General features: G+C 43.4%; 3 protein-coding genes across 9 annotated transcripts; 1 reads left to right on the forward strand and 2 right to left on the reverse strand.

Annotated features, from left to right (window-relative positions):
* The first annotated feature begins 1,143 nt into the window (after window positions 1-1,143).
* GNB4 (G protein subunit beta 4) lies at window positions 1,144-31,643 on the forward strand. Of its 2 annotated transcripts, none has more exons than XM_036388435.1 (10): window positions 1,144-1,244; window positions 16,945-17,043; window positions 21,220-21,258; window positions 21,947-22,053; window positions 22,877-22,940; window positions 23,623-23,785; window positions 23,932-23,998; window positions 24,134-24,335; window positions 25,500-25,716; window positions 26,855-31,643. In XM_036388435.1, the coding sequence occupies exons 2-10, from the start codon at window positions 16,987-16,989 to the stop codon at window positions 26,959-26,961; spliced, it is 1,023 nt and encodes a 340-aa protein (XP_036244328.1). In that variant the 5' UTR covers window positions 1,144-1,244; window positions 16,945-16,986; the 3' UTR covers window positions 26,962-31,643. The 2 variants fall into 2 exon arrangements, with proteins under 2 accessions (XP_036244328.1, XP_054371857.1); XM_054515882.1 differs by lacking the exon at window positions 1,144-1,244 and adding an exon at window positions 20,828-20,903 and having other exon boundaries at window positions 17,003-17,043.
* Window positions 31,644-31,773: 130 nt separating this feature from the next.
* Window positions 31,774-54,320, reverse strand: MFN1 (mitofusin 1). The gene is made up of 18 exons (XM_036388433.2): window positions 54,202-54,320; window positions 53,445-53,566; window positions 52,480-52,615; window positions 51,302-51,464; window positions 50,526-50,650; window positions 49,011-49,119; window positions 46,615-46,722; window positions 45,811-45,964; window positions 45,620-45,687; window positions 41,258-41,379; window positions 39,679-39,805; window positions 39,299-39,403; window positions 38,143-38,245; window positions 36,951-37,180; window positions 36,351-36,506; window positions 35,665-35,861; window positions 33,960-34,094; window positions 31,774-33,267 (listed from the first exon to the last, which is right to left on the reverse strand). The coding sequence occupies exons 2-18, from the start codon at window positions 53,557-53,559 to the stop codon at window positions 33,198-33,200; spliced, it is 2,223 nt and encodes a 740-aa protein (XP_036244326.1). The 5' UTR covers window positions 53,560-53,566; window positions 54,202-54,320; the 3' UTR covers window positions 31,774-33,197.
* A 1,521-nt stretch (window positions 54,321-55,841) lies between these two features.
* Window positions 55,842-62,311, reverse strand: ZNF639 (zinc finger protein 639). Of its 6 annotated transcripts, XM_054515881.1 has the most exons (6): window positions 62,202-62,311; window positions 61,094-61,197; window positions 60,601-60,677; window positions 59,970-60,065; window positions 58,979-59,119; window positions 55,842-58,708 (listed from the first exon to the last, which is right to left on the reverse strand). In XM_054515881.1, exons 3-6 carry the CDS (start codon window positions 60,656-60,658, stop codon window positions 57,561-57,563), a joined length of 1,443 nt encoding a protein of 480 aa, XP_054371856.1. In that variant the 5' UTR covers window positions 60,659-60,677; window positions 61,094-61,197; window positions 62,202-62,311; the 3' UTR covers window positions 55,842-57,560. The 6 variants fall into 6 exon arrangements, with proteins under 6 accessions (XP_054371856.1, XP_036244324.1, XP_036244320.1 ...); XM_036388431.2 differs by having other exon boundaries at window positions 58,985-59,119; window positions 60,601-61,197; XM_036388427.2 differs by having other exon boundaries at window positions 60,601-61,197.
* Window positions 62,312-65,800: the final 3,489 nt, after the last annotated feature.

A 65,800-nucleotide genomic window follows, 5' to 3' on the forward strand; every position in this document is an offset into this window, starting at 1 on the left:
TCTGAAGATTGTATTAGGAAGAATGTAAGGGAACAAGTGTATTTTAAGGGAGATCCTTGCACCAGTTTCTCCCCTTTATAAAAATTTAAGTTACTTATGTGGTGCTACAGTGACTCTGAGACAAGTGTATTTTCCTCAAATATGGTCCAACAAAATCAAGCCCGTTCCTTGTTGATTTTTGCTGTGTGATCACTCATTAAATGCAAAGTAAACACATTGCTGAATGGCATCTGTCCTTTGGATAAATGGAAGACAGATGCATTGCAGCACAGGGAAGCACAACACAGACTTTGCAACCAGGACAGAGCTATTAAAATCATAGGCTTGAGTCAGTTAGGGAACGTGCATGTTTTTTAAGGCTGATTTAGGGTAAGCAATGAGCTGTTTCATTACAGTATGTACTGTATGTTCCAGCACGTGCTGTCACTAACACTGAGCCATGTATCAGTAACACACTAATAGCTCAGACTGCTTTACTCACAGAGGTTTTGCTACTCATGGAAAATATTTTGCAAAAATTTGACAGTTTGTGTTGCTGAGGGTGCGGCAGAGCCGTGCTGAGGAGATGGATGGTGCAAGGGTGCCATGGCTGGTGCTGGGGGGCTGAGCAGGGCTGCCCTAGGGCTGTGCTGAAGCTCTGCTTCTGCACAGGTGCAGAGATGGCATCAGGGTCAGGGCAGGAGGGGACTCTGAGAGGTGTAGTCACCCTCAGTATCCCCATGCCCCGTGTCCCGTCCCTCACGGTTGTCACCCTCAGTGTCCCCATGCCCCGTGTCCCCATGTCCCGTCCCTCACGGTTGTCACCCTCAGTGTCCCCATGCCCCGTGTCCCCATGTCCCGTCCCTCACGGTTGTCACCCTCAGTGTCATCATGCCCCGTGTCCCCATGTCCCGTCCCTCACGGTTGTCACCCTCAGTGTCATCATGCCCCGTGTCCCCATGTCCCGTCCCTCACGGTTGTCACCCTCAGTGTCCCCATGCCCCGTGTCCCGTCCCTCACGGTTGTCACCCTCAGTGTCCCCATGCCCCGTGTCCCGTCCCTCACGGTTGTCACACGCGGGGTGACAGAAACTCCGCCCGCAGGGGGCGTGGCGCTGTGCGCGCTCTGACGTCACGCGGCGCTGCCATGGTAACGGCCCGTCACGTTGTCCGGTCCATGCGGGCGGGGCGGAGCCGCTCCCGCCCCAGCAGCGCCATGGCGGCGGCTCGGTGACACCGCGCTCCGCGGCCGCCCGGACACCGCAGGTACCTCCGCCCGGGGGATGTCCCCGCGGCTGGGCTCTGCCGCTGGGCAGCTCTGCCCGTCCCCCGCGGCTCCGCTCGGCCGCCCCAGGGCGGTGCCCGGTTCCCCCGCGGCTCCGCTCGCCGCGCCGGGGCCGGAGAGCCTCGGCCGGGCGGGGCCGCGTGGGGCCACAGGCCGAGCTTCCCGGCGCGGCGGCAGCGCCGGCCGCTGCCGCGGGACTGCGGGCGGGCGGGAGGCTCCAGTGCGCTTCCCGCCTGGGCCGCGCAGCCCGGGAACGGGCTCGGTCCCAGCGGGGCGGGCTCGGTCTCGCCGGTCCTGGGGAGGGTCCCGGCGAGGTCCTGGTGCCGCGTCCGGCGCTGCCCCCGCGGGGCCGCCCGGGAGCGCCGCGCCCGCCCCGCCCCTTGGGCGGCCCCATCCGCGGCGCCGGGGGGGGGCATGGGCGGCACCACCGCAGCGCCGGGGGGGGCAGGAGGAGGCAGGCAGGGCTCGGGCGGCGCCGCCGGCAGCGGCCCCAGCGCCGTGAGACCCTGGCAGGTGAAGCCCCGGGCAGGGAGAGCCCCGCGGCAGAGGGGCCGGGGCGGGCGCGGGGCGAGGGCGCGGTCCCGGGGTCCGGCGGGACGGGCGGGCGGCATCACCCGGTGCCGTCCCGCCCGCCCCGGAGCGCGGGCGCAGCTCCCGGGCTCTGCGGGGAAGGGAGGGGCCGGGGCAGGGTCGCGGAGCGTCCCCCGAAGCGGTGCTGGGCACGGGGCGTGCGGAGGGAAGGAGAGGCTCGGTACCCCGGGCTGGGAGTGAGGAGCGGGCGGGGCGCGGGCAGCGACCCCCGGTGCCGCCGGGCCCGGCTCGGTGACACACCGGGGGCGGTGACAGTGGCACACCGGGGCGCGGGCGCCGCGGTCCCTCCGGCCGGGGAGGAGCTGCTGGGGGTCGGGGGCAGCCCGGGTGGGCAGGGCCGGCCGGGGCACGGCGCTCCCGGCAGCATCGGCTGGCCCGGCCCTGGGTCCCGTGTGGGCTGCGGGCAGCGCCCGGCGGCTCCCGGGCCGGGGAAGGGCGGGGGAAGCTCCGCTCTCGGGTCTGTGCCTGACTAGAGCAGCACAACTCAGTTCGGGGCTCAGCGTTCCGTAAATCGGGCTGGCTGTGACTTGCATGTCTTGCGCGACTGTTGTGGCAAAGGTGAGTCGGAAGGTGCTCCCCGTCTTTAGGAAAAGTGCAAAGTCATTAGGTGCTTTTCGTGTCATACTTCGTAGGTATTGCTCGTTTCCCCGTCCAGATTCATTTTGAAGCTGCTTTTTTTAATTTTGCACTTGTTGCTGAGACTATCATCTTCGATAATTTTTAGTTTGATTTCTGTTGGAAATTGTGAAAAGCGTCCAAATTGCTACCAGATATAAATGTGGTAGACTAGTTTATGCTGTAATATTATCTGAACTAATGCAAAATAAGCCTCTGATCCATTCCCTCCTGTTAATTATACAGTTGAGGATGTTGTCTTTTATTAGGCTGGTTATTGTAGCTGGGAAAGTACATGATTTTCCAGGATGGTTTTCAGTTCTGAAATAGAAGCAGGGTAAGTCTCAAAGCTAAGTATGAGCTGAGGAAAAAAGTGCTTAATTTAATTAGGTACAATCAGTTTCTGAAGCAGCAGAGGAGTGGATGCTCCTCTGCTGGGTGGAGAGTACTGGGGAAGGAAGGGGAAAGAATGGCAAAATGGTGCAGGGAGAGCAGAGACAGGTACCAGCCTGTAAAACCCGGGGAGAGATGAAAACTGCTCTGTAGGAATAGCAGGGACATGAGTCTGCAAAGTCATGGGAGTGTTCAGAGTAAAACCTGAAGCTACTTCCTGACTTGTGTTAGAAATATGGGAAGTGATATCAAAGATGGTCACTAACCTGGCAGTGGAGTGTCAGCTGCAGGAGATGCAGTTGCTGGTTAGAGCTGGGGGAGGTCTGGAGCTGTGCTAACAGGAATAATAACTATATCAACAAATTAAGATGAAACAAACCACATGACAAGCACGCACAGTCCTGAAAGTCTCTTAATGGGATGGGAATCTTCAGCGGGTTTTTCGCAGTGTTTGTTTGTGATTTCTAAGCACGATAGCTGTGGTGAAGTTAATTTGTGCTTCCAAAGAACAGACTGATGTTATCTTGGAAGAAGGGGGCTAGGGAAATGAGGGAGATTGTAAGTGTATGGAAATGTCTCGCTGTGTGTCTGCTCTGGCAAACTATATTTTGAATTATTATTTCTCTAAAATAATCAGTTTTCACAGTGGATAATGTAGATGAGTTGTACAGATTTAATAGGCTGAGAACTAAGGCTGCTTTAATAGCATATAGTGTATACCTTTCAGCTGTTAATCATGAAAAAAATTGAGTTTCAGGTTACAGATGTGTCTTTTTCTCTCTTCTGTATTGTTAAAGTACTACAGCAAATAGCTGCTGCTCTGTCCACTTCAGGCCTTTCCTGAATGCTTGGAAAGTTGGTCAGGTATTTAAATCTTAAATAAAAAATTGTTGGCTGCAAATGTTGTGTTATATTTATGCTAGATAATGAAAGTTTCAACTGTATTTTCTTGTTGCTTAGTTGAGCACTGATGCATCTTGTGTTTAATTTGTCCAAGTATTTTAATTTTCAGGCTTCTAAAGAAAAATGTAGGACTCGGAAACCTAACTAGAAAACCTTGCAAAAACATTTTTGAATACAGAACTGTGTAGTTCTCTCCTGGACCATTAAGAAAAATGGCACAAAATTTATGAATATAAGATTTTGAAGGTGAATAAGAAATACAAGTAAAAAATCCTGACAGTATCTAGAGAAGTGATCTTCTTGAGTTACTCTTCTTTTCTGCCAGAGTCTTTAATTTATGACTATTGTGTTATTGAAGACAGTAATTTAGATTTTTTTATATCTCAGAAGTGACTTTGAATGTCTTATCAAACTAGTAAGAAATTCAGAATCTCTGAGCTTGATGTGCAGTGAAGGTAAAAACTTTGGGACAGTGATAATGCAGGGATTGTGTTTTGTACTTAACACTGTCTGGAAATATCAATGCTCAGATTAATGCAGCTCCCCAGTGCCTGGAACTGACTGTTTAGAAAGTATGCATAGTATTGCTAATCAAGAAAACATTTTCTAAGTTCCACAAAATTTTTTCTCTATTTTAATTGGATGCAAACCTGTCACTTACTTCATCTTCGGAAGTGTGTAATTAAATTTGGTTGTTATTGTTTTGTTCTTGTATGCAACTTCTGTGTTTTGCAAGCCGGAGTTTTGTAATAGAATTTACGTGAAAGATCTGAAACAGAGCTACAGCAAATGCTCCTGAAAAACACAGAATGTGTGCTGTTCTCTCGAGGCTGTGCTTTGGTGCAGAGGGGCTCATGGAGCTTTCTGGATAACAGGAGCAGGGCTGCCCTGAGCTGCAGCTTTAATTAAAGCATGGCACTGCTCAGGGATGGATGGGGTCATGTCTTCAGCAGTGTTTGAACAGCAGAGCTGGCTTTGCAGAGAGCCTGAAGCAGAAGAGCAGGAGGGGAGCTGGTGGATGCTTTGAGTGAATGTCAGCTTGGGTGCCCCCAGCGACACTGGCTGTGCAGATGGATCACTGTGAGTTCCTGAGGGGCAGTGCCAGAGAGAGAGCTGGGCTGAGGGTTTGTCAAAGCCACAGTTAGCACAACTGCAGGTGGACACTGGCTGGCAAATACTTAGGCAGTTCACTGAAGATGGTTTCATTTCCTTTAAGGTGTCTGGGCTTCCAAAAGTTTGTGAAACGCTGACACGCACTAAGCCAGGTTTTGATTCAATTACTGTAACTCTTGCAGTCTCCTGCCTTCCAGAAGGGCTTAAACTGGAAAGATGGAAGTGCCTGATGCTATTGTAGAGCAAAAGGCACTCTCAAGTGCCACCTATTATGTAAAATTAATTCGTTGGGGCAAAACAGGTTTGACAATTTGCAGGAGCTATTTTCCCCCTCCTTCTTACATCAGATCTCAGACAAATATTAATCATATGGATTTTCAGTGTAAGCCAAATGTTTGAGTCATTGTGAATCCCAGTGTTTTGAAACATTAAAAGAGCTGAGTAATGTTAACATTGAAATTATTTGATAAGGTTTTAATTTTCAAATGGGGTGGGGAGGAGAACAAAATGAAATCATAAAATCAATCCCAGGATTGAATGTGCTTCTTAAATGAGATTGGTCTTGGAGCTGCTTTCAGTGACTGTCTTGGCAGCTTTACAAGGACAAATCACCTCATTGCTCTCAGCAGTGGGAACTCTTGGACCTGCCTGGTTTGTTTTCATCATGCAGGCATTAATTCAGGTGGTCAGCATCTAGTCTAGCACAGAGCATCCAAGCAGTTTCAGGATAACCTGATGATTTAATTCTTGTTGGATTATGTTTTGTATATGGTTTTCCTGATAATATATATGTATATATGTAGTAATTATTTCTAACATAAATTGCACTTGTGTAATTTTATGTTTATATATTGAAATGCAATTTGTGTAGTATTTGTGTGCATTTGAAGTCTTGCATTAAAATTAAAGATGCTCTTTTACGATCTGTTGTTGAAACGTGATATTTAAAATAGGTCTGTTTAAAAGAAATATTTGATCTGAGTATTTTTCTGGTGACCCTTTGTATCATAATTGGTTGCTTTAGGTGATTGTTCATACAAAACAGTTTTATTCCTAGCTTGGAAAAGGAAGACATTTTTCTTCTTTCAGTTCTTGATTTAAGTTGAACTTAGTTGTTACTGAGCTGAAAAAAGTATTCAGATTCTATGTATAGATGTTATACTTGTCACAATCTGATTTCACACACTAAATGTAGTGTGTACCTAGTGATTTTGATCAGTGTTGATGATTTGACTTAAAGATTTTGACAGTGCAATGTAATGTCACGGTACTAAAAATTAGTAAATTGGAGTACACTAGGGTTTAGGTAGTTAAATTCTATAAGAGCTTTCTCTTCCCCAAAAGGTCTGAATTAGGTTTAGGACCTTGTATTTATCTTGTGTTGCTGTTGAGGAGGCAGACTGGAGCCCTTCCCTTTGCTTGTGCACGGTGCTGATGGGAAGATCAAGTTTTGTTGTAATCTCAACATAAGACAGGATAAAGCAGAGTTAAAAGAGCAGCACAGCAAAGTTTCCATGACAGCATTAAGTCCAGATGCCCTAGAACTTCAAGAAATTAATCATGACGTTAGTACCATTTTCCTTCCATTGAATGGTAGGAAGGGCACAGCAGGGGGGTTGGGTGCTCCTGACAATCTCAGGGAGAAGAGCAGTGGTCCACAGGGAGGTGTTACAGCTTTTTATAGGACACTGAATGCCTATTTTCAGTCTCACTGACTGACACTTGTTGGACAAAAAACTTCTTCATTGCCTTTTCAAATAGTTTTAATACAAGGTGTCTAAATACAAAACAAATTGAAAGTATGGAGAATGAGATGGCCTGGAAATAAAACTGTGGCTTTGGTGCTACAAACACAAGCTTAATTTCTAAGATAGGCACCAGAAAAGGGGAAACTCCTCTTTTGTCTTGGAAGCATCCCAAAAGAGGGAGCTGGATTATTTATTTATTTCTATACAGCGAAATAAAAATAAAATTCTAATCCAGAGTAAATGTCCTGTAAATGAGTATTTGATGATGTGTTTCACTGCAGTTGCCCACACTTTAGGAAAAAGCAGCTAATTTGGAAAGTCAGGTAGCTGAAGATGGGAAGTGATTACAACTCCTTTTTTTCCTGCTTGTCTGTTAGATGTTCTTACAAATGCAGATAGATGGGCATCAAAAGCCAAACATGCCCTTTGAGAAGGGATGAAGAAAGTTGACTTTTCCTGGTGGTGCTGCTTCAGAAGCTCAAGGAATTCTCTGTTCTCAATCTCTACAGAAACCTCATGGCCCTGAATGGTAGAGCTCTGATAACTGTGACAGGATGAGCTGGAAGGCCAACAGCCTCAGCAAACAGCTGAACTGCTGCAGGGTTTCAGAGCTGGGCTCTGTTTGCCTTTTCTTTGAGTCGGGTGTCTTTGGCATGGAGCTCCTGGCAGCAGGAACTCAAGGATCTTCAGCCACTTCTACCAATCAGTCACCATTGCTGAGAAAATCTCGAGTGGTGGAATGTGTGTCTCAAACATTAAACACAAAAGGCTTCCAGGAGCAGTGTCTGCTCTCTGGTGAGGGCTGGAACAGATGGATTTAGCTGAGCTGCTGACCTGGCTGACCAGGACTGAGACATGCAGGGAGCATTTACAGCAACAGAAGTTCCAGTGGATTGGAAAGCCCCTTGAGCAAAGCAGGCTGTGGAGCTGTGGACTCTCTCCTGGCCATGCTGCCTGACTCATTGTTCCTGTCTATAACCTTAGGCTTTGTCTCCAGAGGGGAATTCTGCTATTTATAACCTAGTGAGCATCATGTGTTCACAAAAAAGTTTTCATATAAAAAATAAAAAAGTTACACTTCGTGGAAGACTACTACAGGAGGGAATCAATATTTTATTTCTTTGCAGCAGCAATTTGTTTCTCTTTTATCCTCTTCTGTTGGAAACTTAATCTGGGGCCATTTTCTTTCCAGGCAGATAGGTAATTTCTGACTTTGGACCAGTTAAAAATTACTTCTACAAAGACAGCCTTTGTTTTGAGAGCCCTGCAAGTGTGGAGATAATTAGGAACACAGTGCTACTGATTTCCTTAAGGTAACTTCTTTCTTCAGTATTGGATGTTGTATCTTTGTTAGTAAGTGACTGTTTGAAAAGAGACATTACTGCTTGAGAAACATCAAAAGCAATTTCATGGAGTGTAGATTGGATATATCAGTCTCATCAGAAGTGGTACCAGAAGTGGCTACACAGCCCATGTGCTCTTAATCCTGTATTTGCAGTAAAAGGGGTGACAAAACACTACATGGGGGTTTTACTTCCTAGCATTGGATTTCTGATCATTCTGTAGTGTGAGGTTTTTGGTAGATTTTTTTGACGTATGTGCATCTCATATGAATGTGAATCTCAAAAAAATATTTTTTTAAGAAGGTAGCCTGAACTCTAGTCTGGAAGAGAACTTAATTTTCATGGCTTCAAATCACAAGTAATTGTGATTGAGAAGAAAGACCAGAAATGTATTGTGAACCGAAAGCAAAATTAAAATGAGACCTGAGGGCAGTAGTTTTATCTGCCCTTTGGATAATTGGTATTAAAAAAGCTGAGATGTTTATATTGCCTCGTTGTGCAGTGAAAGGGTGCAGCTGTGTTCAGCTTGAGGGCATGAGCAGCACATAAAGCCTCGCTGTGACTGTGGTACCAAGGGAGTGCTGGATGGGGAGGAGGGAAGGGGCTGGGGACCAGGGATCCATCAAATGCATGGCTTCTCCTGATGGTACATCTGAAAGGAGATAGTGTGTGTGTGTAACTGGTACTGCTGGGCTTTCTGCTCCTCAGGAGAGTGAGAATGCTCCACTTGCAAAAACTGTCAGCCAGAAATGATTGCAGGCAAGTGAGCAGTCATCTGAGATGAATGGAGGCACTTTTCCTGTAGACACTATAGTTTCCCTTAATGTGTATCTTCTCCGTTGACTTTAAACCTCAGATTTTCTGTGCACTTGGTGCTTTTTATGCATGCTGTGCAGTCTGCTCACTCTCAGATAACAGGAGGCTGCTTCAGTAATCTTTTGTGCCTGTAGGTGCCAGACCAGATTTTATATGCATAGCACTGCATGGCCCTACATGATGCCACTTCAGTAAATACCAATGCATTAGCCCTTAAAAAAATCCAAAGTCAAACTTGCTTAGAGATGGATTTAAATGTAAATGAAGGTCTTTCAGAATGACTTTGAATTGTCACTCTGCAGTACACTTTTCCTAGTGAAATGTTCAAATGGCTTCTGGGTATGGCTGGGTATTTGAAGAGACAAAAGCCCTAAGATCACTCCATACGTGTATCCACCTGTCTGTCCCCAAGGAAGAAATTGGACTGGAACCATCTCTGTCTTCTTACTTAGGGTTATATCTTTCTGCTTGATTAAGATCTTTCTTGCCATTTCTTACATGTTTTGAATTGCAAAACCAATAATAATTTGTTCAGTGATGGAGTGTCCTGAGGTCAGTGAACCAAGTTTTTACTGCAGAATCATTATTACAGTCACTAAAGACAAGATCATTTGAATTTCACATGTAGTTCTGTTTGCAGGCAGTGTGATAAAAATAAATCTGTGCTTATGTACCAAAACATTTTGACCTGGAAACGAACATAATGAATATAAGATGCAAGAATGTTAATTTTGGAAAAATCACTGTTGGACTGTGAAATATTCGTGACTAAAAAATTCCTTCCTTCCTGTGCTTTTCTCAGCCTTATGCTTAACACTGAATTTCTTGAGGCTTTTTTTCTAGAATTTGTAATGTATGGGTTAAGAAGAGTAAGGCCTTTCTGTATGTGTTTTATGAATGTACTTGGCTTCGCCTTCAGCTAGGTCTTAGAAATAAACTCTCATATCTCTGAGCTTAAGAGACCGGTGTCATGAGCTGTCAGCCAAATGAAGGGTAACAGTCTCAAGTCAGTGATTATTTTTTACTAGTAAACTTAAGAATCACTTCAATTTCTAAACTGATTTCCTTTGTCTGTTTTGTCACTGCTGTCAACAAGGTCAGTGTTTGTTGGTCTGTTTGTCCTCTATGGAAACCATCATCAAACCAGTCACCAAAACCAACATGGGCCGTGCCCTGGTGTGCTGGGGCTGGTCCTGTGGAACCACAGAGTGCTTTGGGTTGGAAGGGGACCTTGAGGATGCCCCAGTTCCAGCCTGGCCCTTGTGGGTTCACTCTCTGAGCCAAGCGATGGCTTAGAGATGCAGCAGCGCCATGGGACCTGCTGGAGCTGCTGCTGCCTCTGCTCCCCTCTGGCTGAGAAACACTCCAGGGTGATGTTCACAGTGCTCAAGCCTGGAGGTGAATGCAAAGGTGTAAATTCTCTTCATAGCTCCAAGTAGTTCTTGTGGTGTATAGAAGTGTTTTGACGTGGCAGGCTTTATTTCAAAGTTCTGTTAAAATCCCTGGCTGAGTGTGTACACGTGTATAAAATGGCACATATTTCTGCTCTTTGTGATGAGTGGGTCTGAGGTGTTTTGGAGAAGGGAGGGAGGAGCAATATTTGTTGCCTTGAAAGTGCTGGTGCCACCCGGTTGGTGGGTGGGGTTGTGTTCCTGGTGTGGCTGCTCAGGGCATGTGAGCACACCGAGAGATGAGGCTCGAATCCCACTCAGTTTGCTGGAGTCTCTCTTGTGGCATCCTCTTTCCAGCTGTCCATCCGGTTTTTGAGCACACACATCCATTGGTCCCTTGGAATTGGGGATGGTCTCTCCTAGAGGAATAGGTGTTTAAGAAAGTTCTGCTCATACCCTTCCTCTCGAGAGGCGTTGGTTGATTATTTCCTGTTTTTGTACCAGAGCTATAATGGAGACATATCACTTTAAAACACTTCCAAACTGTGCAGAAGTGCAACAATAGCACTGACCTCAGCGAGCGAGGTCACACCCAGGCTGCTTCCTGTTTTCTTCTTGGGGAGACCAGAGGCCCTGAGCACGGCAGAGCTCTGCTCGCATCTGCCTGGGGCTCGGAAATCAGAGCGGCGCTTCATTCCTTCTGACAAAGTGAACATAGAAAAATCTTAAGGAAAAGATTCAGTTAGGATTTCCAGGCTTATTTTCTCAATTGTAACTATTTTTTTTTTGAGGGAATAACCATTTTTTTCTTACTTAAGTGATGTGTGTAAGATGTTCTGCAGTTAGTGCACTTCTCAAAACATACATTAAAGATAAAGAAAGGAGGGAGGTGCACTGAAGAGGTTTGAGAGGAGAGATAAAGACCAAGGTACACAATGGGGCAATTATAGCCCTTACATACTGTTATTTCAACTTATCCCAGCATTATTCTCCTGGGATTAAAGTATTAGTTGACCAATATAAAAGCTCTTTGCTTTGTTGTCTTTGTTTATTGATGCAGTACTTCTACAATTCAGAACAAAGAAGGCTTGGGAGAATGGATAGCTGGAAAGGTCTTTGAGAAACAAAGGAGAGGCAGCATAGGCCCAAGGTATAGTAAAAAAAGCCATTTAATGTTTCATTTTCCTAAGTGCAGAGCTGAGTGTATGTATGATTCTCAAACAGCTCTACCATAAAAAATACTTCATGTAAAATTCCACCTGAAATAGTTGCTATATATGAAGGTATGTAACTGCAGCACAGCATCAATGCATTTACTTTACATTACTGTTGTGCAGGCAGAGATTTCACTTGATGTAAGGCTTTGTCCACTGTGTCCAAGTTTGTAGATTTTGAATATGTCAAATCTATTCTCTTCAGGCTGCAAGAGATAGAACCTCTTTTTGTTCTTCTCTATTCATGGCTTTGGGGAGACATAAATGACTGGGCAAAGCTGCCAAATTTTGTTTAGTGTCACTAAATGAAGCAATGTTTAATCAAAATCTTCTCTGGCACATCCTGACTATGTAAAATGTTGGTCTGTGTGTGCTGGCAGGGCTCAGCTCCAGAGCCAGAACCCACTGTCCACAGCCTGAGTGTCTGAGTTACCAGTGTGTCTCCCTTGAGAGAGCTGGAGTGTTTCTTGGTGTCTTTCCCCTATATTTAGTAAAGTGCTGTAATTAGCATTCCTTATGTTCAGCCACCTGTGTGCTCACTGGTAGGGATGATCACATGAAAGCCATGTGGAACCTCCTTTCTCCTCCTGTCTGTTGATCACTTTGTGGATCATTGGTGTTACTGAGTGAGATCTTTGAGATCTTGCTGCATAGGAGTTGGAAACCTGAGGTTGATACATGTAGCTAAGCACTTGTTTCAGTTCTAAAGGACTGATATTTTATACGAAATGAAATTGTTAATTAAATAACTGATAGCTCTTAAGAATCCAGTCAAACAGACTGTTCTTTCTGCAGTCCCTTTAATCTCTATATATTTGGCACGGAAATAGCAAACCTTTGTTGTGGGGAGGGGCAAATTTACACTTCTCTAGTCACTCTTGCAGAGAAAATCGTGTTTTTCCAGCCACAAGGTTTTGAGTCCACAGGTTGCAGAGAGAGTACTTTGGAGACAAGACCCTGGGGTAATTTGTCACTGCCTGCCTGTATAATGAAGAATTAAACTCTTAGCAAATGATGCTGCTACTGAATCAGGAATAGTGTAAGGAGTCATTTATCTGTGGAGAGCTCAAGCCTGGCAGTGGCTTTCCTGGCACTAGATACACTGTGCAATCTGACTTAGTTAATACACTGCCTTGGGAGGCACTTTATTTTGATATCAGTAAATTCACTTGTACAAGTCTGAGGAGAAATTGCACTGAGTGCAGCTCAGCCTACAAATGACTGAGGGCAGGGATGAGCCTCCCTGGTACACCAGGGCACTGCTCTGGTGAGCTCCCTGAGCTGCTGCTTCTGTCCTTGGCTCCATTTCCTGCTGGTTTGGGTGTCCTGCAGTGGCACACTTGCCTACCAAAGGTGCTAAAAGGTTCTTCCCTGTCCTGGTGCTCTTCCCCTCAGGGCCTCAGCAGGTGGAACTGTTCCTAGTTCATTGAGCACATCATGAGTTGTATTTGAAGAGAAGCCTCTGACCTCTTTCATCAGAGGTGCTGCCTCTGAGTGCTGAAAGGCAGATACCACGAGTATTCTGCATCTGAGCAAACTCAGATTATTTTTTCTTTGATTCAACATTTATTAAAACTGTGAATAAGTCAGGGAAGTAGACATCATGTTAGCCCCAGTCTCCTGAGATGGCAGGAGGAATCCTCACTCACTCTTTCTGCCCATACAAGAGCTGATGGCTTTGCTGTGTATATGACCAAGCATAGGTACAGTTGGGCTCCTGGGGAAATTCATGTTTGGAATAAAGATTTTGCCAGTCTGTGAAGCTGTGCTCCTTCCAGGCTGTGGTATTTTGATCTTGGAGGGGAGAGTGAAGAGGCACCGTGTCCTTTGTAACCCAGTATGGGTTGGTGATGAATCCTCTGAGGTTTTCAGTAATTTGTACGAGTAAAAGTCTGCAACACAGCCATCACCTCTGTTCTTGGCCATGCTTGTAAGCCCTGCCAAAGCAGTCCCAGCATTTAATCTGATAAAACCCAAGTTGTTTACCTGATGCCTGGTAGCCCACTTCAAGGTTTGGTGGTGTCTTGCTTCTCTGCAGTGAGGACAGGTTTGTAGGATGCAGCCTCTGCTTTGCTGCCAAGCTTCTCAGTTCTGTGGTGTTCTCTGCTTCACTGCTCACCTCACTGGTAGGCTTAGAAACAATATTACAGCAAGTGAATCTAGCCTGGGTAATGGTCTTTGCGCATAACTCTCTTTAACCACACTGCTGCAGCATCAGAAGGATTGAAACAGACACAGATGCATCCACGAGTTCCAAGCTTCCAAGCATGTGCTGATCTTCCTGTGTTGGAGTTGTGAGTCTGGTGACATCAGTAAGATCTTCCCACAGGAGTTTGACAGGAGTTCAGAGATGCTGCTTGCAGAGTTAGTGTGAATCTGGAAATGCATCCACGAGAGCTTCCTCCCTACCCACTCAATTTCTGTAGCTTCCTGTGGGCACAGGAAAATAGTGCTTGAAAAAAAATAAAAATCCCAAGTGGAAGCATCTTTCTCCCAGTTCTGCTAAATACTTAATGGTGGGGGATGATCTGAACACACAGGCCTTTGCATTGGGAGCTGCTGCCAGGCACTGCAACACTGTTGGATACATTTCAATTTAATAGTTGAACTGCACTTAGTTTGTTTACTGTAGTATCTTGGTGTTTATACATAGCTTCATATCTCAGAGTTAGTTGTTCAAATGCTGTGTACTGGAAAGGAACTTTAATGCTTAGAGCTAGAGTGAACCAGTTCTAAAGTGAGCCTGGATTTAGTGGAAGTGTGTGCTGGTTTGAAGGCAGCTCTCTGAGGTGCAGCTTGACCTTGAACCACTGACACATTTCTACTGAGCAGTAATGCTTAAAGCTCTGCAGGTTTAGCACATGCTGATGCTGCTAGGGCTCTTCCACTGCTAAAAGTTTCTTTTAAAAATATGAAGGATCATTGTCCTTTTATTTGCTTCAGAATTATTTTTAAATTAAAGACATGTGGGTGAGTGAGAAGGCTTCTGGAGTTGTCCATGTAGGAACTTGGAGAAGTGTGACACAATTTAAAGTTGTGAAGTTTAACAGCTGTGCAGCTGCTGGTGCAGCTTGGTGCAGAAATGGCATTAGTGGTGAACAGTGCTGATATGAGTGACATTAATTAACATTAATTTTATGTGCAGAATTGCTATAGATGGTCTTTGAATGCCAGTGCAGTGCTACAGCCCATTCTCAAATCTGCTCACAGCTTTACCTATGAATGGAAAAATACCCTAACTTTGGGTGCTCGTGCCTGGCCATGCGTGCTTCCAGTTGTGAATAATGTCACTTTCTTTATGATCAGTAATTCTCTGTGAGAATTTGAAGTGACTGCCTACAGAGCACTGAAGTGTGTGGCACAGCACAGGGCAGAAGCTGACTTCCCTTCTCAGAAAATTGGAGATACATCAACTTCCCTGCTAGGAATCTTCATCTCCTGTTAAAAATAGCACACAAGACTACTAAGCATTGGCAGGCAGCATGGCTGGCTGGCTTTAGACCTTTGAGACCATTGTTTTGTCTGTGCTACCTTTCAGTAGGTTCTGGAGTAAAAAGGGAAAATCATACTGAAAAGGTTAATTTGGCACTGTCAGAACTGAAAGTGGGGCTATGTTTCATAGAGGCATCCCCATTAAAGGCATTAAGGTTGTAATTAAACTTGATAGCCTGTAAAGGTATGTGATTAATGCATGTGCTAAAGTCATGTTTTTAATGCTTAATCCTTAAAATTGGACACCAGCGTTGATGGCTTGTATGTTATGCCTGCTGTGCATTCAGAGGTGTTAAATAGTCTGGGCTGCTGAAAAAGGAGCACAGTAGGAAATGGAGAAGTCTCCTGGAGAATTCCCATATGAATTACAACATAGTAATTCTTTGTAGTTGAACAGAGCACAGGTTTAAGGAAGGGGAATGTGTGAACCTCACAGTTTGCTTACATGTAGCTGGAAATACTCGTTAGAGCTGAGTCACCATCCCTGTCACTGATGAGGATGATGGAGATGATCCACCTCAATGTGTGCTTGTGAGTTGGCTCTGAAATGGACTTGAAGTGATACCTGTGGGAAGCAGAGATTGAAAGGAAATACATGGATAATTAGTGAAGATACTTTTCTTCTTGAGAAGCAATAAACTTTGTAGCTCTCAAACACTTGTATAAACTGTTAGTCCAAGGATGATTTTTTTATTACAAATTGCATTGAACCAAAACTTCTCACTCTTTTCAATCTATGAGTGTGGTGTTTTATAGATGGAAAAAGGCTTTCCAGAATCAGTCTTTAGAGCACATCACTACTGAACTGCAGGGAACCAATAGCCAGACCAAATAAAGGGGTTTCCCTAGAGGTCTACAACTTACCAGACACACTGTGACCTTTTTTTCTCTGTTTTTTGGCCATTTTTCAGTCGACTAAATAGGAAACATAGACTAACGTTTTGAATAGGTTCTTCTTCCTGCTTCTTTTCCTTCCTTCCTTAATTTTCATTTTGTGAGCAGTAGTCTGACTTGCCTGTCTTCTCCTACAAGCTAGAAGTGTTTTGGCTTTTTATATAATGTCATGAGACCACTATTATCACCTTTCTGGTGTGCATTTTCTGTCATGAAAAAATTACAAATAAGTGCCTGGCTTGTCTGTGAGCAATTTACTTGCTGATACTGCTTTCAGTGCAAGGATTTTGAAGTCTCCACGTGTGTGAATAGACTTAAGATGTCTCTAGTGGTGTTTGACTGCACTGCTGTGCTGGGGATAAAAAACCTGAAAATTGATCTGAGGAAACTTGTTCAACACATTGAAAAAAATCAAATGCAAAAATCTGATTTGAAAAAAAAAACCTTACTAACCTGAGAGTGTGCCTGCATGTGGTCTTACTGTTAATTGATATTTCTGTTAAGTTGACTTGGAGTCCTCATTCAGATGACAACTGCATTAGGAACTGAGGGCTGTATCAGCACAAGGATGCTTTTAGGGAGGATTTGGTTTTTGCTATCCTTCTCACTCTGTGGGTGCTTTTGAAATTAAAAGATCATTGTGTTTTGCCTGAAAAAAATGTGAGAAAAAAGTGGAGAGAATCTGTTATTTCAGCTGTAGTCTAGGATTCAAAAATTTCATCTTCAATTAAAAGCAAGTCTGCCCTGGATGTCCTGTGCAAGGTTCCTGTATCACAGCCCTGCTGAGCCCAGGGGCACACACTGGGGGCACCTGCAGCCTCTGCTCTGTGTTGCCATCCTGGGGCACAGACCGACAGAGATTTCTGGGTGGGGGAGCAGGGAGCTGCTACAAAACAGGTTTATAAAGTACAGTGGGTGGTTCTGTTGACAGTTGCTTTTGTATTTAAAATAGACTTCGCTTAATTCTGCTTCTCGTGGTAATTCAGGAATTGAAATCACTCAGGTCTTGCCAAATTCATTAATACGGTGTACTAAAGGGAATGTCTGTTTGGAAGCCTTTCTAAAAGCAGAATAAAAATAAATATATACACAGATTCTTAGGTTTTTTATGTTTTTTAAAAAGGAGAAGAATAACTTTCAGTATCTCTTTCTTCCCTCTTCCTGGCAGGTTTCTTCACGAGTGGAGTGTGAGAAGTAGAGGCTGAAGAAGATGAGTGAGCTGGAGCAGTTACGGCAGGAGGCAGAGCAGCTGCGAAACCAAATCCGAGTAAGAATTGGGAACTGCTTCTTTTCCATGATGAAACTCCTCCTTTGTGGCAACAAACTGTAAAGATCTGTCAGTTGTTCCTGGTTAACTCCTGCAGAGCTTAATGTATTTTCAGAATATTTGAGTAAAAATCAGAAAAGCCATTGGTATAATGAAGTAAATTTGTAATATTTCTTGAACAAAATGTTTTATTTCCTGTTGAAGTTCCTGAGTTTTGGTGCTAGGGGGTGTATGTGTTTCTGCAAGTTTTATGTTCTGGGTTTTTAGAAACAGAAGGGAGCAGCAAACTCCTAGAACCTAGGCATGACAAGTTTGGCTTAAGGGGTCTTGGAAGAGCCTGGTCTGGGCTAAAAGTGATGCCTGAGGTTAAAGCAGGAGTTTGAGAGAGCCTTCCAGGGTGGATGTCATTTCTACAAGCACTGTTTCTTGGCTTCCTGTGGAGTTTATTTTTATTAAATGCTGATGCCCCCATACAGGCTATTTTTTTTGTTGCATTTACTCAGTGAAGATAAACCAAGTATGAGCTGTCATGTTCAAAGTTAGTTTTCCAGGAATCTTCTGCAACGTGCATTTATATGTCAGTGATGCAGTTTTCAGTGAAGTATAATAAGGATCTTCAAAGTCTGTTTATTTTTCATCAAAATTTTCAAAGCATGAAGCGTTCATAAATCTGATTTATATGGGAATGGCTTAAAGAGTAAAGAGTACAGGTTTCTTGGAATATGTTGCATGCACAGAGGCTTTTTTTAGCATGGCATGTGCTGGCAGCAGTTGCTGTGTGGTGTCTCCTGTGAGGTGTGAGGCTGCTGGTGGTGTCAGCCATGCGCTGAGCACACTTGGTGTCTCAGGGCTGTGCTGGGGCAGATGCTGCTCATTCAGAGCCATCCAGGGATGCCTCTGTGTCCTGCTCTCACTTCACCCCCTGTGGAAACACAGGGTGGCAATCAGGAAACACTGTGCCCCTTCCACCAGCTCTCTAGAGGATACAAATACATTTTTAGCTTAAAATACTTTTTTTTTTTGTTCCAGTTTAAGCTTTATTACAGAATTATACTGCTAAAAGGGGTACATAATTCTTCAGTTCTTCTCTGCATGCTGTGTAAAGACTTTATCATGGTGTTATGTTGAGGGGAGTCAGTTGAGTCTTTGTTCAGTCTTGGTAATCAGTGAGTCTGGTTTCATCAAAGCTGTGGGAAGAAAGAGCCACCAAGCACATTAGAGGGCTTAGACTGTGCTGCAGGAATGTTTGCTTACTTTTTAAATTTTGGAGCACAGAAATCTGGTGGACTCTTGGGTAATGGCTCCATTTTGTGGCTTTAGGTTGATATAACATTTCCTTTGTAACTACCACCCAAACTTGTAACTGGATCTATCAGCTGTAGCTCAGTAACCATGGGTCTCTTGCCTTTGGGGTCCCTTGGCTCAGCAGTGGCAATTGGTGATTCCCTCTTGGCATCTGAGTGCAGGCTGGGATACCTTGTAGTTCATTCTAACTGCAGATTCATAGGCAGTTAAAAATGCTTCTGATGATTTAATATCCATGAAACTTTCTGACCAAATACTTCAATTTCATATTTGAAGACATGGCTACTTATCTTGCTTATTAAATCATTGCACAGTTTTTGTTTGGGATGGGTAAGAGGATCTGAAAATAGGGGGTTTAAGTGTCACAAATATCTACTGGGCTGGTTATTTTCAGGAATTATTTTTGATGCACTCCTTAAAAGAGATGAGATCACTAATGGCATTTGATGTTTTATGTACAGCAGCATTTTTCTGTCTTGGTTGTGGACAACTCTTGGGTTTTGTCTGGTATTTCCTCTAACAATATAATCACAGAAAATCAGCTTTGTGCCTAGGGTCCAGGTAAGATTGTACCTAACAGTGTCCTAAGATGTAGAAACTGCAGTGCAGAGCTGTTGATTCCCCAATGGACTTCAGTCTGCAATATTTTAGAAGTGTTTCATGACTATTAATTTTATTTTTGCAGTATCTAGGTGATGTCTCCCCATGCAGCTGGAGCTCTGGTCTGTGCACAGACAATGCACAGCCTGGGAGTGCAGGAATCTGTAGTGCAGGAAGGTGGAACACTGAACAGTGAATTGTCAGATATCTGTCAGATGCTTGATGGTTAAAATTAATTCCTAGCTCTGTCTGTAATGAATTTCCCATGTCATACATGTGTCCTCACTGTGAGAACTGAAATTGAGGATAATGATTTTAGAAGTGTTGCTTACTTTGCACAGTGTCATTCAAACCAGAAATTCTGGACAAATAACACTGTATTTTTAAAAATACAGGTAGCTGGGGGAAAAAACTGCAACCTGAAGTGTGTGCTAGGAAAGTCTGAGGGCTGCACAATGATCAAGCAGTTAGATTTTTCTCACAAATCTTGCATGGTCTTGCTTGATGAACTGCAAAAAATCTGCAATTCCATAAAGAAGCTTTTTTATGTTTTGACACTAATGATTATGTTATGGTGATGTATATGTAGAAATACAGTTTCAAGGAAAGAATTAAAAATAGCCTGTTGAAACTCTACTTTTCCTGCAGTTTTGCCAATTGTATGGCAAGTATTAGCCTCAAATACAGGAGTTGTTAATAGCTCGCTCTTAAAGAGCAAAAAAAGCTTTGTTTCATTCAAAGTGCATTCAGAATTCATTTTATGCTGAACATTTTCAGCTATTTCAGGCCAATCAAACAAGTAGTCATTTAAAATGCAGTGTGTTTCTTCCTGTGGATGAAATAAGTCCTGAGTGCTAAGGGATTTGCTGCTCTGGTATTTTAAACCCCTCCTGATTCCAGACGTCAACATTTTATAAATATTTCTACAGTTCAGACATTATAAAAATAAGTTGAGATGACTTAATCCACTCTCAGGCTTGCTTTTTGGGAGGAGAGCTATAAAGGGTGGTCAAAATAAACATGCACTTAAGAAATGTTAAAGTTGCAATGTCAAGTAACTCTCAAGCAAGAGCTTGAAGAAACTTGAAGATCCCAGCCTGATCATGTTGAGGCAGATCCAAAATGTGCAAGCAAATGTTTCTGTTGCTGCTCTCAAAGGGACAGACTGAGCAATCTGCACAGACTGAACTTGGGAGGGACACACCAAGTGCTGGTGAAGAGGCACCATCGTTTTTGGGTGGCTGCTTCACTGGTTGCACAAGGTGGAGAAATTTCCAGGAGTTGAGAGGGTTCTGTGGCTGCTCCTGGTGATGGCTTTAACTTCAATTTGTGCTGCACAGCTCCTGCCTAGCTTTAAGCCCCTGTAAGCCATTTTCTCAGAGGGAGGAGCTGGCCATGCCTGTCTGTGTGTCCTGGGAAGGGCCTGAGCTGCAGGAGAGCAATGCAGTGACAGCTGTGACTGAAAGCAGGTCTTGCACAATCTGTGTAGCAGGGGAGGCTCAGTGGAGCTCACCTGTGCCAAGGTTCAATGTGGGGCTGATTTATGCAATGAAAGTCAAGTTGTTTTCTAGGTCAGGTTGAATCATATGCAGGAAACAAGTCCTGTGTCCATAGAGTCTGAGATAAGGAAAAAACCATGGAGTGTCTGTGTGGGGATCTGGCAGCACCCATTCCATGAAATGGGTGAGGGCGTCACTGGGCCATTTTTTCCCCTTCAGTTGGTGTCAAGTACATCATCACTAAGCTTTGGTAATCCTGCTGTGTGTCCTGCTCCTGGGATCCTGCCTGCTGCTTTTCACCCTGCCTCTCCCAGCCAGCAGGAGGGTTAATTTGGGCACAGAGCTTGCCAATCCTGTGTAATATGTGGTTGCTTTTCCAGGTGGATCAGTTCTTCCCTTGTGCTCAGCACACCCTGAGCAAGCACATCCACCCCAGGGAAGGATACAGGGAACAGGGTAGGCACTGGGACTTCAGGATGGCTCCAAATGCCTTTGAATCCCATAGTCTGTAGAAAGGGAGATTCAAAGGCTGCTGGGGCATGACCTTTCTTAAGTCCCTCTTCCTCCACTACCCCTTGTTGTGTGCCATTGCTTTTTAGATTCCTTGCCCAATAAACAGATTAGGGTGACAGAAGGAATATTGGCATGTCAGTGGTGGTGTGTGGCTTTGAGTGTGTTGGAATTTAGTTCAAGAGTTACTTTTCCTTTAGACCCTCTCAGTTGATGCTCAGTGTTACCTTCCCAATTCAACTTGTTTCATGTTTTGTTTCAGGATGCCAGGAAAGCCTGTAGTGACACAACTCTTGCTCAGGTATGTTCCTGTTCTTTGTGTAGGCTGTTTCTTGAGAGATGAAAAAACAAAAATATCACTTTGTGACTCTAGCATGTTCCTGTTCAGTAACTGAAAGAATAAAGTGAAAGAAGCCTTTGGAAATGTACAGTGTGTTTGTTTAAATAACTGTATAAAGCCCCACCAAAAAAACCCAAATAAACAAAACAGCGAAAAAACCCAACCAGTCAACCCCCCCCACTATCTTAATGGAACCTGCTTCCAGTTTACCTTTTAAGTAGAGTATGTTTATTGTGTTAAATATATTTAGAAAAACTTAAATAAATATCTTGTAGCAGTTTTTTGGAAACAGAATTATTTTGCATATAAAGTTCTGCCATGCTTTAAAAAGTAACAGTGCAGCTAATACTGAAGCATTTTCTTTCATTGGTTTAAAATGAAAACTTTGAGATTTAATAATCTGAAATAGTATAACATAGAAGTATTTTAAAGAGCTTCCTGAAGTTTCATTGTGGCCACTGTGAAGTGTGTTATGTCTCTGTAAAATCTGTTTGTGTCGGTGTTGCTGGGTGTACACCAGTATCCTATTTTTAATGGTTTTTGTTGTGTGCCAAGATAGATACTCTATCAAAGTTCAAATGTATTTTTGTTATCTTGTGCATTAAAAATAGTTCCCAGTATCTCAGGGGTTTGTTTGGTTTATTTTTAGATCACAACAAGTCTGGACTCCGTGGGGCGAATCCAAATGCGAACCCGGCGCACGCTCAGAGGGCACTTGGCCAAAATCTACGCCATGCACTGGGGATCTGACTCCAGGTGAGTACAGGGAGCCTTGGGCTGCCAGGCATGGGCTGGGCTCCCACTGCCACCTTCAGATTCATGTCAGGCCCTGGGGGCTCATGGAGTGTGGAGCTGGTGGCCCTTGCAGGGGATCACAGACCAGCACTGGTGGGGGTTCAGGTTCTTCGCCTGTTCTTGCCATAGGTGTTTTGCTTTCTCCTCTCAATTTTAACTTAAGTTTTTGAGTCTGTTTGAACAGGAGAGAGTATGTGATGAGGCATATTTTTTGGAATGTTGGATATTGTACTTTCCAAAATGTTGAATAATTATGTAACTTCTATGGTAGGGATTTAAAAATTTTACTGACAAATTTTTATTTCATTGAAAAAAGATCCTTTTGTACATAGTGGGAAAAGTAACTTGGAGTTTTGTTTTGCTGCCTTTAGAGCAGCTGATGGTGAGGTGTAAACACTGCCTCTGTATTGTATCCTCCAGGGAGGAATTCATCTAGAATCTGTTCTCAAGTTTTATTTTTGCCTAAATTCCTTATTTGCTTTTGTGTAACTGTAGTTATATGAATAATGAAAGCAGTTGTGGAGAGAGTTCATAAAATGTGTTTTTAGTGAGTTGTGCACTTGTGTTCATTTTCAATCATGAGTCCCCATGGGATTCCTCAGCCAGGTGATATGGAGATCTAGATCTTTGCAATAAATGCACCCCGTCAATAAAAAGGAAAAAGCAGAGGGTAATGAAGAAATTATAAAACTTCTGAATCACTTGATAATCATGCATGATGTATGTCTATTTTGAGATTTTGTTTGTTTTATATTAACATATTTTACTTTGTGTTCATATTTAGGCTACTAGTCAGTGCTTCTCAAGATGGAAAATTAATTATTTGGGATAGTTATACAACAAATAAGGTAGATATTTATAATCCTTATCAATAATTCATGTATAAGTTGTGTGTTTGAAGGTGCTTGTGTCTGTCTTTTACCATGGCTGCAAATCAAAACTCAGAAGTAGCCTTTCTCATTCAGACAATCTCTTTCTGTTCCTTTCCTGGCTGGGTAGCACTAGTGATGTGTTGTAGGTTGTCTCTGAAGCAATAGTTCATTACATAATAACAAGGTGTAACATTTTCACTCTCGCTTGCCTAGTGCAGTAGCTGTAGCTCTCTGCCTGTGTGGTGTTGCTTCTAAAACTAACTTGGTTTTGAATTATAGAACTACACAACCTCAGAATTTACAATAGTGCTTTGGGTTTGAGGGCAGAGGAAGGAGAAGGAAGAAAAACAGCTGTTAGGGAAAAGCTTAGGTAGCGTGGAGTGGAGCTGTGCTTCTGTAAACCATGCAGTCTCCATGGGGACAGCCATCCTGTCTAACAACCTACAGTTTAAAGATGCAAATAAGTTGGACAGAGAAATCTTAACTAGAATAAACGAGGATCGTAAATGTTTAAGTTTACAATAGCTTTGCTATGAAATAACCTACTGAAGATCTGTGTAAAATGCAGTGGGTTGGGTGTGATGGGCTGTGACCCCCGGTGCTGGTGCTGGGGTGCCCCTGGCCCTGTGTGTGCTCTGAGGCAGCAGTGTCTCTGCAGATGCACGCCATCCCCCTGAGGTCCTCCTGGGTGATGACCTGTGCCTACGCTCCCTCGGGCAACTACGTGGCCTGCGGGGGCCTGGACAACATCTGCTCCATCTACAACCTGAAAACCAGGGAGGGCAACGTGCGCGTGAGCCGCGAGCTGCCGGGCCACACAGGTCAGTGCTCCAAGGGGAGCAGCCCTGCCTCGGGCTGGGCACTGCCTGTGCTCTGCTTGAGTGCGACAGCCTGGCTGCTGTTCTGGCATTTTCACCTTCAGTTGTTACTCCTGGGTCAAACCCTTACACAGCTGTTTTGTTTTTAGGATACTTGTCCTGTTGTCGCTTCCTAGATGACAACCAAATTGTCACTAGCTCAGGAGACACCACTTGGTGAGTTTTTGAGCTCTGTTGACCTTCTCCCACCCCCTCTTTCTTCCTTTTTTTTTTTTCTCTCCAGTGCCTTAATTTCTGTTTAAAATTTGAACTCTGAAATAATGACAGACGTTGTGTTAACTTCATCTGCAGTGCTTTGTGGGACATAGAAACCGGCCAGCAGACCACCACATTCACGGGGCACACTGGAGATGTGATGAGCCTCTCTCTGAGCCCAGACATGAGGACTTTTGTCTCGGGCGCCTGCGATGCCTCCTCGAAGCTCTGGGATATCCGCGATGGGATGTGCAGGCAGTCCTTCACGGGGCACGTGTCAGACATCAATGCAGTTTGTGTAAGTGAGCCTCCTGCTCCCACGTGGGAAGAAAGGGGGAGGATAAAGGCTACATTTGCATGAATTCAGCTTAGAGTCTACTGAGCTGCCTTGATTTAAAATCAATTAGTTAGGGTAGAGAATGTTAAATTGTATGTAATGGAGAAGGTTGTGTAATAACTTACAATCTACTTTGTAACTGAATTATTATTGCCATTATCTGTGATGCACTGCGCTGTTCCTGGAATAGTTTCCCCTGTGTTTTTATTCAGTAACTGAGACATCACTTTTTTTAAGAAGTAAAGAATGGACTAGGGAAACTTTTTGAAGCATGGCAATGTGTTAAAAACTGAAAATTGTAGATAAATGCAATATACTGAGAGGGTAAAACACAGCCAAGAATACTCATCCTAAAGTTTTTTTGTTGAACAAAAAGAGCTTTCAGTGAAGTATTCTGGAAGGCAATTAAAATTAGTATTGATATTGAATATTCCCTGGAATAATATGGTAATATTTAGAAAGTGGATTATATTTCCCCTCTGTCATAGTAACGCTATGTTCTGATCTGCAAGATCCAGGCTCTGGTAAATAGAGAAAGAAATCTAAGTCGAAGCTGCATCTGTTTTTGATAAACATGAAAAATTGTTAAGGCTGAGAGAATACCAAGCACATGACCAGTACAAAAATGCAGTTCCTATACTTAGACCTGAACCCTGAGATGTGCTGGGCTCTCTCCATTCCCGTTTCAATCAATATTGCTGTTGAGAGAATAACTCGGATTTGGAATAGATTTTTTTAGGAAATTGAATTGCTTGTTTGCAGTGTTTTGTCTTGGCTGAGCCAACCTGGCTGACCAGCTCAGGATGGAACACTGTGTTCCACTTCAGCCGGGATGTGCAGAGCTGGGGTTTGCTTCATTTGTAGGAGTCAGTGGCATCCCCTGTGACTGCTCTTACAGCACAACCAGGAGCTGCCTGGCTGTAATTCCAGTCACTCAGGTGTCCCCAGTGCTGTTCCAGAGGTGTTCCCTTGCATAGCTGCGTACCTGCGTTTTCCAACGTGCAGAAATGAAATAAACCATTCTGCCTTTGCCTGGTGAAACACTCCTGTGCTGTGCTCAGCCCAGCAAGGCCAGTGTACGTTTTGGTGCTGAGCTCCTGTGTCTCACTCCCACGTTTCTGGCAGTTCTTCCCCAACGGCCACGCGTTCGCCACGGGCTCTGACGACGCCACGTGCCGGCTGTTCGACCTGCGCGCGGACCAGGAGCTGATGATGTACTCCCACGACAACATCATCTGCGGCATCACCTCCGTGGCCTTCTCCAAGAGCGGCCGCCTCCTGCTCGCCGGCTACGACGACTTCAACTGCAACGTCTGGGACACCCTCAAAGGGGAGAGGGCAGGTGAGGACACGGCCACAGCCCCTGCACGCTGCAGAGCCAGGCTGCTGCCAGTGCTGGTGCTGCTGGTCTGGATCTGCTGGATTCTCTCAAAATGGCATCCTTACACTTGTCTTCCAGAAGTCACATTGCATTTCAGTTCCATCTCCATGGTGTGAGCAGTAGATGAGGCAGGAGAACAGGCCTGTTCTTGGGCTTTACAGATCTGTGTGCTGGGAGATCCCAGCTCTCGAGGCTGAGAAATGCCCTCCAAAATTGCATCTACAGAAAATGTATTTCACTAAAGTGTATGGGATTAAGTAGTGCAAAATTACACGTTTGCATTGTATTTTGCACCCATGAGTGGCAGTAATTCAGATGTAGCTACAGGAGTCTTTTTGGCTTTGCATTCCCTGCTGTTGGGAGAAAGGGAAAGTGGAAACTTCTGGTCCTTGAATCAGTCACTTCTGTCAGGACACAGCATGCTTTATAGCACAGCTATTTCTTTCTCACTTCTTACAGTAACTTAAATGCTTGGGCCTGGTTCAGTTCTGAACACCAGTTCTGCTGTCCAGACTGGAAATAAATCCTTTTCCTTAGTTCTGCTACACCTGGATGGGGAACCTTGGGAGAGCAGACAAGGGCAAGAAGACTTAGAGAGAAAACAGAACCAAAGCAGGAAGGAGGCAGGCTAGTGCTGCTCTCCGTTTGTCACAATATACAGGGGATTTGTAATCCCTTGGGCTTGCAAAACTGGGGAAACTCAAGGTAGTTAATGCATGCAGGACTTTGTAAGGAGACATCACACTGGATTTTGGGAGTGCTTGATGGCTGAAATTGTGGACAGCACAGAAAACAGGGAAAAACCAGTAGAGAGCCAGATTAGGGAAGACATCTCTGGGGCAGAAAGGAGAAGTCATAAGGGCATAGAGAAAAATGGAGGCAATATTGTGTGTAGATATTTTTACATACCTTATTGTTGGGTTTTTTGATAAGGCTGTTATAGTCTGTGTGGTTCCTCAGAGTAAAGACAAAAAGGAGAATGAAGATCTTGCACTGTACCTTTTTTAGTACAATTAAGACTTACTTGGGAGAGCAGAGTAACAACTGAAGTCCTTGGCATCTTGCAGACACTAAACTTCCATTGCTTCTTCTTTTCCAGGTGTCCTGGCTGGCCATGACAACCGTGTCAGCTGTTTAGGTGTTACTGATGACGGCATGGCTGTAGCTACAGGGTCTTGGGACAGTTTTCTCAGAATCTGGAATTAACTGGGAGCCAAACATGTACATTCTCCATTTGAGATCTGGAGAGATCAATGCTGCAGCCTATAGCTGTGAAATAACATTTCTACCTTGTATTTGCAGGTGAAGTTTTTCTATTCACTGATTATTACACAAAAAGGCTTTCTGTAAACTAGAAAAAAAAATCAAGTGAAGAAATAGGGGAGGGGGGAAGAAATCACTGACTTTTTAAAAGGGGCCAGCACACATAATCATGGTGACCGACAAACTAAGAGCCAGTCTTTTTGTTTTTGGTGGTTTGGTTAGATTGTCCTTGAAGGGTTTTTGCTTGTGCTCAGTCTGCTAATCCTGTACTTTTTTTTGTACATAACAGAATATACACATTATAGCAGCCAATCATGTAACATTTGTCTGTATGTAAAGAAATATGTTTGCATTTTTTATGGAACTACATTTATAGCTTTGCTTTTAACCTGAGATGTCACTTCTGAGTTTTGTAGTGGGTGAACTAGATTGCTGTTTTAAATGTTTTTGTGAATTTACTGTAGATAAAGTGAAGCCAATGGTATGTATGTGTTTTTTATAATGGAAGGCATTTGAATTTTTTTTAAAGGCCCTGGAGACTCCCAGTTAATACCTACCGCCTTATTCACTCACTTCTTGACCTGCTTGCCTGGTTTTGATCAGGGGGTTCTTCCTTCAAGCCAGTGGTTCCTGGTTCATCCATTGGCAGTCATGACCTCCAAACACCAAGGAGTTAGTGCCAGGTAGACTTGCACCAAGAGCAGAAGTAATTGGAAAATAAAGTAAATCCAGATGTTTTAGCTTCCTCCCTGCAGGTTTTTGCATCAGTTATTCCATGTAGTCCGTGGGTACAGAAGCCAAGTGGCCGAGTGCTGTGGCCAGCTCAGCTCTGGCCACACGTGTGGGTTTGGCTGCTCACAAGCTCCAGCTGATGTGCACTCACAGTGACTTGGCTGCTGCTCAGAGCCCAGAGCAGTGTGTGCAGAGACTGCTTGTTCCACACCAACTGAGAAATTCAGGAGGACTTTGCTTAAATTCCTGAAGAGGATTTAACTGTGCAGTTAATTGCTTCTAATTCCCCTCCAAATTCAGGGGTTGCCAAAGCACACCACAGCCAAAAGTGCTTATTGTTAGTTCTGTGCAGTGTGAATTACCAAAGGAATTGTGCAACTTAACTGCACCTGTGTGACCCCTGAAAACTTCCAGCATAACCCTGAGGAAATGTGCTTGTTCTGTGTGCTCTCTGAGGGCTGTGCCATGGGGGTTTCGTGATGCCAGATATTCTGCAGTTCCAACACCATAAATGGCCATTTCTGCTCCTTTCCTGATTTCATTCTGATTTTGCTGTCAGTTGCTTAGAAATCTCACCAAGTACAGTTCAGTACAGAGACAGGAAAATCATGGGACTGATGCCCATTTGAAACTGCCCAGGGAGGATGCTTAATTTTTTGGTGCCTGGCAGCATGTCTGTACTCCAGTGGATGTTCCCTTGGGAATCTGAACATCTGTGGCTATTTTGGAATGGGGGATTAAGTCTATTGGCTTCTCTTAAGTGACTTATTTTAAAGATAACGTGAATTTTAAATCACCAGGTTGGAAGATGATGTTAGCTGTCATTCATTGGAACTGATGGGGAGTCTGGGTGTCTCTGGGTCAGGTAGGAAAGAGAAGGACCCAGAATCCTGTAGTATATCTAAATGGATTTCTGGCTGAGATGACTTCTGTCAAGTTTCTGACATTTTTTAATCCCTAAACTTCAGTACTTCCAGACTGTGCCTGTAAACTCACCATGTCTATAATGGTGAAGGTGCCAATAAATGTGCCAGTCAATCACAGTAAATTCACTTTTAAAATAAGAAAAAGGCACTTCTTATACTGGAGAAGGAACATTTCCTAACAGCAGCCTGTGGTGTAGGACCAAAATCCCACTGTATTGTGTCTCACAGAATTCCTCAGTGTTTTGCTTTGTGATCTGTCTGCATTTATAGAACTATTATGGAATTCTTGTAACTCTCTTAAGTGAGCAGCTCTTTGGGATCTTGCAGACTCAGTTTATTTTTTAGTGGTGCACTTGATTATTTTTTTTAACTCACAGCTGCCTTGAGTGAATCATTCTGGAAATTTGTTACTAAGGAATTTTAAGAAAATATTCTTTTTCTAAAACAATTCTTTTCCATAGAAGTGTGTTTTGAACCAATTTCCTAGTCAACACCTTTGCCGAGACAGGTGCCATTTTTACATTCTGGTATTAAAACTGGTTTCTACTTGTGAAACTCCAAAACCAATTTTACAGCTGTATATAACTTTTCTTACCAGTTCAGGTAGCCTGTAACAGTGGTAATGGCTCTTGTACAGGTATTACTGCAAATAACTTCACTGTCATTGTCGGATGGCTGTTGCCTCTTGGATTCAGCTGCTTTTAAAATAAATCCTAAGGAATGCCAACTACTTGCTGAGGTGTCCAGCAGCATCACAGAGCTCTGCCTGCCTCTGCTCCTCGCTCAGCCCGGGCCTGAGGGGCTCTGCTGTCAGCACACGAGACCTGGGAGAAGCCTGAGCACAGCAGGGAATCGGCGTCTGGTGCAGCTTTGGAGCCTGAAGGAAGCTGTGACAGATCCTGCCCAGGTGATGGCTGCTGTTCCTGCCCTGGCTGTGGGTTGTTTTTCAAGCCTGCAGGTTCCAGTACCACAGGTACTGTGTGATGCCACAGAACGACTCAGGCTGTGGCATTCCCTTCTTTAAATGGCTGGCAGGGACCTCTGGAGGTCAGTGCCCCAGCTCAAGTGGAGGCGGCTTTTATGGTAAAAGCTCAAACTCCTCCTAAAAGAAGGAAGGTAATGAAATGACCCTTGATAGGTTTTACCCCAGCTTTGAATTTCAGAGACACTGGTGTGGGCCCAGGTGTGCAGCTTGTGTGACTGCACCATGACAGCAAACTTGCTCACAGCAGGTCTTGCAGCATGAGTGGGCACATCTTCACTGGCTTTAAAGGTTTGTAGCCAGGCCACATCCTTAGCTGAAGTTCAGATAAGTTGTGTCATTACAGAACTGGAGTAGTAACCACAAGAGCATTGTGCCAAACAGTGGCAGAGCAACTCCTGCCCAGCCTCTCTTTTAAGGCAATCTGTTACGGCTCGGGAAGCAGAACCATGTGCTTGATGCAACAAGGTTTATTTTATTCTGGTAGAGTTTGTCAGCATTTTCTAATGTGATCCAACTTTCCAATAGAGAGTTCTCCCTTCAGGCAAGTGCCCAGCCTGGGCTTGTTCCCATGTAGCCTTGGATGGCTGTTTATTGGTGGAGAAAGCAGTCTGAGATTCTGGAAACCACAGAAAGCTGCTGTGGCTTCGTGCTGATGTTTGCTCGTGCACTTCAGTAGTGTGGCCTGGTTCCATCTGCCTGCAGCCCTTTTCCTTCCACACACTGCTGTCCTCTGCTGTGCTGAACTGCAGAGCCATGGCAGGGCTGGCAGAGCTGACAGCTCCATGGGTTGACAGGATTTGTGCCACTCCAAAGGGAACGTGCATTAAAGAGGCTGTTCCTGCCCCAGGACAGGCCTGACCTTGCCTTGGCAAAGCTGAGCTGGAGCAGCAGCAGGTCTCAGTGGGTCCTTACTGTAATGCATGGGCTGGAAGTAGTTGACTCCTTCCTTCAGTTTTGTAACTGCTCATCCTTTGATGAAGTTCACATTAATTACTTTAAGATGGAATGAAAACATTGTGAAAACATTCCCAGAGTTGTAGTCTGTCCTCTCTGGGGACACTGTCACCTCCACTAGGTTTAGTGCTGTGCTTTAAGATGTTGGTGAGAGTTTTGGCTAATCAGACTAGTTGGTATCAATGGTTGTGTAGCAGAATGGCTGGTTTTGAGATAGCATTTCCTGTCCAAGTACTTAGCATGGGTTGATGGTGCACTGTGTATCCAGTACTCTGGCATGCATGCTGGTCACACTCCTCCTACACTTCAGAGGCACCAGAGCCTTTTATCCAATTGCTGGTTATGTAAAATACATGCAGAATGTTAATGCAGTGTTGTTATGGTAAATGTGTGAACAGTGTTACTAATTGATATAACTGATAACAGATTACATGTGCCTGACATTCTTATACCACACAGTATGTTTAGGTTTTAACTAATATGGACTTCGGTGGAATAGTCTTAGGTATTTCAAGCCTTTGTTTTACTTACACAATGGTGCTCTCTTTGTGTTTTTCTTTTTTTTTTTTTTAAATAAAAGCATCTGAACACTTGTAGTACATATTACATCCAAAGGAGTCCAAAGCAAAGTGCTTCTAAACATGCTTAATTTTACTTTGCCTTTAGTTCCCAGCATCTCTCATCAGCTTTTTTTGTTTTGTTTTTACTTGTTGCTGACTACTTTGGAAAACTTTGGTAATGTTACCAATTATGAAGTGATTCTGCACTGCCTTTGGATTATGTATGTATTCAGAAACAGTCTTAAGGCTTTTATTTAAGCTATTAAAAAACCAGGGACTTGTGCCATTTGTTCTTTAACAGTGCTGTTGTAAAAAGACTTCGCTGTGACAAAAAAATCACTTGCTATGAACTCTGTTTATAGCTTTTTTTTTCCACGATGGATCTTTTTCTTTGTATTTGTACAGTGGCTCAGTGAAAGATGTTGCCATGAGTTGATATTGTAACCAATAAACAAGTGCTTTTAACCAGCCTGGCTCAGCTGTCAGTGTTCTATTAGAGCAGTCCCTGGCCTGGGGATGGAGCAGCCACACAGCAGCTGGGACCTGTCCTGGCTCTGCAATACCTGTGGGACAGAGCTGCCAAAGAACTTACTAGAGCACAGGGGTAGGACTTTTTTAATAAATAACTGTAGAACACATGCATTGAAAGTTTCATCTTGATACAAATGTCAATACAAATGCTCCACAAACAGAGCATTGATACACAGCTCTGCCCTCACCACACCAAGGCTGGGCAGTTTCTCAGGGGCAGATTCCACACTTTCCCTCAAACCCCCAGGACTCCCCATGCACAATCAGAACAAACACCTGAACACACTGGTGGAAGTGCTGTCTTCCCTTAATGCCTCTAGCATTACATCTTACATCTATTTCCTGATGAGACAGCCCTTAGTTACTTGAAAATAGCAAACTCCTATACCTTAGAGCTCAATCTTTAACTTAGTCAATATTAACACTGCCATAAAAATATATAAATATTCTGAAAAGGCCTTTCTTTTAAAATAATTTTTAAAAGTCTAGTTAGAAAAAAGTAGATGTTGAATGACTGCAGTCAGCAACAGCAGAAGGTTGTTAAAGAGGCTTTGCTGTAGTTGAGCAAAGGTCAAGGACTCCATCACAGCAGCCTGGAGTCTGACCTAGAGGAGACCTGTTCTCCAGCAGAGGGGCTGGAAGGGAGGGATGGGGTTTCACCGTGTCCTGCTCCCTGAATGCAGCAACAGGAGCTGCAGGTCCCTCCTGGCACCCTGAGCCCCTTCTCAATCTGCACCAACCGTGCCCAGACCATCTGAGCACACCCTGCTGTGAGCTGGGGCTGCGACACCCCTGAGCTCAGCACCTGACCATGGTTCCAGCCTCGTGCTCACAGGCAAAGGACCACATCACTGCTCTACCCCCTGCCAGAAACAGGTTCACTTCCATGGCATCAGTGCCCTCTTGGCTCAAGGCTGTAGCCAGAGGAGCCCTGAGCCCACTGCATTTCCTTAGTGCAGTTCACCCTCCCCTTTGCTGCCCTTTCAAGAGGAACTGCTGCCTAACACACTGGCACCTGCCTTCCAAACATCTCGAGAGTTCTTTCCAGTGCCACAGTTTGTACTTCCCTTCACTAAACAAAGTCACATCCACATGGAAAACCAGCACCCTCCATCCCTGGACAATTCCTAAGCAGCTGAAAGCAGGAGGCTGGGCTAAGCTCTTTTCCTGTCTGAGGTCCTGGATGCCAGGAAGTGAGACTTGCCACTGCTGCATACTCATGAAAACCAGTGAGGATTTGGGGTTTTATTGTCAAGTGCCCAAAAAACTTAGTGTTCAAAGGTAATTTTTAACCCAAAATCTGCAAAACGAACATAACACTCAAGAGTACCACAGCTCTACTGTTTGGTTCACCATCAGAGTCCAAGTTTTACAGCAACTGTCACCAGAGTAACATTAAAAATATAAATCATTTTCATAGAATAGAAGTGTCACCTGTAAAATCTCTACTTTGCCCTACAAAGGAGCACCGGGAAGGTTCACAATGATGTTTTATTTACTCTTTTGAAGAAAATGTTTTGTGAAGCGATCTAGTTCGTTCTCGAGGTGAATGGCTTTATTTCTGTAAAACAAACAAAAGCAAGGGATTCATTTCAGTGCCTGAACAATCCAAAGGCAGGATCAATATCAGTGTTTCATTTCTATTCATCTACTCACACCCCCAGCACCAAGAAAACATAAATGCAGGCTTTTAGAAGGGGTGTGTGGGGGCAGATGTTCACCATCAGTGGTGGTGGATGCCCGAGGCCAGCAGGCACCAGCCCAGAGCCACAGGCGCCTTTCAGGAGGTGGAAAGGTAGAAAGGAAACTACAGCTGAGGCTGCTTCCAAGTCCCTGAACCACCAACTGCTGGAAGTTCCTCCTCTGCCAACACCTACCACTGGCACCACCAGTACTGCACTGGATGACTCAAAAGAGCACAGCTGCTCTCCTGCTCTGCTTGGGGAGGGGCTTTGGGAAGGTGCCACCCTCAAGTTACCAACAGGAGACTAAAATTCTGGTGAAACGCCTGTCTCCCCCACTAAAGAGAGACAAGGGTAAAGATGATCTAAGAAATAATATTTTTGGAGGTTAGCTGATTCACTGAGGCAGCAGCATACATTTATTTAACATAGCCTGAACAGCTCAGGCTATCTTTGCATCTCCTTCTGCACCTGAACCAAACTAGTTCAACTCCAGAGTAACAGCAAGCACTGAACACCCTGAAGTCAGCAGGGCTAAGAGATGCTTGTGGCCAGTCACACCAAGACTTACCTCAGCTGCTTGGAGGTGCTTTGTATGTTCTCCAGCTGATCTATTTCTTTGGAAAGCCTAGCTATTTCTTTTTCCAGGTTTTTCTCAGTAATATCCACTTGCTGACAGAGCCGAGCAAAAGTAGTGGCCATTTCCCTAAGACGAGAACAAGTTTATAATCATGATTTACAGAAGTTTATGCTAAAAAAAAACTAAGAAATAAAATCTCATGGCATGGCAGTGTGCAGGACACAGCAATCAAAGCCTCCTTCTGCATGGGAGTACAGAAGAGAAGAAAGCAGGAGAACTGGGTACTTTTTAAACTAGAAAAAGAAACCCTCAACACACCAAATGCACTCAGTCCATGCCTACATCGTGCCTGGCCATTTCCACAGAACATTAACAGGTGCAGGTCTGAGATGGGGCTCTGGCTGTGGCAGGAGGTGCCAGAGCAGCCCCACACTGCCAAGCTCAGTGCCCTGTGCCACACTCAGAGCCCTGCTCACAGGAACCTGAGCCCGGTGCAGGGGGAGGAGTGCTCCAGACCTGCCCACCCAACCTGCTCCAAGACTCCTCCTCACACAAAGGGAAAACAAACCCAGTTACCAGCCTGGGCCCAGCACCCAAGCTCTCATGCAGGAGGTGAAGCACCCTCTCCTCTCTACTGGAGCACTGGTTTGAGTGCAGCTCTTCCATGTCCCCACAGAGCTGCTGGACACAGGGATGGATCTATTTCCTCTACTAAAGCAAAACTTTTTACTATTCCTTTTTTTTTGTTTTCTCTTTCCAAAGCACTTTCCCACTTGTCTCTGCCAAGTAACGTCTGGCTGATTAACTTCCTTAGCTTCTTCTTGGAAGTATGTGTTTTTACTGAATTTAATATTATTTCAGAAAATTAGGGCTGCTAATGCGCCCTCTAGCCCACAGGGTGCAGAACACCTCTCCTGTGTAGCTCAGGAAATAGTTCAGAAAGGCAAGTGAAGTTCATCTCCTGCAGTGCAGAAGAGCCAGGACTGGCCGCTCAGAACTTGCCCATAGCAGCCCCTGGGGCAGAAGCTCTGCTCATCCTTCCAGGGACTCCAAAGGCAGAACAACTCAGCCTGCCCTAGAATGATCTCTCATGTCTCTACTGTAAGGGGCTGGACAAAGAGTCACCATCTTCAGAGCACCACACACAGCCACACGGAGATGCAGGTACTGGCCTTTCCAGGTGGGCATTTTAAACTCTCTTCAAACCCCCTCCCACTAAGTGCCAAGGGACACTAGAGGTGCCATCATGCAGGGCCAGTGACAATGGCCTGTCACCATGATATTTTCTGAAAAATCCCTTCACCAGGATTTTTTCTCCTGAGAAGCCTCACAAAAGAAATGTACACAATAATTACCTGATTGCTTCGGAATGTGGTCTGGAGACTGTTTACCAACAGGTGCATCTTTGATTGGTTCCATGTGAATTGTTTTTAATTAATGACCAATCACCCTCAGCTGTGTTGGACTCTGAGGAGTCAGTCACGAGCTTTCATTACCACTCTTGCTAAGCCTTCTGATGTATCCTTTTTCTATAGTATAGTTTTAGTATTTCATTTCTTTTAATATAATATCCTAAAATAATACATCAGCCTTCTGAGAACATGGAGTCAAATTCTCATCTCTCACCTCGCCCTGGGGAGCCTCACAAACACCACAATGCCTGTGGCAGTGAGGGGCCAGCCCGTGTGACACTTACTGCTGCACCTGGTGGCTGCAGTTGGCACTGGTGAGGCTGACGATCATCTGCAGCTTCTCGGTGGCGTAGTTCACAAACTGCTGCTTGAAGGCTCTCTCCTTGGCCCGGGTGGTCCAGGTCAGCCTCTCATACAGGTACAGCAGCCCGTACATGCTCAGTGACAAGGAGATCAGTTTCCAGCCTACGGTTTTCCAAATCTGAAAAACAAAATCTTCGTTAGCTTAAATAAGGTGCCCTATGGAATAAAAGCTAACTTTGCCCATTTTTTAAAAATCATCTGCACAGCCCTTTCACTGGACTTGTTTAAGAAATTAATGTTTTCCATATTATTGCTGCAGAGCGATACAGCTACATTAACATGAGCTGGTCCCCAATGGCACAGAGAATGTGCAGGTTACAGAAGCTTGATGCTCTTCATGAAGAAGCAAAGCTCCAACTAAATTCAAAGTGAAGGAGGTACCATCAGATCCCCATTTAATTCAGGCACTGAACACAGACTTCTGGCACAGAGAATACACCCAGCTATCCTCAGAGTGATTGCCTGGTTTCTCACTATGAACTGACTGTGAGTATCCAGGGCTCATCTGGCCCAGCGTCAAGTCCATGGCACGCTCTGTGTCACACCCCAGGCAGGACAGAGCAGCTCAGCCTCTGCCACCCCTTCCAGCAGGAAATATGCTACTTGCCACTCCACCAACAATGATGATGCTCATGGAGGTCCGGGACGTCAGCGAGGCTAAACTCAACACCAGAGGGACCATGAACTCATCCTGGGGCACGCTGTCGGGAGTTAAGGCGGGAAGGCTGGCGGCAGACGGGGTGCTGGCTAAAGGACGAGGGATCTGGAAGATGGGAACACGGCAGCCTGAGTCAAAAGCATCAGGGAACTACACAGATGGGGTTTATTTTCATATATTCAGGTTTTGATTTACTTGAAGGAAACCCTTCAGCAGTGAAATCTGCACAAAACTCCTGAGGAGAGAAAAACGGTCTGTGTGGGGCTGGTTCTGACCCAAGGATCCAAATATTACAAATGGAATAGGCTACTCAAAGGATTCAAGCCAAAGGAAAACCAACTTGTGTAACAGCTGCAGAAAGTTTAAAAGAGGTTTTCAGTTCCATTCTAACCCTGAATATAATCCAATAAAAACAACCCACACCAAAAATATTTCACAATGGATCTAGGGAAAGGTAGCAGGAAGCATGTAAATAGCATTGGCATCGAGGAAAAATCAATATATTCTCATCAAGGTAAAACAAAGCAGCCCAAGCTCTGAAGGACTCACATGTAGGTTTGGATCTGCTAATCCCTGGAGTACTTTCTGAGCTTGTTTAAGACCCAAGAAACGGTTTACAAGAGAAGTCCATCCCAAAGAAAAGTGGAACATGATATCCTCTTGAAAATCCGCACACAGGCTATGACAGTTTAGATCATAGCTAAGATCAAACTTCCTGCATGGAATTAGCAAGTGGAGCTGATCCTGAACACTAGAAGGCAACAATGGTTTCAGATTTTCTAGAAATAAGAACAAATAGTAAAACTGAGTTAACATTAGAAGAAGAGCATATTCACAAGCAGTATCTCTGCACTGCTGAGCAGCTTTATCAATTCAGAGAATCTAAACTGGTTCAGTTCATTATTTATTTATTTATTTGTAAAGTCACTGGCATTTCAGCAGGATTGACCCTAACAGAGCAGGGAATTTATTGCTCCAATACAAGAAAACAGTCATGAAAATTAACTCACTGCTGGAAAAAAAGGCTCAAATAAACCAAAAGACCTCTACCACTGATCAAAAGATAGGGATGGAGTAAGGAAAAAAATCCATTTATCCATCTGTTCCATGGTGCCATACAGAAAAGACAACATTATGACCTAAGAGGACAGAAAGGTTCATGTAATTTCATGACCTCACTCTGAATCTTTTATTACCAGGAACAGACCAATAGAGATGGATGTGCAATAAAGTTAACTACTTACAAAGAAAAAAAAAGGGGAGTGTACAAATCCTTTGTGAAATAAACTGTTTTGTTTTCCAGGTCTGGAGGAACCTAGGGAGAGCATTATACTGCAGGAACACTTTCTAATAATTAGTGTATTTGGTGTGTCTCTCACTGAAGCCAAATTTTAAATGGGTTTATAAAAGGATTAGATGAGTTTCCAAAGGACAGGTCCATTACTACTTGCTTAAGCCATTAATCCAGATGCAGTGTACGAGCTCAAAAGTCCATAAAATGGACAGGGATTGCTATATTTACCTTGGTTCATTATTCTTCTCCCCCAGCATCTCCTACTGGTTAGTATCAGAAACAGGGGACTGGGCTAAACACTCAGTCCTGGTCTATCATGGCTTTTCTTTTATCCTTTATAGCATCAATGTTAAGCATGATCAGAAGGAAAATTCTTTTAAAACTGAATTTCCTTAGATTGTCTTCCTTTAAATGTGAAGTGTTACCATTCCTGCTCCCTCCTCCTACCAATCATCTCCTGCTGGGACTGGTGCATTGACTGGTTGACTTCACTGGAGCAGCGCTCAGCCAGGTTCTTTCCCAAACCGTCTTCTATGTGTTTGTTCAGTTCCTGAAGTGCCACAAAGAACACAAGCTCATCAGTTTGTGTTTAGCCAATCAGTTACATCATATGGGGCAGGAATATGTTACACACTAAGCATTGTTATTTACAGTGGGAAGAAAAGCATGTTTCCATGGAAATACCATGCTTTCCAACTGCACACTGGGACTGAAAACCTAACTAAAGTGACACGGGAGAGATTTCCCTAGGACTGTAAACATTAAAAGGCACAGAAGTCTGTACTTTTCATTGTGACAGTGCAAAGCAAACCACTACCTACTGCCCCGCAAAGCCCTTACTGTGTCATTTGATGGGAGCCAATTCCACTGCTCTGCACAGGGACAAACCCATCCCACCAACTCCCACGGGGGCCTGCTCAGGATACTCTGCTGAGGTAAACCAGCACAGACTGTCCTGAAAATGCAGCACTCCAGGTGATCAGCCAGGCTGGAACAGCCTGAGATGAGCTCAGCTGGTTGGAGCATGGTGCTGTTAACAACAAAGTTGTGGGTTTGATCCCCAAATGAGACATTTGTGTAAGAGCTGGACTCAGTGATCCTTGTGAGTCCCTTCCACCTCAGAACATTCTGTGACTCCAGGGCAGTCAGCATCACCAGCAAAGTCTGGGCACAAGGGGCAAACATAGCTATATGTGCTTTAACTTAAAGCACTAAGTTTGAGAAGGAATTTATAAAATTAAAAAAACAAACCAGTTTTTATTAAAAGCGCTGAGTATTTGCAAGCTCTTTTTATTTTTGGATATATTTGATTTTAGGAGTAGAGAAAATTATTTATGCAAAGTCTTATTTACTGGAAGTGAAGACTTGAAATTAGGAACCACTCTACTACTAAAAAGATGTTGAAAAAAATTAATTTCCTTCCAAAAACAAAGCAGAAAATATTTTCAACCTTTTTTAGCTTTGGGTAGAGATATGCACATGTCAGCAAGCAAAAATCCTGCAATGCTCAAAGTCACAAAATCTCAGCAATTTATGAAAATACAGAAGTAGAAATTAAGGGAAAGACAAAGAGTCTGGCTTCAAACCATTCAAAAAAACTTACTGTCTTATAGAGCTTCAATACTTGAGGAGAAGGGTGGAAATCAGAATAAAATTCATCAACTAAAACTGAAAGCCGGCAAATCTCATCAGTCATGGCAGAGGAGACCTGGAAGAACACAGGAAATGCATAAAATGTTTCTGCTACCTTTTCCAGAGTGAGAACAGACAACTGCATGAACTGCCCCAAGAAATCATTCAATCATCCGACACTCAGCAAAGATTGCCATTTTAAGCTTTCATTTTTCCTTTTCTTTTTAATTGAAAAAGGAGTGTTCTGACATTTCAAACATATTTCCTGAGATGGGTGGACTGCAAAAGCAGCTGCCTGAGAGAGAAGGCCACACCTGGATGTGAGAAGTTGCTCCCACTGCCTTTCCTTACTTTGTTTTCGACTTCCTCAGTGACGCGTTTGATCTTTTCCTTGGTGTCTTCTGTCAAAATGTTCAGCTGATTTCTCACAAAGTCCAGCCTGTCCTTCTGATCTTCTCGCTCTTCCATGGATTGGACTCTGACCCAGCAGAAAGAAATCACCATCACCACCATGTATTCCCCCAGGAAAGGAACAAGCCCTTAACCAGGCTCAGCCAGCTGATGGTTTCTGAGCAGCCCCGGGGAACCCCAAGTGACACCGGCTGCCCAAAGCAGAGGCACTGCTCCAAGAAGGGCTGGGCATGGCAGCTCCATGTGCACAAGCATTCAAAGGCTGAGCAAACACAACTCAAAACCAGCATTTCAAGTTAGAATTGTCATCACTGTACTGTCACATAATTACAACTAAAAAAGGTGTGGGGAATCAGAGGCCTTTAATAACTCATCTACCCTGATTTTCAAAAAGGGTAAATCTGATCAAACTGCTGCTCACAAACAGCACTCAACCACTCGGTCTGATGACCCTGCAAAGCAAAGGGGATGTGGCAGAAACCAACCTTGTCACGAACAAGTCTCTTTAGAATTCCTTGACCTATCACTTAAGCAAAAATTCCTGAAAACCTGGAGCAATTTCCTCTTGAAGGGCCACCAGAAACAACAAATAGCAATTCAAACTAAGAGGCATCACCACAGACATTTTGGTTAACTCAACTGACAGAAAGAAGCAGAATATCAGAGTATTTTCAAACATTTCACAGCATGTTTTCATGGGATCTGACAACGTGAGACAAGCCAGTATGTAAACAGGCAGTCTGTAAAAAGTGACATATTCAGGGGGATGAGTGTGTTTGACAGCACAGTGAAGTCTGTTGAAACACAAAGACACATTATTGACAGGCAGGAAGGAGATGGATGGGAAGGATTAATCGTGACAGCAAGTTCACTGTGTACAAGAGACACAAGGTGGCAACAAAAGTGAGGAAAAACTGCACACATTTGCAAACCTCAAAGGATACATGAAGCTACCAGACAGAACAGATGAGCTGCTATCATTAGCACTAAAGGATTACATGAGTGAAGAGAGAATAAGGATATTTAAGGATGCAATCTGGAAGGGGCCAGAGGCCAAGCCTCTGTTAGCTTGGGCTCATATCATTCCTTACAGTATTCTAATCACTTGCAAATTAAAGCATCTGCATCCTTCCACTTTTCTTCTTCACTGTAACTGTTAAAGAAAGTAGAGTAGGCCCAAACATCATCTCTGAAATGCTACATATCACTAGAAAAACTTTACATTTTAACTATTTCTGAAAAAAAGGTTTGAAAACACACAGATTGCAAATCAGTAACAAAGAACACCAAAGTAAACCAAGATCCCTGTACAGAAATTACAGACCAAGAAGAGAACTGAGTGAGCAAGTGAACAATGGTAAGACTGACATATTGACATACCAGGGAAATTGTCTGTTTCTTACCAAGCAGAAAAAGTGGATTTTAAAGTCCATAATGGCCCAAGAAAATCACCAGCCCAGAAATGGCTCCTCAGATGATCTGGACAAACCAAATCCAACCAGCCCTCCACCCCACCTACCTTTTCTCTGCTGCTGCAACGTTTATGGTGTCCATAATGTTTTTCACAGTATCTATTATCTGTTTAGCTCTGATAGTGTGCTGTTCAAACTTGGTTTTCACGGCTGACTGCGAGATACACTCCTGCGAGGGGCCCAAGCCACAACACATTACTGCAATTCCATGCCAACACCATCAGGAATTTCACTGTCAGAAAGCACATGCTGCCAATTTTACCATGAACTTAAACCAGTGGGAAATAAAAAGGGAGAAAGTATAAAGAAATCAAAAGACAACAGAAACTGAAATCTCAAATGAATCTACAGCAGCAAATCTGCCTTCGTTTCCATTCACAGTAATGTGCATAGGTTTTCATTTTTTAAAAATAAATTAATAATGAAAAAAAAAAAGAAAACTCAGATGAATACATAAGATAAATCTATCTCTTCAGGAAATTTTCAAAACCATCTATTTGGAATTACAAATGTCAAAGATGAATGCTAGCAATATGGCCTGGCTTTAGTTTTATTTGTTGCACTACACAGTCTTACTTTCAAGAGACAATTCTGTCAATATATTTGACATTCTCATGTCAATACTGACCATCCAGGAACAAAATATACAATTAGGAATAAGAAACAAGGGTTTTCTCATGGGATAAATAAAAGTTAAGTCGTCCTTAAAATATCAGTTTGTTTGCATGTTATTGAAGTGTTAAATTAGTAACAATACAATTTCTAATCAATCTTCAACATTGAAGAGCAATTCAGAAATACAGGACAGTGACTGAAGAACTCTTGTGTTTGAGGGGAAGAAAGCAAGCAGCTGACTTCCTTAAACCAGACCAATGGGATTTTTAAATTGTTCTCCATCTGTGGATTCACCTTTCATGGCACAGGTTTGGATGGCTTTTAGAAAACTTGCCTATGACCTTAGCATATGCTGTAATTACAAATCTCAGCTATCTAAAAATAATGGATGAAAACAAAATAAACAAAATGGGTAAAACAGTCCCTGTTCCTCGACGAAGCAGATCTAGAAATCAGCAATGAAAGGCCAGAGTTTTTTAAATATCAGCACATTGTAAGAGCTAGACTAGGCACAGAGCAGAGTCTTCCCAACATTAGTATGTGGTAGATAAAAGGATGACAATCACTCACAACACAATCAGAAAATCCAAGTTAGAGCACTAGGAAAAACACAAAGGTTAGTCAAACGATGGGGAAAGATAAGAGGGAGACAGCAGCAGTTTGGCTGTTAGTCTGTACAAAGTATTTACTGAAACCAAGATGAGCTGTTTCAAGAGTCTAACCAAAACCAGTTACCTTAGCCAGTGCCAGCATCACAGGACACTGTTAGTGCCCAGAGTGCTCTGTACCCCATCCCTGGGCAGAGCTGGGGAAGGCTCTGCAGCACTGCCTCATCCCAGCCCTGCCAGCCAGGAGTTCCCCTTCCACCCTCCTCCACTGCTTCCCACAGCAATTCTGCTGCCAGCACTCTGAGAAACTCGAGGAGCACCCCAGCCTAAGGCATGGTGGGGTTGGTTTTATGTAGGATATCCTCTAGGCACTACTGCACCCAGTGCAGGGCCCAGGCATTTCTCTGCTGTTTTAATGAGGCATTCTGTGTACCTCAGTGCAAAATTTCAGGAAAATACACTGACCATTTTCTATTATTCCCTAGTATAAAAAATCCAGCACTGATCCAAGAATTCAATACTTTTAAAACTGCCTCTCCTTTCCTTTGTTGTAATACAGCTGACATAGTAGCATCACTTTTTAAAGCTACTACATGAATCTCTAAAATCTTAATTTTCCCACTGCTTACAAGTGTTTCTAGTAATGCCTGCACCAGTTTTTTTTTAGCAACTTCAACCACCCTGTGCTTTGCAGACAAACATGTTTCATCTAGTTTCAGAATGATTTTTGCCCTCACACTAAAGTCTACATAACCCTTACAAGCCTTCCAAAATTAGTCCAAGCTTTTCTCATATCACAACTAACTAGCACTGGTGGGTTGTTTCTAGATTTATTTTTTAAAAGATTCTATCTATACCGAGCTCATATCAGTCCTGGAATGAACAGGCTTTCCCATCATGGAACTCATACTAAAATCAGGAATGTGGAAGTACTGGAGAAGTAACAGTTCCTCTTCTCAGCCCATATGGAGAAGAGGGAAAAGCTGTCCAATTTTAGTGATGACAAAAGCAGGGTGAGAGAATCCAGGAGGAGCAAACCCAGCAGATACAGCCAGGGGGAACAAGGCACATGTGGACAGGTCTGTGAGGTGACAGATTACTGAGAGATGTTTGGGAAGTCTGAGGGCACCCGCACAGGACAAGGAGCTAAAGGCAAGACAGACTGAGGGAGAGGAGGAGTCAGTGTTTGATGAGAGCAGACACAAGCATCTGTGCTCTCATCCCTTCCTTTTCACACACTGCAATGTAACCCCAGTGCTGGGACTTGCAGCTCCTCTGTCAGGAAACAGTAAATGCAAAGTGCTTAGGCTGCATCAGGGCTGCACAGCATCTGAGTTTGGTCTGGCAGTGCACAAGGCAGGGTAGCAGTGAGGATTTCACACAGAAAGTTCTCCCTGCAGTCTGAGATTCCTCATTAATACAGAGCCCAGAGCTGGCAGGCAGAACTGATGACAACAGCATGCTGATGTCAGCTACTTTATCAGCTGAGGTGACAGTAATTTGAGTATCAGGCCTGAAAACTTCACACCTGGTAAGCCATTTCAGTCTCAGCCTTGCTTTAAAAAGCACATAAGCTTCCACTGTAACTTAGAAAACTGCCACAAAACTTGAATGTGAAAGAGGCTGCAACAGCAAGCGCTCAAAATTGAAATTGCTTTGGCAATCTTAATTCAGCACAGTTGTCATTCTCTAAATTATGGGATCATACCCCTATTTAAAGCCATTAATAATGATTTTAGGACAAAACACAGCTGAGCAGGGAAAAACACTACAGAATCCACTATTCTCACTGTTAGAGTCAGGTGTGCAGCAAATGTAACACACTGGGAAAAAAGAAAAAAGGTTGATTTAAGGCCATGCAGTGCTGTCACAGAATTGTTCCTTGTGCTACAGAAACTTGTCATGGTTGTGATCCTGTGACAGATACTTCTCATTGTGGTGGCCAACTCGAGTCTGTGACCTCTGACTTCCACATGTGCTGAGCACTCACAGCATCACATCATTTAATAAGTCATCATCCATCTTCCTATTGAAATATTCTAAGTGCAGAGTGCTTAACTGTAATGAGATTTTGTCAAAAAAGCTTTGGGTACAGCACATGACAAAATACAATAAAGAACAATAACTGATTTAGCAGCTCAGTTTCCACTGTTTTCCTGCTGGCTCAAAGTTTCCTACTATGGTTCTGAGGACAAAAATTGCAAAAAACATGCAGGTTTGACTACAGCTAGAGACACAAGAAATGTCATTTCTCATGGCCAGGCCCTGCCAGTACCCTGCACCCATCATTTCAACACTTCAGTCACCTATCAGAAGAGTGTGGATAAGGATTAAATTTAGTCTGACTTTTTCTTGCTTATGCAAGACCAAATCAAGCTATTATTTTAAAGCCTTTCTCATATACACACATGATTACATAATTCAGTTCTGCTAAGGTTAAATGGATTTGTTGTAATGCAAGAAAGACTTTTCAGAGGCAGTTTGATTTTTTTTTTTAAATACTCATATACAAAACCATTGAGGGATACCCAAGAGGCTTCCTTAAGATATCCAAGAATGGCTTTAGTTAATTAAAGTTATCAAATTTAGCAAGTAAAATGGATCCTATAATAAAGAAACCACTCAACTGTCTAGCCAGTCCTACTTCTGTAGAAACTGTGAACTCCAGCTATGAATAATGGCTAAACTGAGGTGGAAGGGTGGATTCTGTACAGCACAAAGGATGCAAGGAGAGTGTTAATGATCAGAACAGAGCTAAGAGGTACATAATGGTGATAGATTCAAAACTCTGGCTTTAGAAATGAAAGTAATTTTTTAGATTTACATTGATGAAACTAAATTTCTTACTGCAAACATTCACCAGCACATGGCTGTAAGTGATGCATAAGTTTCAAGACCATAATTTCTTCTTACAAAGACTATATTGGTCCTGAGATCTCAGAACATGAGCTATGAGTTTTGGTCCCTTCCCTCACTGATATAGTTCTCCTTTCCAACAACTACCTGCTACTCAAGGTGAGAAGGTATGAACAGAACCCACAGAAAAGGCAAAGCTGCAGATGGCTTAAATACATTATACTCCTCCACTTGCTAATATGGATAATGCTCAGTATAATTAAGCTAAGCATAAGGAAAAGCTACCTTTACAACAAAAACCAGGCAGTTTAGAAAGCCCATCATAAATACCTCAAATATCTGCTCAAAATGCTGAAATTCTTGGAATCTTGTTTGAAATCCTTCAGCAAGTGCTCCACCTGTGAAACAACACACTGTAAGGGAAACAGCAGTACCTCACAGCAGGGACTGCATCTTTAACACATTTATCAGGTTTTATGGTGTTTTTCTGTATTTGAGGAAAAGCAGGAGTTGCTACACACCACTCTCTGGCATTCCTTGGGCCTTTTGTGTCCTGGCACTCAGAACTTCTTTTGCTGAAACAAAAAAGATGCGGTTCCTTGCTTCCACAGGATCAATAACTTTGAGCTCATCGACCAGGAACGTCAGACAGCGCTCCATGTGCTGCCTGCGCACCTACGGGAAGGCAAAAAGCTCATGAACAAAAGGCAAAAGCTGAGCTGTGAGCACATCACAACATCAGAGGCAGAAGCAGATGCTGAACCACCCTCTGAGAGCAGATGCCTGCCAACCCTACAGAAGCAGCAGCTGCTTTTACTCCTTTAAACAGACCTGGACACAGCAATACCTCCTTGTACAAGTGCATTTACGTAAGTCAGAGATCTCAGCCAGTTTCTGGGGTAAACCCTTCTTTCCCCAGCATGGAGAAATAATTCTCACTGCAAGCTGGCTGCTGTTGGCAGGATCTGAAGATCCAAACTGCTCCCATCCAACACTGCACCTTCCCTGCTAACTCTATGCAGGTATAAATTTATAAACTGTGCCCTCAGGCTGCACTATCACTGCAGAAACAAAAGGTAATACAAAAAGATAAAAACAAGCTTAACTGTGGAGGAAAAAGGTTCCAAAGAAGTCTCCCATTTTATTAATTGCCTGCATTACTGTCATTTGAATTGCAAGTTACTTTTTGGTTTGAATGAGGAATAGGTTATTTCCATTTTCTGACCATTTAACTTAGCCTTTAATTAATAAGACAGAGCTGGTGTTTCCATATTAGTACATATTAATTAACTGTCAACCCATGTAAGAGCCATCAATTCACTCACATCTTCCATGTACTCTGGTTCTGATGCAGAAGCATCCCATCTGTTATTGAGGATGAAGATGTTTGGCTTGGAAAGTCGTTCATTCACTTTATGGAAAAAATGTTTCTCCTAAAAATTAAAGCACAAACAGAAAATTTCCCAGACATCCAAACCAGAGTCATGCATTCTTCTGTAACAGATTCTGATGTTTATCCAGTTTTTTATAAGTTTATTATAAAGAATTCATCAGTATAAAAGCCCACAGATATTCAGCACATAACAGGCTTAGGGTAGTTCAAAAGTCATCAAATGTCTTAAAACTGATGCCAGTGCTAGTCAAAGACACTGCAACTTTCCCTAAAAATCGGTAAAAATACAAACTAAGAAAACTTCCACAAAATAGTTCAAGAAACACTAATGTCTGACTAAAACAATGAAATCTCCCTTACCTGAACTACCAAGAGGCTCCTGCTAACCCTGTCAAATCTAGCTCTCTATCCAGATAATATCATCTAACTATTCCTCAGCTAGGTAACATCAGCTTGAGCTACAGAGAAATAACATTTCCTGCATGAGGACATATGGTTGAGACACAGAAAAAAAAAGTCATTGATGAATGTCTTACTTTAACAAAATAAAGTGTATTTAGGTCTCTTGGCTGCACCTACCACCCATTATTGCTGTTAACAGAGTCATAATGGGTAAGTCGTGATGGAGGGAGTCCCCACTCAGCAAAGCTGACACAGAAGAGATCTCTGTGCTGCCATAAACTTTTCCAGCCTGCAGCAGGACACCACAACATATCCTGGACACAGCACTGGGGACCCATTATTCTCCATCAGCTGGGAATAAGCATGTGCAATCCAGATCACTGCTGAAGAAATCAAAACTTTGAGGAGAATTTGTAAGGGAACAGTAGAAGAATCATGCTTATCATGTTTTCACCAAAAAAATCTCTGGTAGTGTGGTAGAATAAGGCCAAATATTCTCAAACCTGCTAAGGTAAGAGGCAAAAACAATGCTTAAGGAGGACGAGAACTTTTTAGTTGTCAAAAGCTTTATCTGCAGGATAACTTTTGTTATCTACACAGCAGTGAGATGTTCACTGAAATAATTTTTCTTTTTCCTTTAATTAAAAGGCCCCAGCAGCTATGTTATACACATAATGTAAACAACTTACAGGTTTTGTCCATACTAAAAGCCTAAAAGTGCCACTCATGAATAACAGAGAAGACATGGCCACAGTAGTGCCAAATCCTTTGTCTGGAATGTTTTAAGAATTTTCTTTTTCTTCTAAATTACATCTCTTGTATTTGACTCTTTGTGGACTCAGCTCAGAAGATGGAATGCAAAGTTTTTAAACTTGCATTCTTCTCAGACTTCTACTAAACCATTCTAATTTGCTAGAATGCAAAGAAATACTGTCCTTGCACACTAAGTTCTTTATTGTACTAAAAATTGTCTCAACAGTTAGAAAGTTCATACCTTTCAGGTGAGAACCATGCTCAGAACAACTAGAGCATATTATTTGTCTGCAGTGGGCTTAATAAAAATCATCAGGAATCCCCTCAGTAGCATTACTCTGCATTCTGGCAGTCACACTGGCAATAGCTTGGAAACCTTTTATTGTCAGCATCCACAATACTTAGTTTAGTCAAAACTGGAGATCACTACAAAATTACACCAAATTTCTGGTCTTGTATTTTGATTATTGCAACAGCTGCTCTGGCCACCTTAAATGTTCCCCTCCTCTTACAAGTCCTCCAATATTTAGGCTGCAAGGTTCAGAGAACTCTTCTGTCTCCTGAAACAAGGCTTTACAGAACAAAGACATTGAAATATCTTCAGCTCTCCACACTGCACAGAACCTTATTGCTCACACCTTCTTCAGAAGAAACACAGCCCACTGAGGGAACCTGCAGCACTCATCCTCAGCACAAGGTGTGCCAAGGGAATTCACCCTCTCCTGAGAGAGGAACAAGACAGGAATTCAACTCCTTTCACCCAGTTTGTGTATTTTACTGAATTTATGGAGTATTTTTGGATATGAAACACTCCTTAATTTCTTTGATAATACGAGTGTCTTCAGTCCACAAGTGTCTTCTTTTGTTGGTAGCAAATACCAACAAATTGCAAGGCAAGACAAGCACTCCATCATCCATTTATCAAAAACACAACTGAACTGGAAAGGACAATCATGACGCCCAAGGCAGAGAAAGCCAAGCCAGTCAGAAATTTAAATTTTGTTTTCTGTTTCCTAGTGAGAGATATACATTATTTCTTGCCTCCCACCCCCAAGTCCTATTCACAAGACCTAAGTGCAGTGATTCACTTTCTGTAAAGGTCTCAGCTATTCTGGTTATGGAACTGTTGAATATTTAAATGAAGAAGGAGCATAAAATCATTGCATATCATACCGTGTTCATGAGAGTTGATTCAGAATTGGCAACCAAGACAAACACATCAGCATCTAAGCAGAACTTGTCAATCCAGCTGTCCAGTTCTGTAGTGACATCTGTGCCAGGGCTGTTGAGAACAAAACAAACAAACTCTTATTTATAAACTGATAAAAATAGATTGGAAATGCCTAAGGGCCTTGCAAGAAATTACAGAGGTTTGTATCTCGAGGCTGATGCCTACCTCAAACTTAAGATAAACACTGCACAAGGCAATTACCATCTGGAATTTATCAGACACTTGATCATTAGACTACCTATTCATTCCAAAATGCAATTTCTGATTAGTAAGTATGTACATATAATTAACTGCCAAGTGAAGTGACAGGCAGTCCATCAGAAACCCAGACAGCCTCACACAATGGTTCCCCTCCTCGGATCCTAATTTTAATCAGAAGAGACTGTAGTTCATAAAATATTTTTTTCATTAATAAAGTCCAAATTTAAAGCAATATGCTATGTAAGCTGTGCAGAGATTTAAGAAGAAACCAAAATAAAGTTAAAACTGTAGTGCTATCTGTTTAAAAAACAGTATTAAGTGGAATATTAAGTGGAATACAAGCATTAAGTCATGTTTGCAACACCTAAATTATTGTGGTTCAAATTTTCTCCATTTAACAGTGAAAGGATGAGTTGCTCTTTTCAAATACCTGCTCTCTCAGAATATATGCTCTTTTCTTTTCCCTATAGCAACAGAGGCTGTACAGATCCAATAATAACAAACTCCCAGTGATTTCAAAGTACAAGAGATGGAACAAAAACCACTGCAATTTATTAGAATACACTCCTGAGTGTTGTTTTCTTGAAGAAATCATACTTAAAAATTCACTGACACCTGTGTGTATTATTCACAAATTCACTATTTATTGATTTACGTGTCAGGTACAGATCACCTGAAGGTTTGAAAAGCTACTGTAGGTTCTAATGCAGTGGCCAGAAATAAGGGCATTTAGCACGGACAAAACAACCACTTCCAGAATTCTTTAAACACATCAACACAGAGGAAATGCCAGCCTAACACAGGGCACACTCAGCTGACATAGTCAAAACTACATTTTGAGGTCACCCATTACTTTGGTATGTAGGCACTGCAACTCATATCAGAAGCTTTTAAAAATGAAGTCCACATTGTTTATACTTCACATGATCAGTCTGAAGCATTTCAAGAAAGGAAATGGGCAAAAGGTTGTTGCTGCAACAACCCTATTCACGCTTCCATAGTGCTTGTTCTAAAGGTAGAGTATCCTCAGCCAAAAGCTATTCCCTTTTTCAGCTCAGTCACAAGACACTCGTCTGTTCCAACTGCTACAAGGGCAGAAACAGGAGGGTGATGACAAGCAGTACATAAAAAAGAACAAACTCTGTACTTTCAAACAAAAAAGCCTTTCAAGAATTTTGAATCTAAACCAATCTCTTTTCTAAGCATTGTAATGGCTAATATCCTTAAGAAAATATTTACTGAAACAGAAGAGATACCTGTCCACTATAACCAAATCATCTCTCAGCAGGGCACACTTTGACTTGGGCCAAAAGACATGGACGAGACAGCCAGCCTTCAAATCCTTATCCATGTGAAGCGCGTGAGCCAGCTGATTGACTGTCTAGGGAGAGCATCAAAGAGAACACAGACATGAACATGCACCTCAAACAGGGCTGTAAACCAGTCTAATTCAGTTCTCAAGCAAACTTGGACAGGATCTACCTTGAAGAGGGTAACAGAGTTCATACTTTATTCTGGTGAATAGCTGTGATTTTTTTCTTTAAGCTCTTCAACTCACCAGCAGCTAAAGAACAAGTTGTGCCTTGAAACTCAGTTTCAAGAGTTTCTTTTGAGCCAAAAATGTTCCCTACAGGGCTGGACTGTGTGCTACTGAGCATCATCATGAATTTGCCTCAGAGGTTTAACAAAGCAGCGTACACAGTTCACTAAGATGAGCACCATCAGTCCGAATGAAGGGCACATTCCAAATCCTTCATCGGTAACAGGACTTACTGAGTCCTGTAAAAATCAATCACCCAATGCATGCCATGTTACAATGAAACAACACACGTTAGTTGTTTCTCTAGAACAGCCAAGAAAACTGGGCAGCAGAGCACTTCCATTAGTTTGCTCTTCCCTCCTAAACAAGAATTTAAAAATGCAGAATGAGTGAGCCTTATACTTTTGTTGGACTTTAAACTGTTGTTTAAAAAAACACTCTTTAAGAGTCAGTTCTTGTGAAAATTGGCATGAAATCATCTAAGAAATGTACCTTGACACTCTTCTTTTCATCTGATCCTTCTGTCATAAGATAAGCCTTATCTCCATCAGTCCCTTCCACACTGAGGAAGCAGTTTGTTGTATGGCCAATCCCACTAGGAAGTACCTTGTCCCACAGCATGGCATTAATGACTGAACTTTTCCCACTGCTTGTTCTAGAGGGATAGAAAACAGAAGTACTTTGAGCAGAGCACAGCAGCATTAAACACACCTTTGTGCTGAACCAGCTGAACAAGCTGGTTTGGGTACAGAGCTCCAGCCAGGTGAGAGTGGGGAGTGCTCATTCAGAGGAACTGGTCACTAACTCCACCTTCTGCAACAACTTGAAGCCCTCAGCAGTGTCCTACTTTGCACTGACCCTCTACCCCTCACCCAGAAATATCTGAGGTTTAACTATTACACAACAGCATAAAGTTACACAGACTGTAACTCATTTTTGAACTACTTCCAGAAAAAGTTCAGCGCTCACTGTACAACAGTTCACAAATTTATTCAAAATGCCAGAGAGAGAGTCGAGCTCTCTTTTGTCCTGCTCAGAACTTTTTCCCTTTGCAGAAGGGAAACTTTTAACACACATCACAGCTTGTACTCAATTTTTAACTTTTTGAAATTTTGAAAAGGCTGAGATATAACTAATTTCTTTATTTCAGAACTTTTTACAGTTTGTCTTTAAATAACTAAATGACTTTTAGCAAAATGAAGGCAAGACCACTGTTGTACAAGTTTTTCCCAATACTATCACAGAATTTTTAGAACCATGAAGATTCACATGTTTAAATGTACGGACAGAAAAATCAATCTCCCGAAGCAAAGTGGACTAGTAGATCACATTGTTACTGCTATCCTTAAAATCACCACGCAGATGTATCAGACTGATGTTACAACCAACCAGGCAACTATACTATCTCTGTTTCTCTTCAGCTGCTTATAGATGAACAGCTCCAAGTTTAGTTCTTCAGCACTTCTAATCAAATACAAAAAAAATCCTAAGCAGGAACAGTCCAAAGCAAAAAAAAAAAACCCCAAAAAAACCAAAATGAAAGAAGATTAAAACAAACAAAACCACCACCTTAAAAAAACCCAAAAGCCATTGTGGAGAACAGGACAACCTCTGACATACCTAAGTCAAAAAAAAAAATGAAATTAAGTACTGGCAATTTCGTTCATTACCTGCCAAAAAATGCCACTTTCATGTGTCTCCGTGAGAGCACCTCTCCAATGACTGCCAACTTGTTTTTATATGCTTGTATTTTTGCTAGTTCATCTTCTGTTGCTATATGATCAAGCTCTGGGTTCTTGTATGTGGCTACACACAGAAAGGAAAAACATAAAAGCAATCACATACAGAGAACGTGTTCTGTGATACAAGCTGTAAGTAATCAGTACTTAACATGCCAACTACAAATTTTAATTACAGTGGTTGAACAAAACAAGAAAAAACCCACTACAGACACTGATACCAGCCCTTATCATTTGATAGCTCTGCCACAAGCACTGGTGAAATCATGACATAAATCACTTCAGATCAATCACCAACCTAACCACTGATGGGCTAACCCAGTGAACACAGCTTGATGGGCTCACGTGCCCAGTTCTGTGGGACACCTGCTTCCTTCAGAAAAGAAAGCCAGGACCCTCCCATGGATGTACCAGCAAAGCTGGGCTGTCTTGCCCCCACAGAGCTCACTGGGATGATGAGCAACCAGCTCTGTGTGGCCCCACACATACCACGCTGCTAAACGTGGCTCTGAGGGTGTGACCAGTGTTTCCCTGCATTGCATCACTGATGCACCTTTCTGCTGGAAAATGGGAGAACCTGTTTGTCCCTCCTTCTGTGCAAAACAAACCGCCACACAACTATAAAACCAGAGTGGTTAAGCTTTCACCCCCATGGAAAAGAGACCAGGCTGCCAATGCATGTGAGTTACTCAGCTTTTCAGGTATGTAGCAATGCCAGGCATTCCTTCCAGCACAAGATGAAAAAAATCCCCAGTGTCAAATGAAAAATGTGACTATTTCTGAAGGTGCACGTTTATACAAACAGCACAGTAACAGATAACATAAGGTACATTATGCTGCAATAAAACATACTCAGAACAAAGGACAAGGCTCTCGTGTTTAAGGGGAAAGCTCACCTTCCACAAACGCTGCTCCCTCAGTGACATACTCCAGCAGCTGGTCGAAGATGGCAGTGATGGTCTTTTTGGCCAGCACAAAGTGCTTCAGTGGAGAGACAGAGGCTTCTGCCATGCTGCAGCTGCAAGGAAAGGTGCATCAAGTGACCAAACACTCCGGACACCCAGCTCATTAAAACTCATACACTGCCCACATAGCCATTAGGAAACAAAACAAAACAAAAACGCCTGAAGCCCCAAATCAAAGCTCGAAACTCCAAAGGGCAGTAAGCTTAGTTTGAGCTGTTTACTCTGCTCCCCTCTCCTCCCCACAAGCGCCAAGAGCAGCTGGCGAAACTCGGGAGCAGGTTCGAACTGATCCGGTGCTATCTGTCCCGGAAACACGAGGCTTTCCCCTCGTCAAACGCGGCTGAACCATCCGCGGCTCAGCGCTGTCCCGCTGGCCAGTGAGGACGGGCCCCGCTCCCTCCCGGAGCCCCGGCTCGGTGCGGTCAGGCCGAGGGGCAGCGGCGGCCCCAGCCCCTCATGGTACCTCACTCAGTCCCGGTCCCTCACGGAGCTCTGGCTCGGCCCCGGTCCCACATGGAACCCCGGCTCAGACCCGGTCCCGCATGGATCCCCGGCTCAGACCCGGTCCCTCACGGAGCTCTGGCTCGGCCCCGGTCCCGCATGGAGCCCCGGCTCAGCCCCGGCCCCTCACGAAACCGCCGCTGGCCCCAGTCTCTCACGGAGCCCTGACACAGCCCCAGTCACTCACTGAGCTCCCAGTCCTGGCCCCTGTCCCTCACGGAGCCCCGCTGGCCCCGGCCGTGCCCGTGACCGCCGCCGCCGGGACGGGGGGGGCGTCACTTCCCCTTCCTCCTCCTATGACCCCGCTCCGCGCCGGCACCGCCATGTTCAGTGCGGGCTGAGGGCGGCCGCCGCCATCTTGAGCGCGGGCAGTTCGCGAAATGGAGCCGGGCAGGGCCGGGGGCAGAGCCCGGGCGGCACCGGGATCATCCCCGGGGGTCCCCCCACAGCACCGCGGCTCGGTCAGAGCCCGCACGGTGACAACGCCGCGGGCTGGCAGGAGTTAAACAGCACCGGCACCTCAGGCATGTGGTACGGGGCAAGAACCAAAATGAAAATCGGCGACAACAGCATTCTTAGAGGACACGTTACTTGAAGATTATTAATCCACTGTATTTTAAGATCTTGCAATAATTTGTGGGATGTAAACTTTGTTTTGGAGTCAACAGTCTTTCACATAAAAAAGGTCTTTTGCTCAATTAGAAATATGGTCCAGGAATCTGACACAGATTTGTTAAGGTTGGAAAATACCCCTCGAAACTAAGGGTTCACACATTGAAACTAAGGGTTTCAGACTTAGTCTGAAAAGCAAAGAATCAAATACACGTCTCTCACAAATATAAAACACTACCAAAACCAATCTCATGATTTTGCATAGCTTCTGTTGGAATGCTGTTCCTTAAACAGCTGAACCTTGCAGGTACCAGTGAACAACCAGAATTTGATACTTACTGCCTTGGAGAGAAATAATAAATACTGGCAGAGTGCTTGTCCTGAGTTTATTTCTGCCTCTCCGGACTGAGATGAGCAGCTCGAGCTCCAGGGTGAGGGATCTGAGGCCAGGTCAGAGCACTCACCTTCCACTTCACCCAAATAACCCAAATGTCGTCCCTGTCCTTGGCACGCTCAGCCATGCCTTTCAGCCTTCCACATTCCATGCAGACTCACTACCTATTTTTTCACTACCTATTTTTTTATTCATTACCTATTTTTCCTACTACTTAGTAACTTTCTTGCTTTAACATGCAGATCACGTGGAAGCCAGCAGTGTACTTCTGTTCCCTTTTAAAATGAGACATGCTACTCCTGTGCACTTTCATTTACTTACCTGACAGTAAAAAGAAAATACCAACATTAGTCCCTCATTTATAAAATCCAGCCTAAAATGACCTTGGATACATTTCCTGTTTAGACGCTGCATTTTAGAGTTTGGAATGATGTGGCTTCACAGCATTCCTGCGGGGGATTGTTTTGATTCCCATTTTAGAGATCAGAAATAACCCAACTCAGAGACAGCCATGAAGTTATTCATGTCAACAAGCAAGTGTCACAAGGGCTCTGTGCTGGCACAGGACACCACCTTTCCTGCCGAGGACACAGTGCTGGTCTACACAAATATACACACTTCTTAAGCCCCCTTATTTATTTTGGGGGATTTTTAAATGCCTTTTTTTCCACTTCTTGTCTCTGTCTCCCAGAGCAACTTTCTCTCCAGAGCTCAGCTGTGCCATTCCACCTCTGCGCTATCAGCAGGAGCAGAGTTTTCAGAGAACCATCATTCCCCCTTTCAGATATTTGAGGAAAATTAACTTTCCATATAGAAAATAATTCATCTTAGTGTTTTGTAAACTATATTATTGCTACTATTTTAAGCCAGCCAGGGAAGAATGTGTACAAAATAGGAAATCAGCAATTCTACCACAGATACTGTCATTCTCTATACAAGGAGTAATAAAATACAGCAAGACACCCTCAGGTTGCCCTTTCAATGACAAAACACAAGATCTAGTAGTGTATCAGCATTTCAAAGTGAGGAAATGGTCTTGCCTGTCACAACAAAATAACCACTAAGTGATTCATAGAGTTTCCAGAAATACTTCTCTGGAAATCAGAACTTCCATTAATCAATAACATTCAGCCAAGTTTTATCCTTAGCTTTAAAAATCAAATCCAAAGACCCTTGCATGCCTTGAAGCTGATAACACCAAACCTCACTGATCAAGAAATGTTTGATACATTAATTATCTCTATACAAAGCTTGCATTAGACAATCTTACATTACAAATTTACAATCAATGAAGAAAGAAATGTAAACTCCACTGGTAATTATTATGAGTATTTTCACCATGGTATCTAGCATGATCTAAGTGACACCACTCTTCTTTTTTTATCTGTCCAACTATCCACTCAGATATAGAGCTACAGAATGAACTGTAAAAACTCATTTCCAATGATTACAAAGGCAGGATAGTGCTTTGTATAATATAAACAAATGTGTGAAATAATTTGAGTGATTAGTAAAAATTTTGTAATGTACCAGTCTTTTAAGCCCGTATATAAAAGTTTTAAATTTACAGAGTTAAAATAACATTCCTCAAGTTACTAGTGGTGGAAAGATAATTTTAAATATACAGAATTACTACAATAATATGGACTACTAGAAATTTTCTCTAGTCAGAGGTTGGTGACATCCATAATTTCAGTGAGAGCTATATTAAGATTTTATATAAGAAATGCATCTTGTACATTCTCAGCAGGATCATTGAAAATTTCTTTTGCAATTACTCTTTAGAACATGATCCAATCCAAACCCAAACAATGTGTGTCTCCTCAGTGCATTAAAAGACAGAAACTGAAGGTAAATAAAGGGAATATCATGTCGGGAGTCATGCAGTACCTATGTGGAAGAGTGTGTTGGACAGGCCCACAGATGGGACTTAGACACAGAACAAAGTGAACAGTGAGGTCAGAACAGTATCCCAGGAGAAAAACAGGACAATTGAAAAAGCTTATCAGGAGCATGAGGTGGGAAATGAAGGCTGCTATGTGAATCTGGAGATGTCCATGCTTGGGAACTTTTGGAGCACCCTTATCTTTGGCAGGCCAGTGCTACTGCTAAACACCAGTGCAGTGACCTGCTGCCACCCAGGGTAACATGAGCTGGATGTGGAACTGGACCAGTATTGGGCTATTTAAGCATAGAATTAGATATTTGCTTTGTTTTTGTGCCTTTTTAAACTCAAGAGAGCTGGTCCTGTACACTAGACATAAAAGAGCAGGATGACCACCAGAACTGGATCACAACATGCAATTACTACCCTGTCCCTCCCCCCAAAACCTGATCCACCACAGTGTAAATGTGATTATTCCTACTGAAACCCGTGGACAAGGAAATTCACAACACCAAGTGCTATACATGCTTTGCTGATATAAAGATGAAAACATTAGAAATGTACAGTTGCTGTTTAAAATTGTATTTAATATCACATTCCAGTGACTGGAAATTAATTCAAATTCTAACAAAATGATTACAGGGAAAGAAAGCAATCACACCGTCTCATGTATCTGAAGATGACTTAAAAGATCTTTTTCATTCCCAAACCTCATTAAACAATCAGTACATTTATGAGGCAAATCTGCTGAATGCCTGAAATCCAAATGAGTTTTAAGGTCTTCAATTTGTCCTGTTGAATATTCACAGTATTGACACAAATAAATCCCTTCAGATAAATGAGAGCTCAGGTGCTTGCAATATTCCAACATACCTGAAAACCCCTTCCCACAGTCATCACAAACATGAGGGAATATTTTGGTGTGCTCAATAGCTACGTGCCTGTTGACATTTGTGTGCAGCCTGCTCCTAAAGCCGCACACCTGGCACACAAAGAAGTTTTTGCATTTGTCAAAAGTGATTTTGTTGATGAGGCTGTACTGGCCCCGCTCCTTGCTGTGGTAGCTGTCGCTCAGCTCGATGAGCCGGCAGGCGTGCTCGTTCACCACGTGGCTGTGCAGGTCCTCGGGGTCGTTGGTCTCGTGCTCACAGAACTGGCACAGGTACTGCTCGTCACAGCTGTGCTCCTGGAAGTGCAGGTACAGCTCACTGCTGGAGGAGAACTGCACATCACACTGCTCACACCAGTAAAGGTGGTCATTGAAGTGAGTGTCTGCTATGTGCTGACTCAGGTTCTCAAAAATCACTGTTTTGTAATCGCAGTATTTACAGATGTATGGATCCTCCTCGTGGAGTTTTACGTGCTCGATGAGCTGCACTTTGCTGGAGAAACTTTCTTTACAAACTTTACAGACGTGAGTGTCTGTACATGTCTTATGCTTCAGGATCATGTGCTGCTTCAGATCAGAGAAGTACTTGCTGTTGAACTCACAGAGCTCACACTTGTACAAGCCGCTGCTGTTGGCTCTCAGCAAGGGCCATTTCTGTTGAGCTGTGATATTCAAAGCCTGGTTCTTCTCGAAGATCTTACAGGTCTCCAGAGGGATTTCCTCAAGGTCCTCAGCTTCCAGCTTCTCAGGTGACACAGTCTGTGTTTCTATATCATGAACTTCTACAGCATTCACTTCTGTTGTAGAAATTTCTACAGTTTGGATATCTAGAGGTTTCTCTTCTTCTGTGGGGCTGTCACTGAATATAGGCGAGTCACATAAGTCTCTGCACATTCCATTGTTAGTACCTTTATCTGCAGGAGGAAATACGTAATAGAAGGTTGAAGTAAACCCACTACAAAACACCTGGGCCCATTTTTAACTTTTCAGTCAGCTGCAGCAGCTTTCAAATGCAAAGACCAGTAATTTCTCCCCTGCCAGCCTATGATGTATTATCAGCTAACAAAGCAATGCCAGAAAATATAAATTCCTCACCATTTCTGTCAAAGCAAGGAAGTTACACAAATAGCCAGGAGCAGCTGGGCTCTCCAACCTCCCAGGCCTTCATCTGCAAGCACACTGACCTTTACCTTTATCCTTCTTTTTAGAGTCTGTGCAGTGCATGCCAGTGTTTGAGTGTGCCCCACTCCAGTGAGAGCTCCCGGCATGCACTGGACTCCCATCATCATCCGTGTCCAGGCTCTGCACAGGACTGTGGAATCTACCTGCAAAGGCAAGGAAAGCATTTCCTTGTCATCATTTCTCCACACCAGCATCCTGATTCCTGCATTTAGTCATAGATCTTACTTACTATTTATTTATTGTACTTGCATAAATTTATCTTTATATACTAAGCACATCATAGCCTACATTTAAAACAATTGACAACAAATACCTTGAAAATTATTTCCATACATGCAGAGAGAAACAAAAGAACTCAAAAACTAACAAATCTGTCTAGAAGATTTCAGCAGTAAAATACTGAATTTACTACTGAAAATACTCAGCTGATTATACAGAAAAAAACTTAAAATCCTTAAATGGAACATTACATTTAAAAGACTCAAAAAATATTCTTCAATATTTCTGGACATTGCATTTTAAAATATGATACTTTCTAAAACTTCTGCAGACTTTATGGATAATTATTAAAGTGAAAAGAAAAATAAATAGACTAAAAATCCACCATCACATTTACTCTGCTAACTTCCCATCCACTATGGGATGTTTTATAAAAAGGCATTTTGTTTTGCCAGGTACAAGTACAATTCAATGCAACTGTTGGTAATTTCCATCTGAACTCACCAACTTTGTTACCTAGGTAGTGAGTATTGGAAGCAGTTTAATCACCATAATAAATGTAAAATTGAAGGGTCTTTTTGTTGTCATTGTTTCTAATTTGAAAACTGTATTTCAGCTGTAACAATTGAACAACCTCCCACCAGTCTAAGGCCCATCAGATCACAAGGACACTCAGAAATCACCTGCTGTATACTGTGTATTCTATTTGCTTCTGTGAATAGGAACATGATACATTAAAGAACTGCAGAACAAGACCCCAAAACATAGTCTTACCTCTGTTTATATCTGGCTGTCTCATGGAACAGACACTATAGCAGTGGTCAGAAAAAATCCCACTGTTGTCTATGTATCTGCTTGCACCTGAAGAATCTAAACAAAAACATCAACAAAAATGTTTAAGTACTCATATCTTGTTGTAGCTACAGATGTATTTCTTGCTCATCAAAATTCTTTTCACATTTTTACTTGTTTTGGAAGAATTCCTGCTGTGATTTACACCTTCAAGCTGCTGCCCTGATGTCTGCAGGTCACTCTTCCCACTCGAGGACATCGACAAGTGTGTGGTCTGTTCAGTGCTGAACCTTCTCTCTACCCACCCCACCCCACCCCAACTTTTACAGAATTCCTGCCCTCTGTGGAAGCAGAATCACCTTCATTTGCAGCTAAAGCCACTTCCCCCATGTGCAGGAGAACAGAACAAACCACTCAGGTGCACTGGCTCAAGGTGGCCCAACAAAGGAGCCTGCAGAGTGGGTGCTGCCCATTCAAGCCAGTATTTCTCATCCCACCCTTTGTGTCACTGCTCTTCCACGTGTTGGCAAAAGTGGTCACCTCTTGTAAAGTTATTATTCTGAGAAAAAAGATTAACTTACTAAAGCCTACATAACTCAAGCTCCAGACTGACCTGAGTAACGAGAAGGATGCAGAGTCTTCCTTTTCCTCTTTTTAGGATGTTCATTCATTTTGAACAGTCTACATGAACTGTACGGTAAAAACATTAAAGAATTAGACTTGTTTGTATCTAGTTTATCTTTCAGAACCTTATGGAACAATACAAGCATTTTGAAAACCTGCATATCAAATACAAAAGCTTTTTCCTACTCCCCTTTCTTGCCCCCCAGCCCATTTTGATACAGTTAAGAACCCACTAAATGCACACAGCTGCTGAAGTCCAGTTTCACATTCCTGCCCTGGAGCAAAAGGTTCACCTAAAAGACAGACAAGTCAGAACTCCAGGTACTCCAGCACTCAGGGTCATCTACAAGCCTTCTCTCCAGCACCCTTTTTGTCAGAGACAGGACACTGAGGCAGAGCCCTTCACAAATTGTGTTTAAAACTCATTTTAAACACAAATGAGTTTTAGTGTTTAAAATACCAACACAGTCATGCTCTCTTACCAAAAATCCTAGACTCTTCAGTATCAGGATGCAGAATAGCTAAGGAGCTGATGACTGTACAGCTTCCAAATGTAGTGAATACATCAGCTCAAGAAGACCTTCACCTACAGAGTGATAGCATTTTAAACCACTTAAAACTTTAGCACAAAATAGAAAAAAACACAGAATCAGATACATGTGATACAAATACTACAAAAAATTAATCTATGGAAATTGAAGCTACAACATAAGAAGTTGATATTAATATCGGTTTAGAGCATCAAAATTAGTGACGTGGATGCACTGGTGTATTTCTTTTTCTTTTGTCTCAAGCTAGTTAGCTTTTGCTGCATTTGGCAGCTCCTGAGAGTAGAAAAATATTTGGAAACGAAACACAAATAGTTGACCTATATACGGGACAAACAGTCTTGAAGAAGAAAAGGCTGCAAACAAGGAATGTGATGCCGGTTGCCATGACTGAAGAGCACTGGAGGGCCCAGGAGCTTCTGTAGTCAGTGCCATGCACCGGAGAGGAAAGGAGGGAAAAAAGGGCCCTGATCAACTCAACGATGTTCTTCCGACATTAAATATTTTCTGAACTAAAACTTTATTTCAAGGGATGGAAAAATAATTGATTAACGTTATATCATGATCCAGAAGTATCAGTACCCTCACCGTTTTCTGTGATTGCAAGGAAAGAACCGACAGCGCGGTGACACCGCAAGTCTCACCCCAGGTAACGCGCGTGAAAAGCTCAACCTTTTCTGCACGGATGGCACGGCGGGGCAGCAAGGCGGGCTGTTCTATTCCAGCGGCTTTCCCGGCCCTGAAAAGCGGGATCCAGGCCCCGAGCACCGGGATCCCGATGGGCCCCGGGGCCTGCGCGGAGGCCGCACGGGGAACCCTGGCGGGAGCGCGGCGAAAGCACCGCTCCGCCCCGGCGGCAGCCGCGGAGCCGCGGGCACGGGCGAGGCCGCGACCCCGCAGGGGCGGCGGGAGAGGGCCGGGCCCGGGGCTGCAGCGGGAGAGCCGCGGGCCACACCGTGAATCACAGCACACCTCCCCGGCGGGGCCGGGGCACGGGCGGCTCCCGCCCCGCGGCTTCCCGGGCGCTGCCGCCGGGACTCACCTGCCGGCCGCCAGAGCCGCTCCGCTCCCGAGCCCGGCGTGGCCGCTCCGCCCGCCCCGCTCCGCTCCGCTCTGCTCCGCTCCGCGCGGGCCCGGCCCGGCCGCTCCGCGGCTGAGGGGCGGGAATGGGGCGAGCGGCCGCCGCCCGCAGCGCCCCCTGCCGACCACGGCCGGCTCCGCACCCGCCCGTCGCCATAGCGACAGCGAGGGGCCTAAATAAACCTTTAGTTGGTATTTGTGCCCGTATGGCGACGGCGAGTGGACTAAATGAACCTTTAGTTGGTATTTGTACCCCTATGGCGATGGCAAGCGGCCTAAATAAACCTTTAGCTGGTATTTGTACCCGACATTGTCTGCACGGCCACCTTTCCATCCACAGGCCTCGGCCAGGGCTGGCAGTGTGTAAGCCTGCTTCAGAACAGTGTCTGCACCCCGATTTTACACAAATGAGAGGGTGATGTCAAAGCCTGAACTCAGTAAAGCTCAACTTTACTTTTTGTGTCAGTGTAGAAGCTGTCCCTTAGAGCTGCTGTATAGGAGAATCAATATAAAGTGTATCATAAATATATACAGTACAAGAAAGAAATATATACATACAGAAAGACGAGGAATTATTGGAGAGGCGCAAAGTGAGGAGGGGTCTGGAGCATCTCTTGTGAGGAGAGACTGCAGGACTGGGGCTGGTTAGTCTGGAGAAGAGACCTCTGACAGAGGATCTCATCAATGCATGGAAATATTTCAAAGACAGGGGCCAGAAGATGGTGCCAGACTCTTCTTAGTGGTTCCAAGCAACAGGATGAGGAGCAATGGCCATAATCTAAAACACAAGGAGTTTTGCCTCAACATGAGGAAAAACTTCTTCACACTGAGGATGGCATAGCACTGGAACAGCTGCCCAGGGAGGTTGTGGATTCTCCCTCTCTGGAGACATTCCAAACCCACCTGGATGTGTTTCTGTGTTATCTGCTTCAGGTGACCGTGCCTTGGACTGGATGATCTCCAGAGGTCCCTTCAAAAACTAACAATTCCATGATTCTGTGAAATATGTATAAATAAGGATTTGAAAATTAAAATAAGCAACTCTCTCTTTTCCAAATTTATAATCTTGGCCCTTTTTGCTGATTTAATCTTCGCTTTAAATCATGCCACAGGAAAAAGCACCAAATTGTATTATATATATAGTTCACAAAGCAGAACACTTCAAAAAGCATCTTACTTTTAAAAAAAATACCTCATTAGTTTTGAAGACATGAGAGAGGCCGCTACAGTCCCTTATTTCCATGACTTAAAATAACTTATGGAATTTTGCCTAAGTGTTTCATCCATTGAATTGTTTTGCTCTGGCTTAGGCTGAATTTACCTAGTTCTACAAAAAAGTTTTTAATTAGCAGAGACTCCACAATAACCTTAATGATGGTTAACCTTAACCTCCACTGACTGGCAAAAAAAGAAACTATACCCTGTTTCTGGCCTTAGTTTTATTCATCATCTGGCAGATGAAACTGGACTTACCCTGTCTATAAAATCCTACCCTTAGCCTTTGTCCTGAGGCTGCAAACATCCCTTTAGGGTAATGTGACTTGCTTAGAGCCAGATGGAAAGAGCTTTATGCTATGATCACACAGGAGTTTTGGTGGTGAGCAGCAAAACAGAACTAAAGGTGTCCTGCTGCTGGCACACTGCTGAGCCCTCAGACAGGAAATAAATGTTGTATGCCCATGATCTCCTGCACTGAGTTACCAATTCAACAAGATCCTGGTCTCCCAGCTCAGTTTGTTCTCTGCTTTTTATTCCAGCCGTGGCTGCTGAGGTTTCCCCAGGACAGCTTGTGTTAAAGGTCTCACAGATCGGCTGTAGCCTCCCAAATGGGCGGATGCTCACATAGCTCTCCCTCTATTCACCAAAATGTTTTCCCTACAAGCGTTCCAGGAAAGCACTTTCCCCATTTCCCAGCGGAGGGCAGTGATGAGAACCTAAAATCCACACATGGCAAAGGGAGAGGAAAAAAAGCCAGACCTAAACCCGAGCCTTTGCTTTGAATTCAGTCCTGCTTGTGAGGCAAACGCGGGCGGACCAAAGCATCTTCTGTACCTTTTGACTTATTTATTCTCCACCCAAAGCGGCACAGCCCAACACCACTTATGTCAGATAAAAAGACAAGGCTTTAAGTGAAAGAAGAACATCTGAGGAGGATCCCCTTTGAAGCTGCAGATGCAGTTCAAAGTCACACGCATCAAACAGAGCTATCAATGCTTTAGACAGAACAGCCTAAATGCGTCTTGTTTTTTAAACCACCACGTGCTTGGGATGTTGAGAGAGCTCCGGGTGAGGTTTTAATCAGTCAGAACTGAAAATACAGAAAAGCCTGTGTGATATTGACATTCTTGGTAAAATGGACAACATAGATGATGCTCATTTCAATTAGTGGGGATGTATCTTGACCAAAACAAGCATGGGGTAAACCCTTTCTTCAATGACAGCAGTTAGCATAGTTCATGAGGATAACCTTCACTGCAGGTAGGTTTGTTAGTGTTTAAAAGGACATGTGGGAGATTACTTGACATATCTTGTCTAGCATCAGGTTCTTTGCTCTTTTATTACATGGGTTCAGAATTTAGATTGAGTCTTTCCAAGGCAGGTTGGCAAACAGACTGATTTCTGAGCATAAAATCAGGAGGGCTTACTGAGATACCCACGCTAAAGCAAACAGCCCACATTGCAAATCTTTCTTGTTTTACCAGCATTATTTTGCAAATTTTCTGTGATTTTTTCACGTTTAGACTTAGAACTACCACAAAAATCACACCCTGGCACTAAATGGCAGTAAAGTCTAAAATTTGTATTTGAACAAGAGCTGATGATCCGCTTATCCTGAACCATCCTGTGCAACTAATACACAGTTGTAGCCACTCACAACCATTTCATAGTTATTAGGCAAAGGTAAAACTCACCTTATGTATAATAAACACAAGTTTAACCTGTTAGTTCAGGTTATTGAAGTAGCTAGTTCCAAAACCCCAGCCATACTTTTCAGACCAGAGCTCTTCTGAAGCTTCAGAATAAATGTAAGGATGATGATGTCCATCTTTTATTCAGGGTAGGTCCGGCACAGACTGAGCACCTGCTGGAACAAAGCCCTTCTCAAAGCTGGGCAGTGTGACCTGAAACAGAACTGACCAGTGTATAAAGTTTAGAGCTGACTGGGGACAAAAACGTTTTGAAGGGGCCTGATTAAAAACCCTGACACTTGCCTCTTCCCTCCAAAAAAAGTGAAATCCTCACAAGAGAACTCAAATCCTTCCCAGTTTGTTAGGAACTGGAGTCCAAAGTAGGCCAACATGGCCACAGAAGGAGTTCCTTAGCAGCCTCATGCTATTATACTGCCAGTGAGTAATTTCCCAAATATGTTTGTTACTCTTTCAAAATTAGTATTGGATACAAAAATATAACCTTGTTAGTTTGTTTTTTAAATTATAATTTTGGTAATGAAAGCATGAAGCATATTTTTCAAAACTAGATTGATTTAGCAGGGATTGTAAACCATGAAGCTGAAACAGTTCAATAACATCATCTTTCTTGTCACAGCTTTTTACAGCCCAC

The sequence above is a fragment of the Molothrus ater genome, chromosome 10 (genome assembly GCF_012460135.2).
Source record: "Molothrus ater isolate BHLD 08-10-18 breed brown headed cowbird chromosome 10, BPBGC_Mater_1.1, whole genome shotgun sequence".
Classification (NCBI taxonomy): Eukaryota; Metazoa; Chordata; class Aves; order Passeriformes; family Icteridae; genus Molothrus; species Molothrus ater.

Bases quoted from the DNA above. Each gene is read 5' to 3' on its own strand.
- GNB4 (XM_036388435.1), top strand. From the start codon at position 16,987: ATGAGTGAGCTGGAGCAGTTACGGCAGGAGGCAGAGCAGCTGCGAAAC. The intron at 22,941-23,622 runs GTAGATATTTAT...GTGTCTCTGCAG, and splicing joins ATAGTTATACAACAAATAAG to ATGCACGCCATCCCCCTGAG. The intron at 23,999-24,133 runs GTGAGTTTTTGA...CTTCATCTGCAG, and splicing joins AGCTCAGGAGACACCACTTG to TGCTTTGTGGGACATAGAAA.
- MFN1 (XM_036388433.2), bottom strand. From the start codon at position 53,559: ATGGCAGAAGCCTCTGTCTCTCCACTGAAGCACTTTGTGCTGGCCAAA. The intron at 36,507-36,950 runs GTGAGTCCTTCA...CCCATCTTCCAG, and splicing joins TAGCAGATCCAAACCTACAT to ATCCCTCGTCCTTTAGCCAG. The intron at 33,268-33,959 runs GTAAGTCTTGGT...TTTGTTTTACAG, and splicing joins AGCACCTCCAAGCAGCTGAG to AAATAAAGCCATTCACCTCG.
- ZNF639 (XM_036388427.2), bottom strand. From the start codon at position 60,772: ATGCAGGTTTTCAAAATGCTTGTATTGTTCCATAAGGTTCTGAAAGAT. The intron at 60,066-60,600 runs GTCAGTCTGGAG...GTTTTTGTTTAG, and splicing joins GCATCCTTCTCGTTACTCAG to ATTCTTCAGGTGCAAGCAGA. The intron at 58,709-58,978 runs GTCAGTGTGCTT...TTCCTCCTGCAG, and splicing joins AAAGAAGGATAAAGGTAAAG to ATAAAGGTACTAACAATGGA.